This window comes from Lycium barbarum, chromosome 2, assembly GCF_019175385.1.
Source record: "Lycium barbarum isolate Lr01 chromosome 2, ASM1917538v2, whole genome shotgun sequence".
Taxonomy (NCBI): Eukaryota; Viridiplantae; Streptophyta; class Magnoliopsida; order Solanales; family Solanaceae; genus Lycium; species Lycium barbarum.
The window spans coordinates 111,807,184-111,879,272 of NC_083338.1; the positions used below are offsets into that span (position 1 = coordinate 111,807,184).

General features: G+C 38.9%; 2 protein-coding genes and 1 long non-coding RNA gene across 3 annotated transcripts; 1 reads left to right on the plus strand and 2 right to left on the minus strand.

Annotated features, from left to right (window-relative positions):
• Positions 1-15,841: 15,841 nt before the first annotated feature.
• On the plus strand, positions 15,842-17,209 carry LOC132621289 (F-box protein CPR1-like). Its single transcript, XM_060335505.1, has one exon. It carries the CDS (start codon positions 15,930-15,932, stop codon positions 17,109-17,111), a length of 1,182 nt encoding a protein of 393 aa, XP_060191488.1. The 5' UTR covers positions 15,842-15,929; the 3' UTR covers positions 17,112-17,209.
• A 15,899-nt stretch (positions 17,210-33,108) lies between these two features.
• On the minus strand, positions 33,109-35,750 carry LOC132626764 (uncharacterized). The gene is made up of 2 exons (XR_009577613.1): positions 35,554-35,750; positions 33,109-35,177 (listed from the first exon to the last, which is right to left on the minus strand). It is a non-coding gene; the product is annotated as an uncharacterized LOC132626764 (long non-coding RNA).
• A 4,980-nt stretch (positions 35,751-40,730) lies between these two features.
• On the minus strand, positions 40,731-41,947 carry LOC132621295 (GDSL esterase/lipase At5g03980-like). Its single transcript, XM_060335516.1, has one exon. It carries the CDS (start codon positions 41,608-41,610, stop codon positions 40,834-40,836), a length of 777 nt encoding a protein of 258 aa, XP_060191499.1. The 5' UTR covers positions 41,611-41,947; the 3' UTR covers positions 40,731-40,833.
• Between the last annotated feature and the right edge of the window lie 30,142 nt (positions 41,948-72,089).

The window sequence follows — 72,089 nt, forward strand, 5'->3', positions numbered from 1 at the left end:
TACGAACATATCCACAGCACATCGTTTAGACACAGCTGAACAAAACTTATACATAACCCACACATATGTCTACAGATCTCTAAGAGTATCAACAGTGAAATATGACGGGACAGGGCCCCGTCGTACCCCTGGACAAACATATACATATATATACATCAGAAGGGCTGTACCTAAAGTCTAGGCTCCGGAACAACGGAGCTCTCCAAGACAGCTGAAAGGGAATCCTAAGCTGGAGGATCACCAAAGCGAGTATCTGTACCTGCGGGCATGAAACGCAGCCCCCCGAAGAAAGGGGGGTCAGTACGGAATATGTACTGAGTATATAAAGCATGAAATACAGTAAAGAGGATCATAACTGAAATAGAGATTACCAAAAACAAGTATGACTTTTAAAACATCAATACACTTGCCTTATCAAATGAAAATCATGCATATCAAAATCATATATCATATATATAACGTGTCCCGGCCCTCTAGTGAGGGATTCGGTGAATAAGGTCGCCACATACCATCCTTGGTGCCATAATCACATCATCACACCATCACATCATCACACCATCTTATCATCACATCATCACATCATCATCATCATATATATATATATATATATATATATATATAACGTGTCCCGGCCCTCTAGTGAGGGACTCGGTGAACAATGCAGTGAAACTGTGCACGATAACGTGTCCTGGCCCGGGACTCAGTGAAAGACATATTGAGGCACGCACGAGCAGAGTAGCGAGCAACTATATGCAATTTAAATCATATCTGAGACTCAATGGAAAAATCAAAACGAACCATCATTTGCAAATCAAGACAATAGTCATATCAAATACCTTTCGAATGTCACTGTGAATTATATCAAAATAGAACTCTAGAACCATATGTACGTATCAAAACATAATAAAGTAAGTTCTCGGAATCAAGAAAATTAGCCATCCTAGTGGCTCTAAGAATAGGAATTTCTTTGTAACCATATACACATCGTCTGTTCGTTTCATAAAGATCATGCCAAAAAGAAAGAAGGGTTAACTTTACATACCTGTTAACGATTAATCGTAATCTCGTTCGCTTTGTTTCTCCTTTAGCCTATTTAATATAAAAGTAACGCTATCGTTAGTAACTATACTTTCTAGTTCATAAACCCGTAGCCCATCGCTTATAGAACTTATTCTTTAACTCATACTTTCTCGTGTAGGGTTTTTCATTAGTTAAGGACTTAACGAAAATCGAGCAGCATTTCCCCTGTATATTCGCCTAACCCGAATTTCCAATTATCCTCTTGTTAACACATAAATACCAACAATAGAGATATACGTACATAATTCGCACAATTCAGCCCATAACAATTCTAACAACCCAACAACCTTTATGAATCCATTTCAACCCACAATTTTATATAACAACAATTTCATGCATTTTCCTAATTCCAATTTTGTCCAATCCAATTTTAATAATTCCATTACAATACTACTAATACAATTACACCACAAATAAGAAAATCTTACCTAAATTTTCTGGGAGGAATTTCTACACTTAATTGCTCCAATTTCACAATTTCTTCTTCTTCAACTCAATATCCAACGTTGCTATCACCTCCTTGAACTTGCAATTTACTTGGAACTTGATCAAAACAAGTAAAATCAATTTTTTTTCCATCAACCATGGCTGGCCGAGAGCCAACAGCCATGGTTCCTCATGCTTTCTTTTCTTTTTGTTTCAATTAGTTATCTTTGTGAAGAAGACATAAGCATAGCCATTAGTCATCACCTTGCTATTTATGGGCAGCCCACTAATAGGGCACGTGTCCCACTAACATGCCCATATTTTGTATTTTTTTAATTAGGGTGGGGCCCACTTTAGTAATTACGCTTAATTAATTTAATTAATCATTAGTTCTTACTTAATTATCTAATCACCATTAATTAATCCCTAATCTCCAACAATATTTCTACACTAAATAAAATTTATAAACAATTTATGTTATAATTAATAATTGAAAATTAAATGTTCCTATTTCGTATCCGAAAATGATCCCGTCTTTAACTTGAGTCGATTCTCTTTGCGAATAATTCGACGTATAAAAATACGGGGTATAACAATGGCATACATTCGCGATACCAGTGCTGATATTCTATCACTTGAGTCGGTCCTCGTGGTATGTGAATTCACAGAGGTGTTTTTGACGGACTTGCCGGGTATGCCACCCGACCATGATATTGATTTCTGTATTGACTTAGACCCGGGGACTCGCCTAATTTCTATTCCGCCATATCTGATGGAGCCAGCAGAGTTGAGAGAGTTGAAAGAGCAGCTTCAGGATCTTCTTAGCAAGGGATTCATTAGACTGAGAATCTCCCCTTGGGCTCTCCTATGCTTTTTGTGAAGAAGAAGGATGGGACTATGCGAGTGTGATTTTCTTAAAACATTAGGAAGAACCCTTAGGTGCTCTCCTACCATGCAAACCCTAACCTAACCTAACGTAGTCACCCATGGCTGCCAAGGCCGATGGTCAGTCGTCAACGGCGGCTGGCCAGCCTTTGACACTCTTATCACAAACACATTTCCCTTCCCTTCCCAACACGGTTACACACGCTTCTTCTTCTATAGCCCCGTCTCCACTTGCTACACATGCAAACCCTAGTCATATGACCAACTATGCACAAACAGTGATGAACATGGAAGACTCTTTGTCCAAGGTTCAATGTGATCCTATTCCTCTAAAAAAGATCACGTATGTTGAAGGTATTCCTTATATGAAATGGACATCGAGTGAAGTTTCCCGTATGGAAGTTCTTGAAGATTTACAATATGCTATTGTGGGTAAGTTTTCTTATGGATGTCCTGAACTAGAAGATCAACAGACAAGGAAGAGGCTCATGATACTAATATTCTAAGTGACATCAAGGGTATAGCAGAGGCTCAGCCTGGTGGTATTTCTTCTGCAGAGTTGGTGTTACCAAAAGTTAACACAGATAGTGTTGGTGCTGAGGATATAATGATTAATGACAATGTTGTGGTGTCTCATTCTGTCGAGGTAGCCGATAATTCTAAGGCTGACAATCTAACAAGTGAAGGGGTGAACAACAATTGCACTAAGGTATCAATGAAGGGACACAATTGGCAATAGTGACGGAAGTGCAAGTGAATATCTTATCCATTACTAAGGAGCTTTCTCCCAACAAAGTGCTTCATGATCTTGTTTCTCATAATATATAGAATATTGAGAAGAATAAGGAGAATCTTGGTATGGAAGATAACAAAGAAGAACAGGTTAATTTAGTGAATGAGAAGGTACATAAGCAGGCTGAGGTATCTCCTAAAGTATCTAAAGCAATTTCCAGTTCCACAGGGAAAAAGAAGGGGAAGAAAAAAGATGAATAAGAATGGTCCAGCAGTAGAACAACCCCCACTTAGGGTGTTACCAAAGAGAGTTGTCACGACCCGACTAGAGGGGCCGCGACGAGCACCCGGTGCTAGCCCACCCGGGCACCCCTTGGCTTACACTTACACTTACATCTAGGTGAGCCACATAATTAAACACATAATTCTATTCATTCATCAAGCTAGTCCCATAGGACAACAACATCTTTATACCATCATAGGCATCCACGTCGTACCAATGTACATAAGCCGACAAGGCTAAACAAAATATAGGCCGACAAGGCCAGACACATCTAACCATATACACATGTCTACGAGCCTCTAAGGAGAGTATAACATATCATATAGGCGGGACAAGACCCTGCTATGCCCATAATTATGTACACAAAAGAATAAGTACCCAAAAGCTATGGCTCCGAATGAAATGGAGCTCTACTATGTAGTCTCTGAGAATGTAGCTATGGATAGAGCCTGTCTCCCTGTGCACTTGCGGGCATGACGCAGCGTCCACAAACAAAAGGACGTCAGTACGAAGAATGTACTGAGTATGTAAAGCATAATCAATATCAATATAGAAGCATAATGAACAACATGAGAAATAGCACAAGATAGGAGATTGTAATATCATCGTCATAGGCACTTACTTGCCTTTCATAGGAACTTTCCATTTCTAATGCGTATTTGTGTACATACATCCATATCCGTATCCATAATCGTATCCGTTCCATATTTGTACTCGTATTCATATACATACCCTTATTCACATTCATATCGTATCATATTCGTATTCATACTCGTATCCATATCATATACATAGCATTTACATAGCATACCCGACCATGCAGGATCGGTGTTTCATACATACTTGGCCAACCAAGGCTCAAGGTTACACATACCTGGCCCTACCAAGGCTTTAGGGTAACATCTATCTGGCCCTACCAAGGCGTCAGGGTTATCCGTACCATCTGCAGAGGTGTGCGCGCGTTAAGGTAAACCATAACCTATCTAGAAAGCCGAACAGCAAAGTCTCCAACAATCAAACCTTAGTCTTTCCCTTCCTTTGAGCCTCGAGATAATGAAAGTTTAAACATAATTGAATCAAGAAATTAGAATCAAGAAGAACATCATTCAAACCCTATCTATTCAAGACCCAAATTCTCAACCTATAGAATAGGGTTTATGAACTAGAAAGGTGAAATTAGGAATTTAAAGGTATCAACATGAAATTAAAGCTCTAGGTGATCAATTCCTATCAATATCAAGCTAGAAGAACCAACAATCTACTCAAATTCGGATTCAAGGAAAAACCCCCAAATTTGGGTATAAACCCCAACTCCAAATCTATAATTTAGCCACTAATTAGGAAGGAATCATGCAATAATAGGTTCTAATCATTAAGTCTATGCTTAATGAAGTTAACCCACTCTATAAATCAAGATTTAGAAGCCTGGAAAGAAGAACTCATTGAACCCTCTTTTAATTCATCAAACTCTTAAAGAATTATCAAGATAAAGGAATCCTAAGGTGATTATGGAAAATGAAATGGCAAAGAGAATAGAAGAACTAACCATCAAGAGTTTCCCCCACGAATCACCTTGAAAAGCTCTCAAAAACTCTAAAGCCAAAATAATAAGAAATGAGGGACTTAGGGCTTTTAATACTCAGTTAATGAAATAATTAGCCCGATACCGCTTCTGCGGCAACAGGATCGCTGCGGCGGTCCTTCCTTGATGACCACTCAGACTGTCACGACGGTCAGCACACATTACACTAGGCCGCTGTGGCGACAAGCCCACCGCTGATGCAGTAGTGGTGCTGCTATAGCGAGCACCAGAACCAGAATTACCCAAATAATCACAATCTCAATCCCGAAATCCTGACTATCACCTGAAGCCATCTGCTCACATACCACATAAATAGACACACATAAAAACCCGCTACGAACACACTCGTGGCCTCGGAATTCTCAACGGCTGTCTCGTTGACCTAGTCAACCCTCGATAACTCAACATCAACTTCCCAACCCAAGACCCAAAGTGCACCCGAGTGCATTGGGAACCAAACCAAATATATGCACAAGTTCTAAAAGACCATCCGGACCTCTCGGAATCGACAAATTTTTAAAAAAGGTCCGTATACCCAAAAGTCAACTTTGTGTCAATCCTTTTTCGCTTAAAGCCCAAATTTCTCAAAAGTATCCCAAATCATATCCAAATACCTCGGGAAGCATGTTAACGGTTTTCTTAGGTCAAATGTGAGCTAAAAAGGCTCGTGAAAGGGTTAAAAGTACCGAAAAGACTATAATAACCAAACAGGTCATTATACGCAGCAACAGTCACGAGTCCGCTTTAGTGGGCTCGCGCTACCTTGACTACACTCGCTGCAGCGCATCCGCTACAGCAAATATTCATCCGCTGTAGCGCCCAATCCCAAACATCGATCACCCGTTATAGCAACCAAGACCCCACTATGGCGGTCCCACTATGGCGGGCCTGGTGCCGCTAAAGCTGACACCCGACACCAGAAAATATGGTTTTTCACAAGTCCAACCGTGAAATTCGACAATCACACGAGATCTCACATATACAAACCAAACATGCATACAAACAGAAAAACCCGCTACGGACTCACTCGCGGTCTCGGAATTCCCAACAGAGGTCTATTTGACCGGGTGAACACCAATAGCCAAAGATGAAGTTTCTACCAAAGTACCCAAAATGCAAACAAACGCCTCAGGAACTGAACCATCCACCCAACCAATTCATAATCAACCCTCCGGACCTCACGGAATCGATAGAAATTCGAAAAAGGTCCGTTTTCCCAAAAGTTAACTATTGGTGAAATACTTTCACTTAAGGATTCTAAATCCTTTTGTTTTCACTAGAAATGCTTAATAGTCTGAAAAATTGGTAAACGGGGGTAAAATAGTCAAAAGACACATAAATGTGCCTAGTACACTCCTTTCTTCAAAATAAAGGAAAAGTTCCCTAGTTGCTTATTCAAGTCCCTACAAAAGATGGGAAATGTTTAGTATCATTACATGAAAAAACAGAAAGTATGCAAAAACATAGAAAGTCAAAAGCAGAAAGTATGTAAAAAAATCATAAAATATGATAAGTACATGCCTTTTGCATGTCTGAAATTATAGTGTATCCTGTGCCACCTCCTAATCCTAAGTCCTCCTTCAGCAAAGTTGTTACACCTTGGAAAAATTTCCCGTTAACGTACAACAAATAGACTAACGAAGAATACGAGTGTGCGATATTTTAATAAGAAAGGAATGACGTATGACGACCCTAATTAAGATTTCAAAGACATTTAAGGTAAGGGAAGAAAGTTGCTAAGGAAAGCAGGTTATATGTTGTGTGTCGGGCAATAGTTTCGAGTATCGAATTAATGAGAGTTTAAAGTCGTTTTTGGAAAAGAGTTATAACGACCCTTAGATTGTTAATGAAGTGCTAAATAAGTGTTAAGAAGGTTCCATAAGGATCGGAGATCAAACGAAGTGACAAGAAAAGAATCAGTCAGAAGATGAGTTATACGGTCGATTATATGGACCGTATAGTGTTATACGGCCCGTATAATGGACCGTAGGATTGTCACAGTGAAGTTCCCCAGGGGTGAGATTATACGGTCACTTATACGGACCGTATAAAATTATACGGCCCGTATAATGTGCCGTGAAATCGACACAGAAAAGGATGGCCACTGGAACAGTTTTATGGTCACTTATACGAACCGTATAAATTTATACGGACCGTATAAGTGTCCATATAATAATCTCGGGACAGCTTTTGCATTTATAAAATAATATCCCAAGTTCATTTAATTCATTTTCTTTTCTCTCTCCACGACCCAATAGCTCTCTAGAACTTTCCAAACTCCTCATATACAAGAATCCAAGTGAAATTGATGATCAACTTCATCAAATCAACAAAACTAAGTGTGGGAAACACATTAAAGTTCATCTAAGCCAAGAAATTTCAAGAGAAGTGAACTAGGGTTTTGGTGCAAGAAGAGTAATACCACTCAAGGCTTGTTCCTACAATATCTAAGGTAAGTTTTATGATATTTTCATGATGTTTAAGATATTGAGGAGTTGAAACACTTGGATTGTAAAAGAATATAGAGAATGGGTCATAAATGTGGGAATAGTGTTATTGTTGAGTAGTAATTTGCTGTGAATCATGAATATTGGTATGTTGTGATGGTAAGTATGTTATGAATGAAATTTATAACATGGAATAAGTATTATATGCGAGAAAATGCAATAATAAATTATGACCATGATTATGTAGAAATGGGAGTGAAATTACGAAATGTGGATAATATGGGTAAATGATGATTGTTATTTAAGATATTATGAATGATGTTATGGATGTTTGGGAGTTGATATAGAATAGGGGAAAAGTGGTATAAACAAATGAAACGCTGCCCAAAATTTCCTAGAAATAGTAAGCACGTTTAAGTAATCGATTGGCTAACGTTCGTACGACTTCTCTTGAAGGTAGAAACGCGAATATTGAAGAGGAACGTTTGAACGATAGAGTAACTAGACGAAAAGGTATGTAAGGCTAATCCTTTCCTTCTAAGGCATGAATCTTCCTAATTTTCCATGCTCATTCTATACGACGGAGATTATGAGTCCATGAATATACAAAGCTACATACGCATATGATTAAGAAAGGAAATACGATATGAGCATGATAATGATGATGATGAATATAAGTATGAGGAATCCTAGAGTATTATAAGATGTCCATGAAGCAAATAATTCTAAGTATGTTTTCATCGATGCTTCTCTTTGCGTACACTTACCTTAAATTGTTAGTTCCTTCAAGGTGAGATATAATGTTGATGGTTACTCCATAACATAATCGGGGGCTCACGACCTTATGTCACCCCGACATAGCCATAGTTGCCTTCAAAGTCTAATGTATGCTTTTAATGATAAATGTATAATGATGCCAAGTCATGATATGTCTATGAGATAATCAATAATGTAAGATTATGTTATGCCTATGAGATGTGTAAAAATGATGAATTTATGATTGATTATATGATGATATGATTCCACCGCGCCTAAATGGCCGGGCATGTCACCGCTAAGGCGGGCTGCATATGATTCAACCGTGCCTCAATGGCCGGGCATGTCACCGCTAAGGCGGGCTGCTATGTTTACACCGAGCCTAGAGGGCCGGACACCATCAGCACTAGTGGGCGGCATATGATGGTTACCCGGACGCGGGTTAACGATGAGGATTATGATGTGATGATATATGTGATGCGATGACATATGTACCATGATTATATAGATATACGATATATGTACGAGATGTTTTCACCTATGAAACTCATGCAGGTTATACCTTTCTCTTATGGCTCATAATCCTTCTATTATGTTTATTTCATTCTTGTTTTACATACTCAGTACAATGCTCGTACTGACGTCCGTTTTATTTGGACGCTGTGTTCATGCCCACAGGTAGACAGGGAGGTGAGCTTGACCCGGACTCGTAGGAGCTGTTAGCTGATTGAGAGCACTCCATTGTTCTGGAGGTGCTTGATTTTTCTTTTGTGTATATTTGTATATTGTGGGCACGACGGGGTCCAGTTCTGTCCATATGTCTAGTACTCTAGTAGAGGCTCTTAGATACGCAGTGTGGGTTTTATGGTCTCACTAGATTGCTACTATGTATATATATATATATATATATATATATATATATATATATATTTTGATGGCCGAAAGGATTATGTATATAAAAGTATTCATGTTTTCAAATGAAAGATGATTTTCTTATAATTTGAGTATGAATTTGATAAAATGGTGTTAAATTAGTATGATGAGTAGTAGGACGAGTGGTGCTCGGTGGTTAGCCCCGGGTACCCGTCACGGCCCCTAGTTGGGTCGTGACAAAAGTCAAAAACCAGATCCTAGTATTTTTGTTCTCATATTCCACCACAACCCAAGCAAGTGGAAGCGTTAGGTAATTCCAATCCTTAGCCACAACACATAGTAATTTCCCCCTACATATTCCTTTCAAGAAACAACCATCTAATCTTATGCATTTCCTAAGAGCCATGAATGCCTTATTGAGTGCATCAAAACAAATGTAAAAAGCTTCAAAAACTAGCCTACCAAGTTCATTAGCTTCACCAAGCTTCACAACACATGTACTCCCAGGGTTTATCCTTAACTACTCATCCCTATCTTAAAAAATTCTCCCAAACTCAAGAATATGATCATCCATAATCTCCTTAAGCACTCTATCTCTTGCTCTCATAGCTGTGGTCTTACCAAAATGGACCTTAAACTTATTCCTAGTTATCTCTTGCAACTTAAACAGTCATATGTTTTGTTGTTGAATTATTCTTTTTCTTAAGGCAGTAGCCAAAAACTTAGAATTGCACAAGTAATTTTTGGATGACTTCTCACACTTATGAACAGGAATGTAAGTCCTAATAACAAAGTTATTAGTTACACTGTCAAGGCTTCAAAACAAAAGGCAATTGCAATTTTTCTTGCAGCACCTCACCCTCACTCTATTATGCTCATTCACGTACTTCTCAATCTGAATTCTTCTCTGCAGTGCATACTTAGTAACTGCATCTCTAGACTCATTCAAACTCCCAAAAATCATACCTAACTGCCATACTATAGTTTTACAAGCTGAATCAAATTTCACACCCTCTGTAGTAGAACTTTTCCTTCTTGGTTTTGATAGTTTTACCCTCCTCTGTTCCCTTTCTTCAAACCAACATTCATCATCATCAGTTTCAAAGCTACAAGCATCAGAACTTGGGTGATATGGTTCATCACCCCAAGTCTTCTTTCTAAACTTTTTTTTGCTTCCTTCTCCATTATTTTCCTCCTCAATGCTTCCCTTCTCTCTATCCTAAGCTCAATGTACTCCTCATGCACATCACTGAAACAATCATCATCTCCAATACCATTTTCAAAATCTAGACTATCATCAGTTGATTCATCAAATCCCTTTACTGAAAAATCACTATTTTCCAAATTTGATTGAGCTGCTGCTGGATCTAATGGATCTTGAATATTTGGAGGTACTGCTTCTAATGGAGGAGTAGTATTTGGGACAGTATTTGGAGTTCAATCTGCATCAATTAAAGCAGGCTCACCAACTTCATCAACTCCAATATTTTGACTAGCGCTTATTTCAATGGTCCCTACCCCTTTATTAAAAGTTGAAATAGATTCACCCTCTGGCATGTGCACATATGCTGCTAAAATCTACCTACTTTGGAAAAACTAGCAATTCTTAAAAGAACCCCATCATTGTCGATATCTCCTGGGTGGTCGGATACTAAATTTTCAACTTGAGATATACCCTAGTTCTTTAATGTAGGCCTTCAGCTCAAAATATGGAAGTGTATCAACATCAACATTAACATATTCACTCATTACCCAACCCACATATCTTGGTTCATTATCATCTCAAAAAACTAAGTCGCCACCATGATATAATCTTACAGTGATGAATGTAAACCACTCTTACCTAAATGGAAACAAACACATATAGCAACAAATTAAGCATAATCCAAACTAAGTATTCGACAAAATTGAGAAAAAGTCACTACATTGCTTTAAAAAGAGAAAAATGCAGTGTACACATGCAAAATCAATTGGGAGACATTTTAACACCAATTCACGAAACCGTCTGTTTTTGTCACGGCCTAACTCGTGAATCGTGCGGGCACCCACACTATCCCCCTGGTGGATGAACCCTTCCCTTAAGACTAAAATCATTTCATTTATAATTTGAAGCATGCGGAAGTAAACAAAGATAAATAACAGTTTGAACTCATAAATATATAAATAGTGGGGAAGTACTAATACAAAATAACCCCAAACTCCGGTCTGAAACTAGTACAAGAGCCATTACTAATAAATAAATAGTTTGAAAGTAAACATGAATCCCAAAAGCTAATAATACTGGCTTGAAATAAGAAAGGACAGGTATATACATAAGAGTCTCCGGGTTACGGATCTAAAAAGTGGCTCAACCTGGAATCTCTATCAGAAGCCTCGAGGTCACTCAGGAGGACGGGAACTGGAGCCAACAACAAACTCTACACTCAAGGAAAAGTGCAACAAGTGTAGTATGAGTATAAACACACGTACTCGTAGGTATCATAGGCTGACAACTATTAGTTCACATATATAAATAGAAAGAAATAGAAAATTAGAGCAGACAAGCAGCCAAGAATAGGTCATAAACACATCACGTATAAGATCAGATGAAGGGTATAAATTGCCAAGTCAATAGTCAAGAGCATATGAATGTATGTGAATGTAATGCAATGTAATACAATGCAACTACAGTGAGCTGCCACACAGGCCCTTCTCTATGCAAGGAGCTGCCATACAGCCTCTTCTCCACCATACATACATGCTAAGGGCTATGCCTCAATAGCCATGACCCATGGGGGACCCGTAAAGGCCATGTGCACACTCTTCCTCGCTCTGGTATATGACCTCGGATCACGACACACATCCCGCTCCGATAAAGACATCAGATCACGACTCTCATCTCTCTTTTACGCTCTTCGGCAAAGACCTCGGAGGCTAGACTCTCTCACTTATCATCGTTTCATAACAACAATCATATCAAATCAGTGATGAAATTAAATGCAATGGCATGCATGAAATCAACCTCAATAACATCACATATCAGTAAATCAACAGTTACTCGCCATGCAATACAATCACAATTCATCTCATTTTCATTACCCATTCCTTTCCAGATGATAAGTGAGATATAAAGAGACAGAGATGAGGACAAACAAATCACAAGTACATCAAACATGGTGAAGAGCACACATAATAGCTGACGATACCAACCTAATTGAATCACCTCCACACCATGCACGAAGGCCTATCATGCTTTCCCCGTCAATAACAAACATCTACATATGATTCCTAATCGGAGTCTAACCAAAGGTAAGTCGTAACCTATCTCGAAGGCTGAACAAATGCCACAAACTAGTTCACTAAAGCCTTTCCGCTCTGACGAGCTTCGGAATGATCAAAGTCTAACACTTAATGAATCTACATTAGATTATGAGGCTAATGATACCCATAATGCCATAATACCACAAAATCAAAAACTACCTTTAAAAGGGGACCCCGAGCCCACAAGGGTAATAGATGGAATTTGTACAAAAATTATATCACCCAAAGTCTAGGGAGTCCAACTACCCTTGTTCATCACACACTACTCTCAATTTAGCATCAATTTCCTTATTTCATCAAAACCCCAAATTTGTAAGAAAAACTCTTATTTTCCATAATAAAAATCTTAAGTAAGAGAGCAATCCAAGCTTAGGAACTAGTTACCCAATGATTAAATGATTAGAATCTAGTAAATTTCCCAAAAAAAAAAAGTTTGATTTAGATAAAAGATGGTTTAAAATTCTATTTAGGGTTCATCACCCAAAATTCCAACGCAAAACATGGTTCTCTAACATGATTATCCTCCATTATATGGTAACATAAACAAAATAAGAAGGTAGAGAACATACCCAATGGAAGATTCCTCAAAACTTCATCAAAAATTGCCCTTTAAAACCTCTATGTATCCAATTTAGTGAATGAAAAGAAATGGTTTCAAATTTGGGGATTTAAGGTTTTAGATTCCAGCAATTTTGCATCTACAAACCCCTTTCCCGCAGATGTCGTCTCGTATCTACGGAGGAATGTCCGTAGATTCGGCCACATATGGCAACTCATAGTCTCGCATCTGGGGACCAAGTCCACTATAGGCGGGCCCCCAGATATGACCCCAAGTCTATATATGCCGCACAACAAAAACCCAAAAATTCTGGGTTTTCATCGAGTTCAACCCAAAACCTGACACTCATCTGAGACCTCTTGGATACAAACCAAACATGCAACCCACTATAAAAACACGCCACGAACGTATATGTGCCCTCGAAATTCCCAAACAAGGTCATCTTGACCCGATCAACCCCCAAAACAAAGTTTCCACCCCAAAGACAAAAATGCCCCGAGTGCCTCGGGAATTGAACCAAACACTCTGCCAAGTTATAATCGATCTTCCTAACCTAATGGAACGGACAAAAGTTCCAAAAACACTGGTTTACCCAAAAGTCAACTATTGGTCAACACTTTTTCACTTATTTAACTTAAAAGCTTCTAAATTCCTCAAATTCCATCAAGACTCTCCTGACTACCTTAGGGACCGTGCCACCCATCTCTCTGGGTGAAAATCACTCTAACAGAGCTAAGGGAAGGGTCAATGGGGTAAAAGGGGTCAAAATATCCTAAATGACCAAACATATCGTTACAATTTTATTCGATTCAGCAAAATGGAAAAATTAAAAAAACCCTCAACAAAAACAAAGACAATGAAATATATTAAACAACTAACCTTTGGATGAGTAAACCAAGCTTTGCCTTCCAACGGACTTTGAATCGACATGTTGTAACACCCAAGAAATTGAAAAAAACCATAAACTATACTTGTTTTCCAGCTAGGGTGAAATTGAGACTTTCAAATTAAGTACTTAAGAAGTTTAACTCTATTAATGCTGAATTGCAAGAGAGATTTTAACGAATTAAGGTTTTTCGTAAAGGATCGAAGAGGGTTAAGTGCAATAGAGGGTTAAGCTTTTTTCCTCATTTAGTAAGCGCTCGGTTATTTTGCTCCGAATATTAACAAGGTTAACAATTACAGGGAAAAGGGAATTGGCAAGGGTCCCACAGCGCGTGTATACACAACTTGTATTATAATTGTGATAGTTGTCCACGTCAGCAGTAAATGTGCAAAGAAATACGAAAAAAATAGTTTAGGGGGGTAATAGGACCCTGGAAAAGAGAAGGTGTGGCTTAGCACCTTCGGCCAAAGTTTGGGGGTAATAGTGTCTTGTCCTTTTAACTAGACAAATGTTGGGTTTAAGCTCCATATCTGAAATGGTACAGAAAACAATTAATGAAAATCTGGTGGCCAATGAATAAATTAATTAAAATTGTTTACAAACCAAAAAAATCAAACATAAGTCTAATAATATAGCTAAAGGTGGTAAATTTATTGGCACAATATATACGTGAGAATATCAAATGAATAATATAAATCCACCAGCAACGCTTAAAAGCAAAGGCTGAGAAAAAATGAAAAGAAAGCAAAAGGAAAGAGAAACAAATTTGAAGTTCATAATTAATATCAACTTTTTAAAAAGGAGAATTATTCTTTCGGAAGTTAGGTCTTTCATGATTTATGCAAAACATAAATGATACTCCCCCACTCAGCCTTTTTTCTTGGGTCGTAAAGAGTGTCCATTTATCAAATCAAGAAAGAATTAATCTTGTTTTTTCAGGTTTGCCCCTATTAAGTGTCATGTAATCAAATCTCACCTATTTGATTAGGGATAGTCTAGTCAAATTACTTATTTTTGTCTAGGAGTTAGTACTTTCTTAAGGAGTGTGCAAATGGCTATCTGGACACTTTTTTTTTATCCGGAGGCAGTAATGTGGACACTTTTTTTTTATCCGGAGGCAGTATAATAAAAGTCTCCAGATCCACAGCATAACCATGAGAGAAGGTTAGCATACATGAATGTGTAATAAACGTTCAAAATTGAAAGAAACATTCCAAAGGTTGAGATAAATTGTAGTTTGTACAGTTTCAATAGAAAGTGGAAGATGAAAGGGATTCAAATCAATGGAAAATATTAGTAAATGGCTGCACAGAAGTCCAAAGAGTTGTCTTTCTACTATGAACGTGTAAGGCAGTAACTGTTTTTTTTTTTTTTTGGATGAAGGTCAAAAAAGTCAATTACTTTTTAAAGGACATTTTGATAAATCAAGAAATGTGTGTTGTTCGTTTGGAACAAATTTTCAAATTCGGTGTTTGAAAATTGTTATTCTTTTCCTTACGATCTGATATTTCATCCAATGCTAATTTGTGTTGTACTAATCTAAAATGCTACTTTGATTACCCAATAACATAATTGATAATATTTCAACTTTTTACTAATTACAATTACAACAAATGTATTAATTGAAGAATATAATATCTAATTCCAACACAATATATTTTTGGGTGAGATACACTTCATTACATGGTTGTACTTCATACAATCAAATAAGTAAAAAATATGTTATAACAAAACTTTCATTATTCAAGTTCATACAATATTTAATTATCTTGATTTCGACAAACAATTCATCATATGACGATCCATATTAACTTGGCTTTATTCTTTCATGTCTAGTTATTTATTCAAATTTTATATTAATATCAATATTATTTTACAAAATTTGTACTGAATGCGAACATAAACGTGCGACTTATGTGTCGAGAAACTAATTACTTTAAATATATAACAAACCTAAAAAGATTGCTATAAAATAGGATCGTTGCTTGCAAGAGTTTTTCTACGTGTAGATCTTGGTAATACCTTTAAACATCATGATCTCTCTGGAAATCATCTTAACTTATCCACCTCGTAGTTGTACTGATACAATTATAGAAGATACCGAAGCTTATTTCTAGAGGATGGAGGAGCAAAGGATCAAACTTCTCGATGATGTGATGATAGATATATTGAAGCGATTGCCAGCAAAATCACTAATAAGATTTAAGTGTGTATCTAAAATTTGGTACTCATTGATAAATACCCCTGATTTCATCTATATCCATTACAATTATGATTCTCCCTCACATCAATTCATATTTCTTAAGCGCTATCTCAAAATTGAGGAAAGTACCGAGTCCATTTATTATAATGGTAAACATATGTTATCCTTCCATTCAAATGATGAATCATTCAAATCTATAGCACCAAGTATAGAATACTTGGATAATTATATAGGTGTCAACATTGCAGGTCCCTGTAATGGCATAGTCTGCATTGCTAGTTACAGGGGCATTGTTTTATTTAACCCAACGTTAAGAGAATTTTGGGAACTCCCTCCTAGCATTCTTCCTACCCACACAAACTCATCTCCTAGTAAAGATCTTATCTACTGGATGGACATGACCATGGGAATCGGGTTTGACACTGACACTAACGATTATAAGGTCGTTAGAATCCTATATCCCGCTGATGAATATGAATTTGAGGATTATGATAATCATGATGAGTATGTTAGTAAGGTAGAAGTCTACAGTCTAAGCACAAATTGTTGGAGAAAACTTGAGGATCTAGAATGCATAATAGAATCCTTACGTTGTTGTCACGTATTATTTAATAGAGCCTATCATTGGAATGCATATCTAAAGTCAGCTGGTAGTTGCATCATCTCTTTCAATTTTAGTACTGAGTCATTTCAAAAACATCCATATCCTGAGGGCGCAGCAAATACAAGAAGAGCGAGCCTCTTCGTCTTGAATCAAACTCTAGCTATGATTTGTTTTTCCGAAGACTATCCTCCAGATGTGTTAGTTCTCCAATCTATTGACATATGGGTAATGAAGAAATATTGCGTGAGAGAGTCCTGGATAAAGGAATTTACTATTGGACCACTACTCATAAAGGCACCTTTGTCAGTTTGGAAGAATGACACGGAACTAATGATAGAATGCGAGGAAGGAAAACTTGTGTCTTGTAACCTCCTTTCCCAAGAAATGAAGGACCTTCATATGTCTAGTGTTCCCGACACATTGGAAGGGTTTGTTTGCAAACAGAGTTTGATTTCCATCAAGAAAAGAGAGACAAGCGATCCTTACCTATTCTGAAACCATTGTCATCCATGTCATATTTATTATTTTTGCTAATGAGTCATAGTCTTGAAGGGATTCAATCTGTTAATGTCTTATAAGAATTATATAATTAATTAATACTACAACAATTTATTCACTTTTTCTTTTGGTTCTACATCTTTCATGGAATATTTCCTGCACTAATTATTATTGAATGCTATATTTTAATGACTTGAGAATCATGCATTCCTTTGAGTTTGTGGATAGTTTTCACGTCAACAGACCCTAGCCAGGGGTTAATTTAGTGAGTGCTCTCTAATAAATAGTGGGATTTGGCCATTCAGATATCCAAATGTAGGTATGTTTCTTGCATTCTATCAAACTAAGATGACTCAACTGGGTCAATGGTGCCGCTTCCCAAAACTTGCACCATCATTAATAAATTGTCGCTGCTATTTAAGATGATCCAGCTGTTCACTACTCTTACATATTTGTCGGAGAAAAATAATGCCAATGTTTTTGCTGTCTCTTATCATGTGATAGCATAATAAAGTTTCTAATTATGTCTATTGTGGATTTTCTCTTCCTATATTATATATGATACAATTCATATCTTTCTTATATTTATTTTAAATATTTTTTCTTTTGATAAATTCGAGGGTCAAAGGATGGTTGTGACGGAAATTTACTCTCACAATGTTTCTCAGTGTTGCTTGGCATATCTCCAAAGTGGACGTTTTAACACTAATGTGGGGATGGTTATCTGATTCTGATTATTAAAAAGGCAAAAAAGTGTAAGTGATTTAAGTTTGGATAGTACAAAGAAAGCAGTATGACCTATTTTTCACTTTTTTCCAGAAATTTTTTCAGTTTATTTAAAAATCAATGTTTGCCTATGAAAATTCCAAATACAACTTAATTTGGACAACACCTAAAACCATGTTTCGTTTTTATCACTTTCATTACATTCAAACAACTATAAATTCTTTGCAAAAACTATAGCCAAACACAACTCGATCTTCAATTCCAACTTAAAAATTTCAAATAAATTGAAAAATATTTTATTTTCATGGACAAATGCCTACTTAAGTTCCTCTCTCTTTGTCATAAAGTTTCTTCCTTAGTTTATGCTCATTTAATCATATTTTGAAGAGTCCGGTGGTGCAAGGATTTTTACTACAACAAATGTATGTGCCATGATTGTGTCATTGTTGCTGGTGGATATCTAGGTTTCAAAATTAGATGGCCAGGCAATGAGCTACCTGTTGGGTAATTGACCGTCCTATACAAACAATATTCCATACTTTCTTCACTAGATCTGCCTTCTTTATATTTTCTTCAAAAAAAGATCTTTCTTGATCAATCCCTTTGCCCCTCATTCTTCATTTGATGGTAGTTCCCCTACGGGGTTGATGGTATGCTTGCTGGGGCTTCAACCGTCTTCTTTGCCTTCGTTGGGTTTGATTGAGTTGCAAGTATGGCAGAGGAGGTACCATTAAATCCTTTACAATGTTAAGTGTCCATTAAGAGCTATTATTAATGTAGAAGATTCTTGATGAACTTAATCTTATAAGTTGTTTTATTTCTTAAAATTCACTTGTAACATTTGATGAATCCTCAACGTGACCTGCTAATTGGGATTGGTTTTGCATTATCGATATGTTTTTCTCTCTCCATGTTACTCTCTGTAGTGATTGTTGGTGTCACGAATTTACTAGCGTAAAGGCACCTACCCCAACCCCGTAGGCGAACCATCGACAACTGATTAAGCCAAGTTTTGACAAGTATATTATGCGGAAAGAGTAAAGTAAGGTCATTTCAAGTCATGAACTAAGTCTCATAATCATAAATATGCGGAATAAGTACAACCACTCAAAACTTGGTGTGACAAGTGCAAGACTACTAAAATAAGAAGTAAAAGTTTGGGTAACCATCCTAAATACACTGTCTAAACATGAAAAAGACATAAATAAAGTAATGGAAAGGAAATCTGGTGTCGCGGTTCATCCTGCAGCTCACCCCGAATCCTCTAAAAAGTGGCCTCAACGGTCGGGGAATCCTCGTGCTCCGCTGGAACTAGGGACAATTGCACACAAAAGGCGCAGCAAGTGTAGAGTTAGTAAGAGAAACTAACATGTACTCAGCAGCTTTATTAATCAACCCTAAACTAAGACAGTGAAAAGGGTTGGTCTTCCGAACGCTTACTTTCACACTTAATCACTATTAGTTCAGAAAGGCATAATTATAAACCAAAATATACATATAAGGAAATCACCCAAATCAATTTGTACTTCACGTAAGTCAACTAATAAAGAATCAATGAAATGATATGATATACAAAGGTCTTCCATCACCGGTATACACATGCTCCATAATATGGAATACGTGACTCATGGGGGATTCGCGAGGTCCATACACCACCCAGAACCATATCTCATTGGATTTTCAGCCATTTAGGCTTTAATCTCGACACTTGACCAATTCGGCTCATTTTATCATACGCATCACTCCGGCCAGAATCATTTTCCATCGGACATCACATATGTATTCTCAAGTGTAATATGCAAGAGATACCATATAAAAACATGAATATGACATGCACATAATAAACAACAAGGCTATAATGGCTAGGCAACTGTAAAAATCTCATGAACATCTCACCTGATTTGACACATGTCAATGCAATATAATAATATCATATATCTCACAGACCAAGTGGCCAGTCAACTGTAAATCTCACTGACCAAGTGGCCAGGCAACTGTAAAATCTTTCTAACCATAAGGCCAGGCAATAATGTCTCGCCGACCCGTCGGCCAGGCAGTAATGTCCCACTGACCCGTAGGCCAGGAAATAATGCCTCACTGTCCCGAAGGCCAGGCAATATTGTCTCACTGACCAAATGGCCAGGCTAAAGCTGTATATCAAGTATAAACTAAAATATATGAAGAAGACAACATGTCTATTTCTATCACTCTCTAAGATCATGAACACAAGAAGCTAATAGGAGTCTCTCTTAAGTACAACACAATACTAGGGAGGCTATACGCCGCTAAGACAAGCTCTAGTCGATAATCTCGCTTTATGATGTTTGTTAAGCTCTTACTTTACAAGGGATCATGCCAAGAAAGAAGGGATAGCCATTACATGCCTCAAGTCATCAATACAATCCAACAACGAACTCGTCGTAACACTTACACCAATCCTATAACAAAGGAACATATATATATATATATATATATATATATATATATATATATATATATATATATATATATATAAACTTAGATGACGCTAGTATATCGCGTATATCAAATGATAAATAGATTCAAAAATGACATGGGCAGTATTTCCCCTATTTCCTAATCACCACAACACATCCAGCAACTAACAACAACAAAAACAATCTCATATAAGCTTATATAAATAAAACTTAGACGATGCTAGTATATCGTGTATATCAAATGATAAATAGATTCTAAAATGACATGGGCAGCATTTCCCCTATTTCCTAATCACCACAACACGTCTAGCAACCAACGACAACAACAACAACAATCTCATATAAGCTTTTCTACCTCACATCAATCAACATTTAAAGATATACAATAAAACAACCCGATATACGCTTCGTATACGATACTTATACCGCTCTTTTTTCCAAATACATCAATTATAACAACCTTAACATAACCTCAGCATCAACTACTATCCATACAAGAAAAATTTACTCAATAGCACATTAATAATGCCACGACCCGACTAGGGTCCGCGATGGATACCCGGGGCTAACCACCGAGCACCGTTCGTTCTACTACTTACTATGCTCATTAAACGTTCTTTTATCAAATTCATACTCAAATTATAAGAAAATCATCTTTCATTTGAAATCATAAATACCTTTATATACATAAGCCTTTCGGCCATCAAAATAATATATATACATAGTAGCAACCTCGCGAGACCATACAACTCACACTACGTATCTACGAGCCTCTACTAGAGTACTAGATATATGGACGGGACAGGATCCCGTCATGCCCCAAAACATACATATGTACTCAAAAGAATGATCATAAGCACCTCCGGAACAATGGAGTGCTCTCAAATCAGCTGACAGCTACTACGAGTCTGGATCAAGCTCACCTCCCTGTCTACCTGTGGGCATGAACACAGCGTCCAAAAAAAACGGATGTCAGTATGAACATTGTACTGAGTATGAGAGGCATAAACAATAATGATACAACAATGAAATAGGGGAAACATCAATACGGAACATCTGTATCTGACTGTCAAATATAAAGGAAATAAATCATGATGTCTTACTCATACTCATCATCATATCATATATGCATAAATGTATAAGTTGTCCGTCCATATAGGTACGGTGTGATAATGTATAAGCTGCCCGTCCATATCGGATCGGTGTGATAATCAATAACATTAGACTACGTCCAGGCCTCCCGCGTCCGGGGTACCATCTCATGTCGCCTACTAATGGTGTCTACCCATGCCATCTGGCCATGGTGTATATGCTGCCCGCCTTAGCGGTGACTGCCCAGCTATATAGGCGCGGTGTTATATCATCATCATAATATGCTCATAATAACATGCTCATCATAGTATGCTCATCATAGTATGCTTATCATAGTACATGCATAAAGACTCAAGGACAACTATACTTTATCGGGGTGACGTAAGGTCGTGATCCCCCGATTTCATTATAGAGCATTCATTGACATTCTGCCTCACCTTGAAGGAAATAATACATAAGGTGAGTGTAAACAATAAATGACATCATTAGCGATATAGGATCATCATATCATGGACTCTAGAATCTCTATACTTTAACTTATCATCATCATTATTGGGCTCATAACATGTCTTTTATCTCATATGGCTATTTATGAACATAGGCTCATAGTTTTTTCCGAAATGTAAGAAATCCATGAAGAGAAAGGAAATCCATACTATAGGATTCATGCCATAGAAAGAAAGGACTAGCCTCACATACCTTTTATGTTTAACTAATATATCGTTCGCTTGTTCTCCTTCAATGCCACGTTTCTAATTTCAAGAGCATTCGCATTAACGTTAGTCAATCGGCTATAAGAACGTGTTACTATTTCTAGAAAAAATTGGGCAGGATTTCCTTTGTTTCTACTACTTTTCCCATATTCTATATCAACTCCCAAACGTTCATAACATCATTCACAATATCGCAAAAAAACAATCATCATTTATCTACATTTACCACAATTCACCATTTCCCTTTCATTTCTCCACAATTATGGTTATAGCTCATTATCGCGTTTTCTCATATATAATACTCATTCGATTTTCTATATGTCATTTATAACATATTCACAATCACAACATACCAACATTCATGATTCACCCCAACCACTATTCAACAATGACACTATTCACTCATTTATGACCCATTTTCTATGTCTTTCTACAATCCAAGTGCTTCAACTTATCAATGCTTCAAACATCATGAAAATACATTGAAACTTACCTTAGATAGTGTAGAAATAAGCCTTGAATGGAAATACTCTTCTAGCACCAAAACCCTATTTCACTTCTCTTGGGATTTCTTGGCTTGGATGACTTTAATGGGTTTCACACTTTTGATTCTTGTTGGTTGATGAAGTTGACCACCAATTTCCTTGGGATTCTTGTGGATGAAGAGTGGAGAGAATATTCTAGAGGTTTCTTGACTTGTGGAATGAAAATGAAATGAGAGAGAGGTCCCTTATATTTATTCAAAATCTGTCTCGACCAGAACATACGGACCAACATACGGTTTGTATATTTTTCACTGACTGTATGTCTGGACCGTATGTTTGGTCCATTGAAGTGTGCCATTCTGGGCTGAACCTACGGCTGGACATACGGTCCGTGCATTTTATACGGCCAGTATGTCTGGCCGTATAATGTCCAGCAATCTGGGACTTGTTCTCGTCGACTCGTTTGATCTCCGGTCCTTATGGAACCTTCTTGAAACTTGTGTAACACCTCAATACCAATATAAGGGACGTCATTACTCGTCTCCAAGACATCATTATGCCATCATTAACTCATCGTCTATAATTCCTACCCGACACATAACATATCCTTTACTTTCTTTGCCAAAGTTCTTTCTTTTAGTCAAATGTCTTTGAATCTCGATTAAGATCATCAAATGTTATTTCTTACTTATCCAAATCACAGTATACCTCATTTTCCTCGCTAACCTATTCACTGTACATTAATGGAGAATTTTTCAAGGTGTAACATTCTTCCACCCCCCTCTTGGAACATTCGTCCTCGAATGTTAAACACTCGGAATTCTACGAAAATTTCACCAGAGTTTCCCCTGTAATATGGCACTACAATCCTGTCACAACAACCCATAATAATATTGCCTCACAGGGCTACAACACAATATCAACATATCTATGGCCACACACGACCAAAAACATGAAAAGTAAGCGTACAAACCTCATAGTGTTAGTGTTTCATCTCGAATCTCTTCTGAGGATTGAAATAAGTGTGGATATGTGTATTTCATATTATTTTCCACTTCCAAAGTCATTTCTTCCCGATTGTTATTTCGCCACAAGACTTTAACTGAAGCTACTTCCTTATTTCGAAGTCTTCGCACCTGCCTGTTTAAGATGGAAATGAGCACTTCTTCATATGCTAGCTTTTCTGTCACTTGCACATCATCAATTTTCGTGGGATCTCCAACACACTTGTGGAGCATTGAGACATCGAAAACTGGATGAACCGATTCAAGCTCTTAAGGCAAGTCCAATTCATAGGCTACATGACCCACCTTATGGGTAATTTTATAGGGTCCAATGTATCGAGGACTTAGTTTCCCTTTCTTGCCAAATCTCATCACCCTTTTCATTGGCGATACTTTCAAAAATACCCAATCATCAACCTGAAATTCCAAGTCTTGCCGGCGATTGTCTACATAAGACTTTTGGCGACTTTGGGCTGTCAACAATCGATCTCGGATCACCTTGACTTTTTCTACCGCTTGTTGAATTAATTCAGGGCCTAGTAGTTGTACTTCCCCTATTTCAAACCATCCAATTGGGGACCTACACTTCCTTCCATATAAAGCTTCATACGGAGCCATTTGAATACCGGAATGATAACTATTGTTGTATGAAAATTCGATTAGAGGCAAATGATCATCCCAACTACCTCCGAAATCTAGAACACATGCCCTTAGCATATCCTCCAGGGTCTGAATAGTACGTTCGGCTTGTCCATCAGTCTGCGGATGAAATGTCGTGCTAAGCCTCACTTGGGTACCTAGACCTTCTTGGAAGGACTTCCAGAACTTGGTTGTAAACTGTGCTCCTCTATCTGTGATAATGGATATTGGAATACCATGGATTCGTACAATCTCCTTAAGGTACAACCTGGCATAGTCCTCTGCTAAGTATGTGGTCCTGACCGGAAGAAAATGAGCTGCTTTCGTGAGTCTGTCCACGATCACCCATATAAAATCATATTTTCCTCGAGAACAAGGTAACCCCACAATGAAATCCATGTTGATAACTTCCCATTTCCAAGTAGGGATTTCCATTGCTTGCAATAATCCTCCTGGCCTTTGATGTTCGATCTTTACTTGTTGGCAATTTGGACACTGTGTTACAAATTCTGCTATGTCTCCCTTCATGCCATCCCACCAATATATTAATTTAAGATCGTGATACATCTTGGTTGCACCTGGGTGAATAGAATACCGAGAATAATGGGCTTCCTCTAGAATTTGTCGGTGCAATTCTGCGACATTCGGCACACATAGCCTGCGTCGGTATCTAAGAATTCCTTCCGAGGAAACATCAAATAGGGACTTCTCTTTTCCCTGAGATATGTCTCTGTAACGGCACAATTGAGGATCTTCATACTGACGCTCTTTCACTTCTATATTCAGAGATGAAACTGTGGGATCATTAATACCAATCCCTGCACTACCCGAATCAATTACACGTACTCCCAGATTAGCTAATTGACGGAACTCATGAACCATCTCTTTCTTTTCCGGAGGAACTTCACATAAACTGCCCATTGATCGGCGGCTAAACGCATCGGCTACTACATTCGCTTTTCTGGGGTGGTACAAAATATTCACATGGTAATCTTTCAACAATCCTAACCATTGCCTCTGCCTCAGATTTAACTCCTTCTGCTTGAAAATGTATTGAAGTCTCTTGTGATCTGTATAAATATCGACATGCACTCCATACAGGTAATGTCTCCACATTTTCAATGCATGAATAACCGTAGCCAATTCGAGATCATGAGTTGGATAGTTCTTTTCATGTTTTCGCAGCTGTCTCGAAGCATATGCAATAACTCTACCGTGCTTCATTAACACGCATCCTAACCCAACGCCGGAAGCATCACAATACACAACATAACCATCTGGCCCTTCTGGAAGTGTTAAGACTTGAGCTGAGGTCAATCTATCCTTCAACTCTTGGAAGCTGCGTTCACAAGCATCATTCCATTGAAACTTAGCTGACTTTTGGGTTAACTTCGTTAATGCAGCTGAAATAGAGGAAAATCCCTCTACGAATCTTCTATAATAACCTGCCAATCCCAGAAAACTATGAACTTCTGTGGGTGTCGTAGGCCTTGGCCAAGTCTTCACAACTTCAATTTTCTGAGTGTCGACTCGAATATCATCATCTAAAATAACATGACCCAAAAACGTTACAGAATTCAGCCAAAACTCGCACTTTGAAAATTTTGCATATAATTCTCGGGCTCGAAGAATTCCAAGAAAAATACGTAAATGATCTGCATGTTCTGATTCTGTGCGAGAATATACCAGAATATCATCAATGAATACTATCACAAATAAATCCAAGAGCGGCCTGAATACATTATTCATCAAATCCATGAACACTGCTGGAGCATTAGTTAACCCAAACGACATCACCCGGAATTCATAATGACCATATCTTGTTCTGAAGGCTATCTTAGGAATATCTGCTACTCTAACTCTTACCTGATGATAACCCGACCTCAAGTCTATTTTAGAAAACCATTTGGCACCCTGTAGTTGATCAAATAAATCATCAATCCTGGGAAGAGTATATCTGTTCTTTATTGTCACCTTATTCAACTGCCTATAATCGATGCACATTCTTAGGGAACCATCTTTCTTTCTCACGAACAAGACTGGTGCTCCCCACGACGATGAACTGGGTCTAATAAACCCCTTCTCGAGCAAGTCTTTCAACTGTGCCTCTAGCTCTTTCAATTCTGTCGGAGACATTTGATATGGAGGAATAGAAATAGGTTTGGTGTCCGGCAACACATCAATAGTGAAGTCAATTTCTCTTTCTGGAGGAAGGCCTAGAAGTTCATCTGGGAATACATCCGGAAATTCATTCACTACCGGAACTGATTGGAAAGTTGGCGACTTTGCTTCGGTGTCATGAACTCGAACTAAGTGATAAATATAGCCCTTGGCTATCATCTTTCTTGCCTTAAGCTAGGAAATAAACCTACCTTTCGGAGATGCTGCATTACCCTTCGATTCAAACACGGGCTCTCCCGAAAATTCGAATCGAATCACCTTCATTCGACAATCAACACTAGCATACCACGATGCCAACCAATCCATACCCATAATCACATCGAAATCTAACATTTCCAGCTCAATCAAATCAGCTTTGGTTTGGCGATCACATATCACAATTACATAATTTTTATACACTTGTCTAGCTATCACGGGATCACCAACCAGAGTAGATACCTCAAAAGGTTTAATTGGCTCAGGTTTTACCCTAGTACGACCAGCAACATATGGAGTAATATAAGAGAAAGTAGAGCCCGGATCTATCAATGCATATACATCATGGGAGAATATGGGCAATATACCTGTAACCACATCCGGAGAGGACTCGAGATCTTGTCGTCCCGCTAAAGCATACACACGGGGCTGAGTGACACCAGAAGTAGATGCTACCCCTCTGCCTCACCTCGACCTAGTGACATCTGGGGATTCTGCCCTGCCGGGCGCACTGAAGATGAACAAGCCACTGATCCTCTGGGCTGAACCCCAACTCTACCACTCATCGACGAGCAATATCTCATCATGTGCTCAACCTGGCCACAGGCATAGCAAGCATCCGAACCTTGGCGACACTGTTCAGAATGTAATCTACCGCACTGGCTGCACCGCAGCACTGGGGGTCTCCTCTGACTATAATCTTCCGCGAACTGAGAATCTGAGGCCCTGGAACTCTGACCCTGTCCTGAACGAAAGGAGCGATCAAATCTCCTACCCGTAAATCGAGGAGGTGCACTAGTCACCGACTGGCCTGAAGGTCTGGAATAAATCTACCTCGATCCTCCTCTATAATCACTGCCTGCCCCCATAGATTTGGCCCTCTTGCTTTGCCTCCTATCAATATCACGATCACTTCTTTGGAGTTGCTATCGCCCCTCTAAATTTTGGGCATGGGCTTGTATTCGGGAAATATCCTTCCCATCTTGCAATGAAGTTGTCAAGCAATCCTTGAATAAATGTGGCCCTAAGCCACTCACAAATCTATGTACCCGATCTCCCATGTCGGTCACCATTGTTGGAGCATACCTAGTCAAAGCATTAAATTGCAGGATATACTCCCGGACACTCATATTTCCTTACTTCAAATTTAGAAATCTATCCGCTCTAGCTCGGCGGACCTCGGGTGGAAAATAATGGCGAATGAAAGCATCTACGAATTCTAGCCACATGGGAGGAGGCGCATTTTCTTTTCTCGATGCTATCTAGTTATTATACCACAATACCGCCATATCTCAGAGTCTATAAGATGCCACCTCCACCGATTCAGTTTCGGAGGCATGAAAAATCCTCAATGTTCTTAGCATCTCATCAATAAAACCTTGCGGGTCTTCATCCGGCTTTGACCCGAAAAACTCCGGAGGATTCAAACTCATAAAGTCACGGGCTCGGGTACTAGCTGACCGGTCACTTGGTCCCGCATTCTGCCGCTGTGCCTGGGCGGCAACCAACTGTGTCAATAAATGAATGGCCTCGGTCACTTGTTGACCCGAAGCAATCGGTGGAGGGACTGGAGCTGAAGCGCCTTCTTGTTCTTTTACATTGGGTGGGGTGGAGGAAGTATTAAATAGGGCCTCATTATGTGACTCGCCCTCTTCTACATTCATCGGAGGCTCTCTTTCTACCCGCCTCTTTGTCGTAGTCTTTCCCTTCTGGGCAGTTGTAGGTTTTCCCTTTGGCGGAATTTTTGAAATCACAACACACTATTAGGGAGGATAAAATCTTATTCACGGCTCTATCGCAGGATCTCATAAGAAGAAAGATGGTCATTTTTCCTAAATGCCCTGTAGCCACTTGTTTATTAGTGTGGCGTCAAACACACCATAAACAAGACTCTACTAGACACGGCTCGTAGACACTTCCTAGGACTGAACTGTCTCTGATACCACTTTTTATCACGACCCGACTAGGAAATAAATCATGTTGTCTTACTCATACTCATCATCATATCATATATTCATAAATATATAAGCTGCCCGTCCATATAGGTACGGTGTGATAATGTATAAGCTACCCGTCCATATCGGATCGGTGTGATAATCAATAACATTAGCCTACGTCCAAGCCTCCCGCGTCCGGGGTACCATCTCATGTCGCCCACTAGTGGTGTCTGCCCATGCCATCTGGCCATGGTGTATACGCTGCCCGCCTTAGCGGTGACTGCCCGGCCATATAGGCGCGGTGTTATATCATCATCATATTATACTCATAATAACATGCTCATCATAGTATGCTCATCATAGTATGCTTATCATAGTACATGCATAAAGACTCAAGGACAACTGTACTTTATCGGGGTGACGTAAGGTCGTGATCCCCCGATTTCATTATGGAGCATTCATTTACATTCTGCCTCACCTTGAAGGAAATAATACATTGCTCTCCCAACATTTAAGGCATAGTAGTGAAGATTTGACAAGACCCGGACCCTATAAACCCAAGCTTGTGAAGAAGAAGGTTGTTTCTAGGGTTTTTCCAAGTATGGCAAGCTTAGGGAGTTGAAGTTAAAGTGATTCTTGGGATTCTTGACCCCTCAAGGTATGTAAATGATTCCTACCCTTGTATTTGAGTTTGCTATCAAGAGCTATAGTGATTTTAGGTAAAGAAAGGGTACTTGTAGAAGTGATAGATTGATGAAGAGCAAGGTAGTGACATGAGACTTTTTCAAAGAAATGATTAGGGATGGATTTACGTGTATTTGGATATATATAGGCGTTATCATTGTAAGCTTATAAAGGAGATGGTCATCTATGATTCGTTAAGCTTTATACGTGCTTGAGGATTATTAGTAAGCAAGGCAAGTAGCCTAATTAAGGCTTATGTTATCTTAATTGTAGATTTACAAGTTCAAGAAGTAGAAGTTGGGCGATTTGATATACGTTAATGTATGTTGAGATTATTCCTTCTTTTTTTCGCATGATCCTATAATATGAACCAATAAACGAGTAAGAGAGTTTCCATGTTATTCTATTCTTATAAGTTCTAAGAGAAATACAGTTTTGATGTTCCCATACCCCGGCTATGGTATTTTCCCCATATATAGATTTTATGATTTCCTGTCCTAGTGGTATGAGTTCAGTAAGGCCCATGAGAGGCAAACAATCATTTTATTGTTTGAGAATCCTGTCGTTCAGTTTTACTTGTATTACGCATTCACTTCTAGTTCTCAAAGGTATGAGTGAGAGGCGCACTTGACAGGGGGTGGAGGTGTGACCTATGATATTACGTTGTATATGTGAAAGGCACGCTTGACAGGGGGTGAAGGTGTGGCCTATGAGTGGTCCAGGAGTGACCTATGATGTTGGAGTATATACATGAGAAAGGAACACTTGACAGGGGGTGAAAGTGTTGCCGGTGATGTGACAATGAGGTGTGTACCTCCTATATATATATATATATATATATATGCATGTCCATGTTTTCCGACATACAGATTTAGTCAGAGGCAGACAGATACTAGTCCATACAAATTCGTGCAGATAGTCATTCCCGCTTATGAGTTCAGCTTTTATTCATGATTTCTATACATATATACATGTTGGATTTATGCATTACATATTCAGTACATTATCCGTACTGGCTCCCCGTTGCTCGGGGGGCTACGTTCATGCCCGCAGGTACAGGTAGAAAGGGAGGTGGTTCGGCTTAGTAGGACCCTTATCCAATAGCGATCAGTGCGCTCCATTCGATCCAGAGTTGTAGTCTATTTTGGTAGGCCATTCTTCTGAGATGTATATAGATGGGTACGACGGGGCCCTGTCCCGTCCTTTCTACAGCTTTATTCCAGTAGAGGTCTGTAGACAGTTGTATGCAGTAGTCAAACGATGTAGCCTTGTCGGCTTATATTATTTTGTGTACAGTATATATGGCAGCCTAGCTGGCTTGCACTGTTCTTCCGCATTTTATGTTTATATGTATAAGCAGATTGTACAGAGTTCAGATGTTTCCTCTTTATGAGATTAGTTTCTGTCATTTATGGGCTATTGATGCTCAGTATGTTTCAGATAAGTGTTTAGGGGTGTTTGGTCGCTAGAGGTCAGACTCCCATCACGGCTTATAGGTTTGGGTCGTGACATTTTTAATACATACTTAATGAAAATAACAAGCCCAATACCGCCACGACGCCACTGCCCCTGCGTCCTCTCAGGCCGCCGGGACGGTTTGGGCAAAACAAGCTTGGCCGCCACAGCGGCCATCCCACCGCTATAGTGGTGCCGCTGGGACGGCACTGGTGCCACTTTGGCGGACACCAGGTACCACAATCCCAAATATTTTTCCAAGTCTCAACCGAAATCCCCACCAACTTCTGAGGCCATCTGCAAACCAACCACATACACAGACCCACATAAAAACACGCTACGAACGCACATGTGACCTTGAATTTCCAACGGAGGTCTCGTTGACCGAGTCAACCCTTGATACCTCATTTCCAATCTTCCCCACCCAAGTTCCAAAATGCATCCAAGTGCATTGGGAACTGAACCAGACATACATGCAAGTTCTAAACGACTATCTGGAGCTCTCGGAATCAATGGATTTCCGAAAAAAGTCCTTTTACCCAAAAGTCAACTTTGAGTCAACTAGTTTTCGCTTAAAGACAAATTTTTACAAAAGGTCGAATCAAGTATAGACATCTCGGGAAGCATGTCAACAGTCCCCTCGGGTCAAAAGTGAGCTAACCAAGATAGGTAAGGGCGAAAGTGCCGGAAAGACTATAACAACCAAACGGGTCATTACATTGGACGACCGCGTTCAATGTGTTTCAAAGAAAGTTTATTTGGGTTTTTAGTGAAGGCTAGACGGCGAGCCCGCGTGTCCCCTTTGAAACCATTCAATTGTTTGCCAGTGGTGACGAAGTTTATGATATGCATGCAATGACAGTTATATATACAAGAAAATAAACAATTAAACAAAATAAATCACATTATACTAAAACCCTTATGGTTAAAACCTATTCAAATTCACAGTAGAGTCGCCATCGGTTACGGTTCACTTTTACGGGGGTGTATAAAAGCTACTAAGAGGTTGGGGACTCTATCAGATTTTTGTATTTTTAGAGTCACCACCTAATTTAAGGAAAATTAGAAAAACTGAGTTAAAAGGGTTTATTCAAAAAAGAGAAAAATCCTTTAACACCATAGTTCGAGATAAGGGTTCTGGTGATCCCCTAGAGAAAGTTTAAAGCACCCTAGTATTAAGGATCCGTAGAATACGGTTGACCTTCGAACTTCAATGTGTGATTATTGTAATTATTTGCTTAAAATGGTTAATTTCTTGTATATCTTGTCATGGCATATAAAAAAATATTTTTGGCAAAATCCCTTTATTTTAAGAAGTTAAATACTTTTTGGAAAACGCATATGAGGTTTAAATGGTCAATTAACTTTTCGGACCAAAAACACACTCAAGGTTTCCCTTGAGCAGAGTCCAACTTAATTCAGTCCCAAATGTTATGTCCAATTTAATTCTTATAAGTTTTGCAATGTTCAAGTTTATGTCCTTTGCAAATGTGCCGTGCAATTTATACAATGTTCATAAAAATGTCCCCTTTTCACTAAGTCATAAGATTTATCCATTTTTTACTTTCATTGAAAGTCAACAATATCTCATTAAATCCTTTCCTCAAACTCGTATTTAAACTGAAGCTACTTTGTTTAATTAGCTTAATGTGGGGTCAGGCCCAAACACTGTTTCTGAAAACAACTTGAGTCATTTTTTCTTATACAAGGTTTCAACTAGGTTCTGACCAAAAGATTTTCAGTAATATAAGCATTTACAAGTATAAACATGTATACAATTTGCAAAACATAAATAAATAGAGGGAGAGAGGGGAGGGAGGGGGGGGGGGGGGGGTGGGGGGAAGGTTGAGAAAGTTTAGTAAGCTAATCTTATCTCGTCACCTTCTTAGACCCTTAATGTATTTACACTCCTTTCTAACTCCTCGTCCAAAGCTACAAGTATCCAAGTTCTTGCCTCATCTTTGCAACATTCGACGAACTCGCTTCATTTATACCTCCCGAGATGACAAGAAAATAATTAGGCAAACGATACGCCACCTTATGGTGTGTCGTTTATAATGTAACAATAATGTTATTCAGACTCATATCAAACTTTGAGAGTTTGATTAAGGGGGCTAAGATTTATGTTTCCGAATTTAAGCTAGAAATCGAATCGAGTCAAGTCATGGTTACGAATTCTAGTTGCTTGCTAGCCATACTAGTTCATGATCACGAATACCAGTTTGCTTGTTAGCCATACTAGTTCATAATCACGAATGCTAGTTTGCTTGTTAGCCATACGCTCGTCAATCTCTACCTTGTGATTTTATTATAAATATCATCATCGTCTTTTAGAAAATGCCTAAATTGAAGGACAACCTTTCCGAAAGGACGTGGCCTCAAATTAAATGTTCTCATTGGCCCAAGTGTAGTATCCGTTCAAATCAGTAAGTATCAAATGGGGAAGTATTTGCTCATATCAAAGTGAAGATCACAGTGCAACATTTGCTCATTCCGAAAATGGTACAACAGCTCTTATCAACCAACATCAGCTTCTAAACATTGTGGCTATTCTCCTAACAGCCATTACCTTATTCATCAAAACAACTCAAGCACAAAGTAACCATATTCAACAACTTTTGGCCACAAGTTTGCAGCAGCAAAGGGCAAGAACAAAACAACAACATGCCTTTGGGGAGTGACAACATCTGACTTCAAGGCTGCCTAAAAATACAGTTCAAAATGCCATAGCAAACAACTGAACATAGCAGCCAAAAGTACATCATTTTGAGCCTCATAACACCAGCAGTTGTGTTGAGAAAATCAACTCATACTAAATGTATAAACTCAGCTGTAGGCAACAGGAAAGTAGTTGCAAGGTAGCAGCTGCTTCATTAAGCTTAGCGTTATACTCTCATCAAGTATAGCATCTGTTTCTTTTAAAACTCAGCAGTTCCCTAAGTGTAGTATCATGTTCAAATCAATAAAACATCAGGAGCACAACAACTGTCCCAAAACAACCTTAAAGCAGCAGGTATTTAGCCCAAGAAACCAGCAACAGTTAGGCTAAAGACAGCAGTAATGAAAACCAAATCTGATCAAAGTGCAGCAACTTCAACCTCAATATCAGTCCATAAAATGCGACAACCACTCCCTTAAACATATCATTTGTAGGCCTCAAATACAACAGTCAAGTGCAACTACATTTCGTCTCGAAATAGGCATCGAATGGCAGCCAAAAAATGCAGCAATACTGCCCTTAGTTCGGATGCAGTATCCACTCTTTTAAAGGAAGCAGCTCATCCATGAAATACTTCAAGACATATGGGATTTGAAACTCCCCAGGTCATGCAAAGAAAAGAGGGGTGAAGGATGAGTATCCAAAAGTAAAGACATTGGCAGGATACTATCAAGAGAATATGAAATGTTTCAACTATTGAAATATTACGATAACTTAGTCGTGTTTAACATATTAAATAAAAACTAAAGTTCAGATTTCAAAAGTAGATGAGCACATACTTATTCTTTTAGCCTAAAGAACAGAAGCTTAAGTATCTGGTTCAGTTATTTTTAAAGAGAATTTAGGACAGAATCAGTGACCATTTCATAACAGAACAAGCATTAACAGCAGCTGCCTAAAGGGGAAAGAAATCACAGCACAACCTTCATGAAATCCCTTAACAGGTCTTGCACTACACTCAACCAACATTCAACATATTTATAGTCACATAAAGGACGGCAAGCTAATATTCATTACTTCATTCACAAAAAATAAGCACATAAGACTTGAATAGGGGAACGAAGGCATATGCCCTTCCTAAAAGGAAGCTTCAACTTACAAAAAAACTCAAACAAAATTATGGATAAAACTAACTAGCACTAAAAATTTTAGCTTATGAAGAAATAATAACTAAGCTATGCACAACAGATATGTTTTAGCTATGTTACATTTGAACATAAACCTTGAGTCTAATAAATATTTAGTGAGATAGTTGAAGTGGATACATGAGACACAAACAACCTGTCCTCAACCATACTAGAAACAGTTACAACAATGTACAAAAAATTTAAACATGATTAAAGACATAAAAGGTTATGTTTGTCACAACCTTAACAGTAGATGAAAACAGGTTTTACAGAATATTAAACTTGAACAATACACACAATCTCAGCACAAGAATAATCTACTTGATCCATAATCACAATGAACAGATAGAGTGCCTCAGAAAACTGTAAACAACTCATGCTTTACACTCGTACAATAGCAAAACTAGAACATCCATGAAATTTATTAACTAAACCATACTGAATCTAAATGAGATGAAGAAAGGACTAATATAAACACATCAAAGATAGAACTAGAATAACATCAAAACCCAAACAGAAATTACAAACAGTAACAAAATGAAAGAAAAACAGAACTGCGAAATAGAAGGAGAAGATTACCTTTTTGCCGAGGAGCAACGAGGGCGACGAGAGTGGAGTTGATCACTTTCCACCAACGACGACGAACCAACCTGAACTTGAAATTTTTAATTTGTTTCGATACTTTGAGAACTCGGCTTAGATGAGGGAAAACTCTTGTTTTAAGCCAAGCAATCAAAGTTTCAGAACTTGGAGGGGTCAAAACCTATTGTGGTTATGAAAAACCAACCTCCAGAAATGAAGGAAGAGGGTTCTATTTGTAGAACCTCACCTAGGGTTTTGTGTAGTTCAAATTCGATGTGGGACACCTTGAGAATTCAAAATTTGTTTTACAATACTTTGGAATCCGAATCTTTCAGAGAAAGAAAAGCGAAAATTGAAAGAAAAAAAAAAGTAAAGGGAAACACAGATTACCATTTGAATGAGCTGGAAAGAGAGAATTAGACGAACTCCCATTAAAGAGGTTACCTTAAACGGCCGAGCAAGAACTGGAGATGATAAAACTAGCTTGAATTTTGTCCAAAAAATGCTTCAGCCAGCTAGGTTCGCGTTAGGGTTCATTTGTTTCATTGCTATGAGCCTGTTTGGATGGGCTTAAAAAAAGTAGCTTATAAGCTGTTTTTAGCCAAAAAAAATAAGTTGGGTTGTTTTCAGCTTATAAGTTGTTTTACATAAGCTAAGCCAAACGGGCCCAATTATTTTTTTGAGCTTATTTTAAGCTTTAAGCTGACTAGTCAAACACTTGAAATTAGCAACTTATAAGCCAATCCAAACGGGCTCTAACTAAGAGAAATGAAATGTTTAGGGGTTTGGGGCTTAAGAGCAGATGTGGGCTGGGTCGGCTTAAATTTTGGGGTCAATTGGCAGGATTTCCCTTTGCTAGGGGTGGTCTTTAATTTTGGCCCCTCAGAATAGTGGTGTTTAACTTTTGCCCTTCAGGCAGAATTTCGCGATAGAAAGGCAGAATTTGGGCCTTAAAGGTAGAATTTGCACATGGAAATTCTGTCTTGCGAATTTTTTTTTTTTTTTTTAACTAAGCTGGGGTTCGAACCTACAAACTCAGAGTATTAGACGAAGGGAAAAGCTTAAAGACCACCAATTTGAAGGGCAAAAAATGCATACCACCTAAATGAAGGGCAATTTGCGCAAAAAAAAGAATTTTGGGCTGGTCGTTTGGTTTATTATTTGGGCCAAGAATAAAATATGGGAGGGGCTGGTCTTTGAAGCTAGTAATAATAGTAAAAAAAAAATGGATTTAAAACATAGCACTTTTGTTAATAAAGTAACCAATTTAAACCGGCTTGAAATGAAATTAACACAAGCCATTTAATCAATTAATTAACCAAGCTTGTTAACCCTAACAAAGTAAAATAATTATCTACAATAATGGATCAATTATAGTAATTAAGTTGTAAATGACTTCATTTGACAATTTAAAAATACATACTTAATTAAAACACTTTTTTTGACATAATTCGATTTTCAAATAAATAAATATACTTAAAATAGTACACAATTACTTAAAATATACATAACATATATATTTTGGCAAACTATCACCAAAAGCTGGTTTGAAAAGTATTTTTGGATTTTGCTGAATAATTATTTCACTTTGTTTGCTATTCAAGAAGCTTGACTAGTTAATTTGAAATTTTGGAGGACAAAAATTGGGTGTCAACACAAGTCAAGGAGGAGAAGATCAAGGCAATAGAGAAGAACAACACTTGGGAATTAACAACTCTTCCCAAGGTTAATCAAGCAATTGGTGTCAAATGGGTATGCAGGGCAAAGAAAAATGCTCATGGCGAAATGGAGAGATACAAGGCAAGAATTGTGGCTAAAGGCTACAAGAATAGGCATGACATTGACTATGAGGAACTCTATGCACATGTTGCCCGTGTGGAGACAATCTATTTGCTGATCTCTTTGGCAACACAAGTGAAGTGAAAAATCCATCAACTAGATGTCAAGTCGGCATTCTTCAATGGATATCTTGAAAAAGAAGTCAATGTTCGGCGACCATTGGGCTTTGCAGTAAAAATCACGAAGATAAAGTGTTGAAGCTAAAGAAAGCTTTATATGGATTAAAGCAAGCTCCACGAGCATGAAATAGTTTCATTAACAAGTATTTTCAAGACAATGGGTTTATTTGTTGTCTCCATGAATATGCTCTTTACATTAAAGTTCATACTAATGGAAATAGTTTGCTTGTTTGTCATTAGTGATCTTATTCTGATGGGTAATAACCCTTTGTTTGAAGCTTTAATTTCAAGAAAGTTATGTCCCTTGAGTTCGAGATGATGGACATAGGGCTCATGTCATATTACTTGGGCCTAGAAGTGAAGAAAATGGAGGAAGGCATCTTCATATCTGAAGAAATCTATACAAAGGAGATTTTGAAAAAGTTCAACATGATCATCTGCAACCCCGTGAACGAGTGGAACAAAATTGTCAAAATTCGATGATGGAGAGAAAAGGTGGACTCTCCTCTTGTCAAATGTCTCATGGGAAGTCTGAGGTACTTGACTTGTACGAGGCCAGACATACTCTTTGCAGTTGGAGTAGTAAGTCGCTTTATGGAAGCTCCTACCTCTACTCTTGAAGGTCCCTAGAAGAATTTTCATTACCTAAAAGGTACGATGGACCTTGGGTTTTTTTATACTACTTCTAATGACTTTAATCTTGTGCTATTTTGTGATACTGATTATGCGGGAAATATTGATGATTAAAAAAACACTGTAGGTTTTGTGTTTTTCTTAGATGATTGTGTTATTTCTTGGAGCTCAAAGAAACAATACATTATTACTCTCTTGACTTGTGAAGCCGAATATGTAGCAGCAGCAGCAAGTATGTGTCATGCCTATTTGGCTGAGAAGATTGTTGAAGGAGCTCAATTTACCACAAACTGAAGCTACGACGATTTGTTTTCACAACAAATCTGCACAAGCACTTGCCAAGAATTCGGCGTATCAGGATCAAAGCAAGCATATAGACATTAGATATCACTTCATCAGAGAATGCACTGTCAAGAAGGAGGTAGAATTCAAGTATGTGAAATCTCACGATTAAGTTGCCGATATCTTTACGAAGCTTCTCAAGTTTGAAGATTTTCAGAGATTGAGATCAAATCTCGAAATGAAAAAGAAAAATCAAAATTAAGGGGAGATCTGTGGGACCCAATAAAATAAAAGGAAGTTGCAATAAGTTGCAAAAGCTGGACATAAGTTTTGTTTCGCAATTGCAATTGCTGAAATTGCAAGTTGTAGAAACCAAGCATTCTGATTGGTTCCAAAGTTTGGCAAGCTTTGCTATAAATAGATGACATCCGTTTCAGTTTCAAAAGCACACCAACAAAGACAGTAATGTAGAGAGAGTTTGAAAGCAGTTCACAGACAGTAATACAAAATAGTCTGTGAAGAAAAATAAAGTGTGTGAACGAGTGTTATAGTGAGGTGTCTAAAATAAAGAGAGTTATTTTCTTTGAGTGTGGTGTAGTTTTTTGATACTACCAAGTTGTAATATTTTCATTATAATGGTATTGTATTGCTCCTTTCGTGTATTGTATTTTCTCCACATTAAAAGATTTGGTGTCCTTACCATTCTCTTATTCTTTTTATTTAACGTGGATATTATTCCTCGGTGGGATTGTTATTTCCCAACATAAACACAAATAGAGTAGAGCAAAACGCAGCAGAAACGAAGATCGAACATACCCCCAGCCACTGTTCGGAATCGGGGTCAGCATCAATTTCTCATGTCAGTGAAGCACTCAAACCTCACTTTAGGTAGTATGGAGTTCAAGAAAAGATTTGTGCTTAAGGACCTTAACCAGATTGCTCTATTATAGTGTTCTTCCATCAAGAACACTTCTAGCAGGCAATTCAAAGCACCTTAATAATGGAAAAAGGAGTGTCAACTTGTCCAAATTAAACGGACCACCTTCTGAAACATTCCATACAGAACGTTACCCACACGAACAAGAAGGTGCAATGTCTTATGTGAATGAATTTCCGAATGATCGAACTCTTTTCAAAAAAAGGGATATATATGACAAGACATTTGAGATTAAAATAGATAAAAACCAACTTACTGATGGACTTAGTGGAGCAATAAAACCAATAGTTAAAGGGGTAGTTTCTCTTATAAAAATTCGACAAAGAATATGAACTTGGTGCATCAGAATATTCTCAAGAATTAGTTGTTATACTTCGCAATTCGACTAGGCACTGGGAAGTCGACATGTTGTCATTAGTCAAGAAAAAGGAGTTATGGAATATGTATATTCATGAGAAGATTGAAGCTGCTGGAAAGAAGAACTCAAGGTATATATAATATAAGAAAGGAAGGAGCCAAGGCTCTGACCGCGTGCCTATTGAAGAATGAGTTAGGGAACCCATCGGAGTCGTAGAGACAGGGATCATGGTCCGGGGAAAGAATAGAGAAGGTTATTTCACTATATTTTTGAAATTGTTAGCAGGTTTGTTCACACTAAATACAGAAGGGACCAAGCTTAGATAAAACTTGGTGATTTGGGTACTGCAGAATCTTATATCAAGGAGGCACTTAAAGTCGATCCAAAGAAAAGAACTCTTATAATGGGAGACTATTTTCTCTGGTACCATTCTTTTGCTGCATATTTTCAAAGTTCATTCAGCTTGATATTCAAATTGAATCAAATTGTTTTTCTTGTGCTGATCTAAGATCGACTCTTCTCACTTGCCTCACAATGCTTAAGGTGGAAAGATCCATTCATGGCCTTGGACTACAGGCTTGCATAAGAGGTAATGAAATTGTTGCGTATGTAAATGCTGATATCAGGAAAGTTTATGGCCTGTCAGCCTAATCTGAAACAAAGACTTCTATACTTGGTGACGCTTCACTATTCCCATTCGATCCTGGTGTGGGGCCGGATTACATCAGAACCAAAAATATTTCTTGCCTCTATGTAGCCAACAAATACTTATCAGGTAACATGAAATAGTTATGAGCAGTAAGCACTCGAATAGAATGACTGCACAAAATTCCTGAGATATCAAACTCTTGTGAGAACACTAAACAACCTCCTCTAATTGTTTCCAGTAGAAATATCGTCCACCATCTGTTTTGCTATAGTGGCACACAATATATGATTCATCAGCATTTGAAAGTAGATCAAATTCAACAAAAAGAATTAGACTACACCACTATCCATTTTGCTTTTCTCTATGCAGATATTTGGAAATAAACCATATTCAAAAGGAAAGTATTAGATAGCGCCGTATATATTAGACTGCTGAATTTTCTTTTCCGTTGAAAGCTTTTCTGATTAATACATAAAGTATTAGACCATATCCATTTTTCTGTAGTTTATTTACTTTTTTGCCTTTTGATTATTGGTTAGTAGACTCACAGGTCCAAGTTACCGATAACAAATTAAAGCGAGAGGCGGAGCCAGGATTTAAAGATTATGGGTTCGAGATTCTAGAGCTTTAAAGTTACTGAGTTCTGAACTAATATTTTGCACATGTTTAATAAGTTTTTCAAAACAAATACAGAGTCTGAATCAAAGTTACAGGGTTCGGCTAAACTCGTAAGTTGTATACTGCCTCCGCCCCTGCTTAAAACCAAAGGACTTGTATAACTTATAGAAGAGTGACAGGCGAAATTAGTACTTCTGATAAAATGGATGAAATAGAACAGGCAAGAGTTCTGTCTCCATATCGAAGACATGTATTTGGGATCTGGAAATTTATGACTAATAATTTTCATTCACCATATACAATCAATGTTCGATAAGATATCAGCGATGAGAACCTCCAAAATATGACAATATGCACTTTGGGTTAGATGTACACCGTCCCAATTCATGAAACATGAAGGGTCAGAGCAAACTGAACTCTCCGGCGATCCACATGTTTTCTTCCCATCAAAGTTGTATTTTCCTCCAATTCCACAACACGCTTTAAGTAATGATTCACGATCTATTCCAAGATAATATGCACTTCGAAAAACAGACAGAAAAGCTCCGTAATAGTCCGCATAGAGGATGACAACATTTGAGAACTGACGACTGACCAACGATAGTGTATCTCGAAGATAGTCATTGTGAAATGATGCAAACTTATTATACTCTCTCAAACATCCAAAGTCGTTGTAAGCCTTGGGATTGAAGCTCGGGTATGAAGTCAGTAGTGATGGCAAGCAGCCAAATGGGGAGACTCCTGAGACAACTATCCGCTTCACCCCTAACTTAACAATTTCTTTGATCCCTTCAACGATGGCATTGACAGTAAATGGGACAAATGTTTTAGCCTCTTCAATGGATTTTCCACGAGAGAAGGCAGTGAAATAATTATTCCCACCAAAAGCACCAACACTAACGAGTGCATTTCGAAGCTTCTTAGCACACCTTGATGGATTTCTACATGTAGAATAAAGGTGATTTCTGAACCACTCGATTTGAAAACTTAGGATAGGGTTAAATGATTGGATACTAATGTTTATTTGATCGAAGAATGACTTGTCAAGGGTCGTACTTCCTGCCATAGCAAAGTTGACACCATGTACGAAAGAAGAGTTTGTTGATAAGTAAGGATTAAGGAGAGGAAGCTTAAGAGACAATAAGGAGAGGAAGCTTAAGAGCCATTGCAATGTAGTCAATCATTATAAGGCCATTTGAAAAGCTGCCAGTAGGCTTGCCAAAGTGTGTTTCACCATAAGGAAGACGATCAGCATGGAATGTTGGAGGAGCCCCAGGGATACAAATTCGGTTTCCGGTGTCAGCAAGGGAGTCACCAAACTGATAAATGGAATTAAATGGGCAAATTGAAGTTTCTTTGGCATTAGAAATGAAAGAAAGATAGAATACTGCTGAGAGGAAGCAGCCGCTATGGAACCCATAGGAGATGATTGATTAGCAGAGGGCCAGAGGCACACGAATATATACTCCTCCGTCTCAATTGACGTGGCACGGTTAGAATTTCAAGGTTCATTCCAGTTTTTGTTTAACCAGAATTTCTTTATTTGTTTTTTTAAGTATTTTAAGTTGTTAATTATTATGATTTAGAATACTTTTGATGTAGTTTCCAAATATATAAATTTTATTTCTAAAAACTTAAAGTTTCTATGTCCATATTAACGGTCAAAATTTAGAAGTTTGAATTTCGAAATTCCAACTATGTCACATAAATTAGGACAATGAAAATAATAAGCACCAACATGTAGGTTGGAATAGTAATTATTACTTCATAACGGTCTAATTTGATTAATTTCTTTAAGTAGTACCTTGTTTTGTTTTATTCTTTTAAAAAGGTTAACGTTTAGATAATTCAAAATCTCACGAAAAACATTCTACTCCATTCGTCTCAATTTATGTGATATAGTTTTGTTAGGCACAACGTTTAAGAAAGAAATAAAGATTTTTTAAACTAGTGGTCTAAGATAAATCATAGATATTTATGTAGCTATAAATTATTTCATTAAAGATAAAACAGAAAGTTTTAAGTTAAATTATTTCTAAATATATAATGTATCATTCTTTTACCGAGGGAGTAACTTGCAATTTCTTTCATAAAAAAATAGAGAAAAGCAATAATTTCAGCAATGCCAACTATGCGGAGAAAAGGATGAGACTGGTGAGCCTTAAAATGCGGCAAGTTGCACAAGACGGTCCAAAAGTTGCAAATGTATAATAAGCACGAACATGTATGTTGGCCGAAGGATGTACCTACTTCACATGTTCAATTCACTAAATTAGTTTTATTTTAATCTCAAAGATATCCATGAGGTAATAAAAAAAATGTGCTTGCTCCGTTGTATTCTCACTAAAATCAGAGATTTGAAGCTCTCTCTTTCTGGTTCTCTTCTCCATTCAATTTCGTTTGCCTTCACATCCAAAAAGTGAGGCTCTAGAAATTAAGAATAGAAACCAAAAAACCAATGAAAATTTTGTTTTTAATACAGAATCAACTTACGAGAACTAAATACACAAATCTTTTTTCAGATGTATGTTTAAAATCATTATTTTAATCAAACCAAACCCAGGAGTCCAATGTCTCTATAGGGAACTATGTATGTAGTACAGTTTATGCTCAAATTAAAATAGATTATTCAAGTAACCTACATTTTTTTAAGAAATGTGTAATTAACTTTAAAATTTGTAATGTTTTGATTTCCACCACCCTCTTTCACTCTATTATCTGGATTCTAGAGACACTTAAGTCACTCTTTTTTTTAGTATGTTATAGTTTGAAACGAAAAATAATTGGCACGGCTTTGAAAAGCTTTATCCCATTAATATATTAAACCATCTTACAACAAAGACAATGCAATGGCAACTATGATCAGTTTGTCTAGTGTTATTTTAATGTAGACCCATTTTCTTATAGGGTTGGTTAAATGAGTATGACTGACATGAGTTAAATAAGTTTTATTATTAAATAATATATTTTTAAAAATGATGGCATGCCAAATGAGTGTTTTTTATTTTCTGCGTCAAAAGATAATAGTTAGTTGACTTTGTTATCCCAAACCAAACAAAAGTGACTTGGAGACAGTTTACACAGAAAATCGGCACAATTGAATTTGTACGTGAGGTCAAGAACACGTGGATCAATGTAACAAAAAATATGTAATAGCAAGTAATAATTAACAAGACAAATGAAAGTAAAGCATAGTTAGTTGTGTGGCTTGGGCCTTAGAGAGGCTTTGAGCTAGAGTCTCCAAGCGGTGAATCACTATAAACACCACGAATTAAGCAAGAAAGAGCAAATGCTAAGAATAATATGAATACTATGTATTGTTGTAAAATGTTTCAGATGATTCTTACAATGAGATGAAAACATCTATCTATACTAGAGCTATGGGGTGCATGATCCACAAATCATGCCCTCTTCATTATCAATATTAATGGCAAAGGTAATAAAATGTAATAAAGAGATTTAATGTTATGACAATGAAGGGCAATAATGCACATTTAATACTGCAGGAAGACTTGGGGTTTCTTGTAACGGTTGCACATTAAATGACATTTGACCGGTGAGTTGGCATGCTTCTCCGGACCCTTTGTAGTTTCTGTCTCCGGTAGCAGCTGCTAAGTTACTCCTTCGGAGCGTCGTTATACTTTCCCGAAGCCCCTCGCTTGCTGACTCAAATCTAACATGTCACCATTTCCACGTGTCATCCTTTGATACATCCACCTGGTTTAGAAGGATTTTACCCTATAGTCCCCCCACTTTCCAGTTATTCGCTCAGATATGGCCGAGAAGCGGAAGATTTTTCCCATCTTGCCGAAAAGTCATGTAATCACCCTCCCGCCTGCCTCATTAAAAACCTTGCCGGAAAAACCCAATTGGGAAAAAAATTGAGCAAAGGGAAAAATAGTGCAAGACTTAGGGATTAAAATGACAACTCTGCCACTTGTTTTTTCTGTCAACGGCCGGTTGGTATTGAAAAAGTACCAGCACTATAGAAAGCTTGATCTCAGATTTTTAGTGTTTATCCGAAACTTTTAATCATTGAGTTTCGACTCTTCGGGTTCTTAGTTTTCCCTAAAACTTTTAAACTTTTGAATCTTTCTTTTGAATCTTAACTCTTGGGTTTTTAGTTTTTTCCCAGAACTTTTAATTTTAGAGTGTTGATTCTAGGGTTTTAGTTATACCCGAAACTTTTATAACCTCGTAGCCTTGGAAGCCGGGAATGTTAATGACCAGGGACTTAAATCTTCTGGTTCTGTTAAAGTCCGGAATAACATGTCCGGTTAACTTTATGAACGGGAATCAAAGCATCCAGCTTTTCCATTTGCCTGGATGGCTTTATAAGAGAGGGCCCCTTTTCTTTGGTGCTTATGAAAAGGACGTCTCCTTTTCATTTGGGCATAATTATTCGGATTCATAATCCTTATTTGCTTTTAAGCGGGAGCAAATTTAAGAATGATTTCGTTTCATTCAAACGTAAACGAGAATGTTTACAAGGTGCAAGTTTTGCTTCATTCCATTCCTTAAACGTACACAAGTGTTTACAACTTTGCGTATACGACAATTTACAAGAAATGAACATAAATACATTGCAAGAGAATTATGGTTGTGCAGGCATCTTTTGGGTCTGGCCTGTTCTTGATTCTGGTTAATTGTTTTTAATTCCGGAGCCAGTTCGGGCTATCTCCGGTATCTTATTCAGACATGATGCAGATGGGCACAGTTGCCTCTTTTTTTTTTTTTTTTTTTTAAGTCACTACTCCTGAGCCATTTTAGAATACTTCTAGTATTTATTTTTACCATTTTCACTGTTTTGATGCAACAGTCCCCAGTGTCCATAGACATTACAGTTCTTCATATGAGTTTCTTTCGGGTGACTCACTCTGAAAACACTCTTGCCTCCTGTCAGTCCGTGATCCCGATGGGTATGGTTAAAACCGGTATCTTGAATGCCTGCGATCAAAGTTTAGTTAACCTTGATTCCGGGCTGTAGAAGATGTCGGTATATTTACCTGTTCATCTTCTATGCGAATTTTCAACGTATACCGATTGTGAACATCTTCCCATGTCGTTGCCTCGAACTCAAGCAAATTTTCTTTGAGTTTTTGTGAAGCATCCGAACTCAGAAGGTTGAGACCTATAGTGAAAGCCTCAGCTGCCCATTCATCCGAAACCATGGGCAACAACAACCGTTCCTTCTAGAACGGGGTGACGAAGTCCCAGAGCAACTCGGTCTCCGCTTGCATTATGCAGAAGTTGTCTGCCTTTTGCATTCGCACCTTCCGAGCTCTAGCATGTGCTTTGATAAACATATCTATGAGCATATCAAATGAATTAATAGAGTGTTCATGCAAAAGAGAATACCAAGTTAAAGCCCCGTTAACTAATGTCTCGTCGAATTTCTTGATCAAGACCGATTCGATCTCATTCGATTTTAGGTCATTTCCCTGGACAGCCATAGTGTAGGCTGTTATGTGCTCCAGCGGATCTGTCATCCCTTCATACTTAGGGATGCTCAGCATCTTGAAACTCTTTAACATCAACTCCGGTGCGGTTCGGGCTTATATGCCCACTGGCTGTATCTCTTTACGTATGGCCCTCCAAGACTTGCGGAGCCCTCGGGATTTGAAACATACGGGCTTACAACTGCTTCGCATTATTTTCCACTTCCTTAGCTCTTTTGTTCATCTTATTAGTTATGTCTTTCATAAATTGCAAGACTTGTGTCCGGAAAGGATTATCTCGGACAGATTCGCTCCTGGATGTGACTTCATTGCCAACGATCCTTCCCTCCGTTCAGTCTCCACAGGGTGTATTGTTTCCGACAGCTTGTGCCAGAACAGTCCCCCCGAGCCATTTGACTCTAGAGTTTGGATTGCTAGAAAGTGCTGAGATAGTTTGTCGCATGAATTTCATCTCCTCCATCAGTGACCACTGTCTCTTCCTCACGATCTGTATTACTTCTTGGGGGGTTTCGCCAGCAGGCGTTATTTCCTCCGTAACCCTCTCATTTAGACTATCTCTGAGGGCAGTTTCTCCATCGTTGTTTCTGGGAGTGAGATGAGTTTGGTCATCGGTAGTGTTTGTCATATCTGAAATATATGTTCTAACCAAAAAAAAACTTAAGAGAGTTAGTATAAGATAATGGGTCGCAATGATACCACAATTTGTCCTGTCCCCACAGTTGGTGCCAAGCTGTTTAAACGAAAAATCGGTATAGTTGAATTTGTATGCGAGGTCAAGAACATGTGGATCAATGTAACCAAAATTATGTAATAGCAAGTAATAATTAACAAGACAAATGAAAGTAAAGCATAGTTAGTTGTGTAGCTTGGGCCTTAGAGAGGCTTTGAGCTAGAGTCTCCGGGCGGTGAATCACTATAAACACCATAAATTAAGTAAGAAATAGCAAATGCTAGGAATAATATTAATACTATGTATTGTTGTATAATGTTTCAGATGATTCTTACAATGAGACGAACACATCTATTTATAGTAGAGTTATAGGATGCATGATCCACAAATCATGCCCTGTTCATTACCAATATTAATGAAAAAGGTAATAAAGAGATTTAATGCTATGATAATGAATGGCAATAATGCACATTTAAGACCGGAGGAAGACTTGGGATTTCTTGTAATGGCTGCACATTGAATAACGTTTGACCGGTGAGTTGGCATGCTTCTCCGGACCTTTTGTAGTTTCTGTTTCTAGTAGCGGCTACCAAGCTACTCCTCTAGAGCATCGTTATGCTTTCCCGGAGAGCCCCTCACTTGCTGACTCAAATCTGACATGTCACCATCGCCACGTGTCATCCTTTGATAAGTTCACTTGGTGTCGACAGATTTTACCCTAGACAGAGACCCAACTCAAATTAAAGTACTGTGAGGCAAGATGTAGAGCTCCATAGATTTTAAACTAAACTCGACTGAAATTGTTTAGAATTAAAGAGAGCCCGGCCTCTCAGGAACTGAAATGTAAGTCTCTGCTTCGCAAATCGCAAATCCTTTTAGCATTCAACTTATTGGGAACTGAGATGGAAAAATATCTTAGGAAGTTCAAATGTAAACTAATTTAATCAAATAGAAATTTAGCTTTTCTTATTCATTAAACTAATTCATTTCTAGCCCATTTTTTAATTAGTTGTATTTTCTTTCTCATTCTTTCTTCTTTTTAGTAAAAATAAAATTTGATTCAAAAGAGCAAAAACTGAACTTCGCCAAATTTACTTCGGTTTATTGATTAGTTCGTCTATTTATGCATCAAAATCTTAAAAATAAGGTTGAGATGTTACTGAATATTTAATAATGAAACTAAACCAAAAACAACTTTAAGCCCAAAGCTGAAATCGATAAATTACTGTTTTTTTCTTCTTTTAATGCTCGGTATGATTTTTTTATTAATAGAAATCTCGCTCATTTGATCGTTCAGCCAATAATGTAGCTACAGGGCTTTTAATCTTTTGGTTTGTGGGCCAGCAACTCCTTCGGGTAGAAGGTCGGATATACCGTAAAGCCTAAGATGCTATTCTCTATCCTAGATTAAGCAATATGAAATCATGTTGTATACGGCAAAAACCGATACAACTTGTATCCGGTGAAAATCGGGGTAAAGTTTAGAGCCGTCTGATATGAGATCGAGAAAGAGTACAGTCGTCACAACTGATATGAACGAAAATCGAGGGGTCGTGAGCACATTTAACTCTGTGTTAAAACTGAGAGTATCCTAATGAGCCCGATAAACCTTAGCCTAAAAACAACACACTCAATATAGGTTTGGAGAATCCGTTATGGGGTAGGCCATGCGTCAGATTACCGTTCCTCCATTTGCGCTAACAACAGTACGGGTGTCAAACCGTACCGACGCAGCATTATCCATTTTAGGGTTTTTTTTACATAGTACTAGTGCCCATTTGTTGTTAGCTATAAATAGAAGACCACCCCTTCTTTTTTAGGTTAGCTTTTCACCATTCTATACATTTTGTAATCAGAAACTTGACAGTGAAATCTTCTCAAGTATTTTGGCTCGGTTAAAGGGAGCATCTTCCAGACCGGACCAATTTGCAAAACTTGCTAACTTGACTTTCTTAGTTTTCTTTGCTATTATTCATTAATATATTGCTACTTACTTGCTACTATCTTATACTATAAATTAATCTAACCACATATCCTACCAACCCCTTATAAATATAATTGTTATCCATTTTTTAGGGTAAAAAGTTTGGCGCCCACCGTGGGGCCTAGGATAATAGTGGTGGTTTAATTTACTACTTCTTCTTTCACCTGTTTTTTGAAAGTTTGTGTTTAAGATTCGTTTGAGGTGGCAAGCAGTGGTCATTCCGGGCACGTGAACAACAACGAAATAGTTGCTGAAAACGAAAAAACCAGCGGGTTACGGAACCCAAACGTACCACCTGGTGACCCAGCCGACTCAAATGTTGTTAACTCGAGAGAAGGCCTTAACCACCAGAATACCGCCAACCAGGAGAATGACGCCCTTCCGGCCACAGACCCTTTGAATAGCCATAAATCAAATACTTTACCTCAGGCACAAGCCCAGAAAACACCGGATATACGGGATGAGATTAACTTATGTTTGATATTTGAAATGTTTCAGGAACAAGCGATTACTATAGCTCAGCTCTTGAGTAAAGACAACAAAGAAGCACCAGCAAAGCCAAACCGACCTACCGAACCGAGGCGAGAGGAGGCCCGTATAATCGAAAGCGACGGGTCCGGGCTGGCTCATGTATCGAGGTTCTGAAAATGCTCAAAACCTTGGCAAAGCGGGTCGATTCCATGAAAAAGAGGGTGGAAGCATACAACTCTTGGGTGGATCAGATCCCGGGAGCACCTCCTATCTTGAAGGGACGGGATTCAAAGAGATACATCCAAAGGCCTTTCCCACCGAGTGCAGCCCCGAAATTGATCCTGAAGAGGTTTAAGATGCTGGATATTCCAAAGTATAATGGGACGACAGACTCGCAGGAGCATGTGACCTCATACACTTAGGCCATAAAGGGCAACGATGTCAAGAAGGAAGAAATAGAGTCGGTATTGCTGAAAAGGTTTGGTGAAACATTATCCAAAGGGGAATTGACTTGGTACGACCATCGTACGACCATCTGCCCGAGCATTTCATCACTTCTTTTAAGATGCTCGCAGATGTTTTTATCGAAGCCCATGCTGGGGCTAAGAAGGTACAGGCACGAAAGGCATACATTTTCAGAATCACCCAGAGAGATAATGAGTTGCTACGAGAGTTTGTGAATAGGTTCCAAAGAGAACGGATGGAACTTCCTCCGGTCCCAGAAGAATGGGCAGCTCAAGCTTTCACTAAGGGACTCAATCCCTGAAGCTCAACTGCCTCGTTTAAATTCAAGGAGAGCTTATTGGAATACAAAACGGTAACCTTGGCCGATGTCCATAATAGGTACAAGTCCCAGCTTCGGGTGGAGGATGATCAACTTGAACTTTCCCCCGGTCCGATAAATGAAAGTAAGAACTCAAAAAGGCCAAGGAGGAATTTTGGAGACAAGGCTATCGAGGGATAGGTATCGACCGTATTCTCAATCGGAGAAATCTAGCTTTAGGTCAGACAAGGGAAGAAGTGGCCCAGTCATCTCTCTAACAGAAGGGATAAGCGAGATGATCGTGGTTCAAACAGCAAAGGGTTGCTATTTAGAGGTGATGCCAGTAGTTCAGCCAACAATAGAGACATTCTGAGGTTATTAGAGTATAACTTCAACATCAACACCTCAGATCTTGTCTCGGCTATTGGTCGTATCGCAGATGCTAGGTGGCTGAGACCGTTGAGATCCGATCCGGCTCAAAGGGATCCAAGCGTAATGTGTGAGTATCATGGGACTCATGATCATAGGATCGAAGACTGCTAATTGAGGGAAGAAGTGGCTCGAATATTCAAAAACGGCCACCTTCGTGAATTATTGAGTGAGCGAGCCAAAGGCCACTATAAAGGTAGGGAAAATCACAAATAAGCCAAGCCCGTAGAGCCACGACATGTGATCACTATGATAATCGGAGGAACGGATTCACCTCGAGGTCCGATGATGAAAAGAACAAAGGTTTCAATTGTACGAGAGAAGCAAACCAGAGATTATGTGTCAGAGGGATCTATTTCCTTCAACGATGAGGATGCAAAAGGCATCATTCAACTACACAAAGATGTGCTGGTAATTTCTATCCTTATTTTTAAATCTCAAGTTAAACGCATTTTGATTGACCCAGGTAGTTCGGCCAACATTATCCGATGGAGAGTAGTTGAACAACTAAAGTTGCTGGACCAAATTGTTCTGGTAGCTCGAGTGCTCAACGGATTCAATATGGCAAGCAAAACTACTAAGAGAGAAATCTCTTTACCGATCAATATCGATGGAACTATTAAGCAAACGATATTCTATGTCATCGAGGGAGAAATGAAATATAATATATTGCTCGGAAGATCGTGGATTCACAACATGAGGGAAGTACCGTTGACATTACATTAGATGTTAAATTTCTCAACCCCGTATGGGATACAGACGGTCCATGGTGAATAGCCCGCAACAAGAGAAACATTAGCAGTCGAAGATGCAGCCCTCGTCCCAAAGGAACAGGTCTGGAAGGCTGTTGAGCCGACCAAAGGCAAAGACGCCAAATAGAAATTAAAAAATGTAGGCTTGGGTGTCGAAATGGGAGAGACGAGCCGAATCTTCGAACAAGATGATTTCGGTGTGCCCAGATCGTTTGTGTTACAGGATGATTCAGATGCGATGAAGTCCACCGTAGAGGAGTTGAAGCAGATTGTCTTTGTCACGACCCAACCGGAGGGCCATGACAGGTACCCGGAGCTAACCCATCGAGCACCACTTAACCTGCTTCATATAACCATATCTCAGTGGACCACTTAGCTAACTCATAGATATCATAATCCGTTCGGGTAGGAATTCTCGAAAATAACTCATCAATAAGATCATCAACAATTTGGCCCATTTATATATATATATATATATATATATATATATATATATATATATATACACAAGCCGGCAAGGCTACAAAAATATCATACAGGATGTACACTAGTGAGGTTATGAAACTTCTAACTATCCACACATGTCTACGAGCCTCTATGTAGAGTACGGGAAATCAAAAGGACGGTATAGGACCCCGCCATGCCCAAATATATGCACAAAAGTAGAATATCAGACTGAAGCTCCGAAAAAAGTGGAGCACTCCTGAGACTCCGCTGATAAAGTGCCTAGGGATCAGATCTGTCTCCCTGTCTACCTGCGGGCATAAACGTAGCGTCCACAAGAAAGGATATCAGTACAAATAATGTACCGAGTATGTAAGGCATGAACAACAACATAATCAAGAAATAAAAAAAAACATGAGATAAAGAGATAACCAGTATATTTGATTGCCTCTTAAGGCGGATACTATGCATGCTAAATTTTATTTTCAAAACATCCATAAAATGTGTGTGTGTGTGTGTGTGTGTGTGTCTATATATATATATAATTTAACTGCCCAACCATATAGGTACGGTGTTATGCTGCCCGGCCATATAGGCACGGTGTTATCATCATTATCCCGCATCCAGGATGATATTATAAGCAGCCCACTACAGTGGTGTGTCTGCCCAGCCACCTATAGGGCTGCGCGGTGTGAAGAAATACATATATAAATATATTTAGCATGCATGAGAGCCCAATGAAACATTTCTACTCTATCTGAGTGACGTAAGGTCAGTAACCTCCGATGTGTCACTATAGAATCATCACCATCGCTATATCAAACCTTGAAGGAACAACTATCATAAGGTGAGATCAACAATAATAAATAAAATCAGTAATCATGTGGCAAGCTCAATAGTATCATGAGAAGATTAAGAACTTTAAGCTCTGGCCTTTCAAGAATTGAAACCATCATCACTAACATGTCTAACTTTGAATGAACTATAACATAAGATGAGGCCAATTATAATGAATGTAATCAAGAATTATATAATAAGCTCAATCATATCATCAGAACATCTAGAACTTTAGGACTTGGTATCACTAAACATGGAGTCATCTTAAGAATCTTGAGAATGATGGACTTCTAGCATTTTTAGGAGTAAGGGTAATATGGATAGCATGTATGGAATCATGCCTTTTGAAAGAACGGGTTAGCCTTACATACCTTCACGTCTTCTTAACTACTAAAGTTTTCCTCCTAAGCCTGCAAAAATCTACATTCAATAGGATTCATAACAAGATTAAGTCTTGAAAACATGCTTAAGTTCAAACTAGAACAACTAAAAGGCTAATGGAATTTTGGCAGCACTTCCCCTATTTCATCAACTTCCATCCTATTATAAAACAGCTCCCAACCAATAATAACAACCTTCATAATATCATAATCAAGAAATTATATTCAATTTAATCTAAAATTTAACCAATATCCCCTTTTTGAATTCACCTCATAGTCATCTTCTTCATTACAACACTCATAGCTTCTCCACTTTAATTCTTTTCCTTTCTAAGGGTTACTAACCTTTACGTCAACTCGACCGTAAGAATAGGATGAATAACAAACCTTGTAGTAGTATAATTTCACATTACTCGACTCTCAAGACCAATTTCACCACAACATTGAAAGGAAGTAAGAACCATCACTCTCCATGGATTTACTTTGAGGTCTTGATGTTGATTCTCTATTTGGATGATATGGAAAGGTGTGGAGTGTTAGGGAACCTTCAAGAGCTCTCAATAAGTCTCTATAAATGTAGGTAAATAAGTGTGGAAAGTTGGAAATGAAATTAGGGTCGTTTGGGATTTAAAAAGGTGGCAAAATCACCACCCCCCCCCCCCCGGTCAAACTTTTGCGATGAGTATGCAGCCGTATACTCCCTCCTCAACTTAGGGATGATGTTGGGCATTGAGATCTCCCAAAATGGAGAGTTTCTGGCCACTATGCAGTGCAGCATTCTCCGATTTCGCGAAATTGCGTTCTTTTCGATTCGTTTGACCTCCAATGCTTATGGAATCTTCTTGGAACTTGTCTAGAATTCATTAGACATATCCTTAAGGGGATCTATATCTCTCCCTCAAAGTAATGCTGAGCAATGTGTAACTCAAATTATATGAACTCTCTCCAAACATGATTCACCCTCAACTTTCTCCGACGAACTTGCTTCCATTGCCCCATATATCTATGGAACCTTAAGGTATACACTTAAAACTATCAAATACCTTGCTTAACCTTAAAAGGTCTTCATGCACACTTTAGGCTTACGTTTGTCTATCCATAATGCGAATAACACGAAATTTCCAAGGTGTAACATTCCTCCCCCCTTAAGAACATTCGTCCTCGAATGTTAAACTCTTAAGGATTTTGCAGAGATTTCGCCAGAGTTCCCCTGTAACTATACCATCACCATCCTGTCACAACAGCCCATAATATACATTACCCATACACGACCAAGAAATCATCAAAAGAAGCATTACATACCTGAGGATAATGATGTCTCTGCCTGAACCTCCTCTGGGAGTGGAAACAAATGTGGATACCTAGACTTCATATCCTCCTCAGCTTCCCAAGTCATTTCTTCCTTGTTATTATTTTCCTATAGAACTTTAACCAAAGCTACATCTTTAGTTCTGGGCCTTCGAACTTGCCTATCTAGAATAGCAATGGGTACTTCTTCATAGGACAGCTTCTCAGTAACTTGGACATCATCTACAGGCATAATTCTAGAAGGATCTCTAATGCACTTGCGTAGCATTGACATATGAAAAACTGAGTGGACTGACTCCAAGTCTGAAGGCAGATCTTACTTATAAGCCACTTGGCCTACCTTGCGCACAAACTTGTAAGGTCCAATGTACCGAGGACTAAGCTTTCCCTTCTTACTAAATCTCATCACACCCTTCATAGGCGACACCTTCAAGAATACCCAATCATTAACTTGGAATTCCAAGTCTCGTCGGCGATTGTCCACATAGGATATCTGACGACTCTGAGCTGTTAATAATCGATCTTGGATAAGCTTGATCTTCTCTACCTCTTGCCAGATCAAATTTGGGCCCACTAACTTTGTCTCTCCTACTTCAAACCATCTGATTGGTGACTACACTTACGCCCATATAGAGCCTCATACGGGGCCATTTGGATGCTGGAATGATAACTGTTTTGGTATGCAAACTCAATGAGTGGAAAATGATCATCCCAACTACCTTCCAAGTCTAATACACATGCCTGTAGCATATCTTCGAGGGTCTGAATGGTGCTCTCAGCTTGTCCATCAATCTGTGGATGAAACGCTGTGTTACGTCTCACCTGCGTCCCCAAACCTTCTTGGAAACACTTCCAGAAATTAGCTGTAAATTGTGCTCCTCTATCGAAAATAATGGATACTGGGACACCATGGAGTTGCACTATCTTTTTGACATACAACTTTGCAACATCCTCAGCCGAGTACGTAGTTCTGACCGGTAGAAAATGAGCTGACTTCATAAGCCTGTCCATAATTACCCATATAGAATCATACTTACACTGAGAACAAGGAAAGCTAGCAATAAAATCCATATTAATCATTTCCCATTTCCAAGTTAGAATTTCCATAGCTTGCACTAATCCACTAGGCTTTTGATGCTCAATTTTTACCTGTTGACAATTAGGACATTAAACTACAAACTCTGCTATATCTTTATTCATTCCATCCCACCAATATACAGATTTGAGATCATGACACATCTTTGTCGCTCCTAGATGAACAGAATAACGGGAATGAAGGGCTTCCTCCAGAATCTGTCGACGTAACCTTTAAACATCAGGAACACATAATCTGCCTTGATACATGAGAACTCCATCTGCAGAAATCTCAAATAGTGGTTTTCTCTTCTGTGGAAGTGTATCTCTGTAATGAATTAACACAGGGTCCTCATGTTGGCGTTTCCTCACTTCTACTACTAGAGATGAGACAGCTGGGTTATGGACAATAACTTCCGCATTGCCCGAGTTCATTAAGAGAACTCCTAGACTGGCTAGTTGTTGAAGCTCATGAGCTAAGTCCCTCTTCTCTGGCTGAACATCACATAGACTGCCCATGGACTTGCGGCTAAGAGCATCAGTCACTACATTCGCCTTTCCATGATGGTATAAGATAGTCACATCATAATCTTTTAGCAACTCCAACCTCTGACTCTATCGTAGATTCAACGTCACACCCCAATCCTGATAAGGCATGACAGGCACCCGACTCTCATCAGAGTCGATCGAACCCTCAGACATTCACTCTATCAAAACCTGTCATTTCAAAAACTTTTAAGAACATAAAAATTTTCCAAATAGAAATCATTATCTTTATAACGATTATGAAAAATTTTCAATCAAATAAGTACTTTTAAACCAATTGAAATAATCTAAAATACATACTCTTTTAAAAATCCACAAATGACTCAACTGACATCACTTTGTCGACATCTCGATAAACATACCACAGGACACTGTCTGCAGAAGTCTCTAAGAAGTAAACCGAACATTATGAGTCAAGACAGGGCCCTGACATATCCATAGTCATACATATCTATACATGACTCAGCATACCTCCAGAAGGAGGTGAAACTTGCCAATCCCAGCTGACGTCCAAGCATCCTAGCTATACATTTAACCTGCCAAAACAATCTGGGGCTGCGAGCATGAACGCAGCGTCCCCAGGCAAAAGGACGTCAGTGCGGACAATGTACTGAGTATGTAATATTGTAACAAATCATAATCATAATTTGACTTAGGAGAGAAGAAATCACAATCTCACTCAATACCTACAGCCTTCGCTGGAAGAAATATAAATGCTCACACCAAGTCTCAAAATAATCTTTAAGTAAATAATACAATCCAACACACATACCGCTTCCGACATGTTAACAGAATGGTCCCTTCGGACAGCCGCTTCTGGCTAGTATCACAATAGTCCCTTTGGACGGCCGCTTCTGGCATAATAATGATGGCCCCTTCGGGCAGCCGCTTCCGGCATAATAATGATGGCCCCTTCGGGCAGCCGCTTCCGGCTTAATATCACCATCATATCAACACAAACTCAACCCACAAATATCAATTGCAATTCATATCATAAGTCACTAATCAATTCATCACAATCCAGTTATTAGCCTTACTCTTTCATAAGAAGTTATCAATTTGTATCTCACTAGACTTAGGAGGACATACTTCCAGGTTTGAGGGTAGAATTGTTATGAAATTCTTACTACTTATATTCTACTCAATTTCATCTTATTGCCCTACCCAAAGAATAAATGATCATATCAATACAAAGGGATGATACTATGGAATGTAAACAGAAATCGTAAATGAAATGAAATAGTAAAATCTTGCACCTCCTTCGGAGTAGTTTTTAAAATCAAACTTTATGTTTCCTTTAGTATAAAACTTGTTTCCTCGAAATCATTAGTAAAACCATATACACAACTCAACTTGGCACCTTATGGGTGTTCTCTTCAGAACAGAATAGGAGTACAATATCAATAAGCCATCACAAGAAACATTTAGACCTTACTCGTCTAAGAATGGAATCATATGGAGTACATATAGAATGAATAACAACAAGAATCATGCCAAATGAAGAAAGGTTTTCCTTACATACCTTGTCCGCTTCTTAAGCTAATCCAAACTTAGGTCTCGGGCTTCCCAAGATCTACAACAACATCAGTAGATACCAAACGTTAGCTATAGGTACTTAGGAATCCAACCCTAAGCAAGCACGTCATTTATAGAAATTCGGACAACATTTCCTTTATATTATCCACTTCCATCCAACTCCAAAGCAGTTCCAAAATGACAAGAACAAAGACAACATCTCCAAGGCACCACACCAAAATCAGATCAAAACCCCATCGATTTTCCCTTCCAAAAACGGTCCATACACACACACAACTCCAATACAACTTCCATGACATCTCAATCATGTTTCACTTCAACTTTAAAGCTTTTTATACCTCAAAAACAATTCAACACAAGTAGGAGTGTGAAGAACATATCTTATTCACCATGAAGTAATCTCTACTTGATAGATTCGGAAGAACCGATCTTAGAATTCCCAACTCAACAGAAGAATCATGATAATTGAACTTGGATTAAGCTTAAATAGGAAAACGTTGCAATGCTTTTAGAGTGAAAATGGTTGCTGCTATCCTTTTTAGAAAGAAAAACGTTACAGCCATGTTAAAAGGGTAGAACATTGCTGCCATTAAAAGAGTGCAGCATATGTACATATACCTCCTGAGAATCTAATGCCAATAAATTGAAATAAGAGACGTTAATGGATCCTTTGTCCTATGCACGTGGATTTATTGGGCCTTATAATAGTATTTATCTCTAAATGTGCCACCACCATCTTATGTAAATGAATACATATCCATTATGATGCCACCTGTCCGTGACTCACTTGGTTTTGTCCACTAATTGTTACCCAACAATCTCAAGTAATTCCTTTAATGAATTTAATTATCTCTCATTAATATCCGACCTTTAACCCCTTACTCATATAATTAATTTCTTGATCTTAATTTATTTAATATGAACCACTTTTAACACACTTCATATACTCATTATCATAATCGTGTGGTAGAACTCTAGTCCGTAGCCTCTTTATACCTATACAAATATTATTCCCAATCATCGTCTTAACATTTTTCCATCTTAAATCATTTCGGGACTTCATTCCTCGTATACACCGAGTTCTTGATTTTCACGCTTGAATATGACCAAATCCTACAAACTCGGTAAAATCGCACATATTGGACGGTTCAATTTCCTGGTCCAAAAATACGGGATGCAACATTCAACTCCTTCTATTTGAAGATATACTGGAGGCTCTTATGATCTGTATAAATATCAACATGAACACCATATACATAGTGTCTCCACATCTTATATGCATGGATAACTGCAGCTAACTCTAGATGATGGGCCGGGTAGTTTTTCTCATGTTTCCGCAACTGCCTTGAAGTATAGGAAATAACCTTACCGTGCCGCATCAATACGTTACCCAACCTAACACCAGAAGCACCACAATAAAAAACATAGCCTTCTGATATTTTTGGAAGTGTGAGGACCGGAGCCGAGGTCAATCTATCTTTTAGCTCTTGAAAACTGCGCTCGCAAGTGTTGATCTATTGGAATTTTTTCAATTTCTGAGTTAGCTTCGTCAATGGTGTAGAAATGGAGGAGAAACCTTCTACAAATCTTCTGTAATAACCAGCTAGACCCTGAAAACTACGAACTTCTATATGTGTTGTAGGCCTTGGCCAGGTCTTTACAGCTTCAATCTTTAGGGTATCCACTCGAATACCATCGGCTGAAATAATATGCCCCAGAAAAGTTACAGAATTCAACCAGAACTCATAATTTAAAAACTTTGCATATAACTCCCGAGTTCGAAGAACTTTCAGAACAGTACACAAATGGCCTGCATACTCTACCTCAGATCGAGAATATACCAGGATATCATCGATAAACACAATCACAAATAGATCTAGGAAGGGCCTAAATACATTATTTATCAAGTTCATAAATACCGCGGGGTATTAGTCAATCCAAACGACATTACCCGAAACTCAAAATGACCATATCTAGTTCTGAAGGTTGTTTTCGGAATGTCTTCTTCCCTGACTCTCACTTCGTGGTACCCCGATCTTAGATCTATCCTTGAGAACCATTTGGGACCTGCAATTGCTCGAATAAATCATCAATCCTTGGAAGTAGGTATTTATTCTTTATATTTACCTTATTCAACTGTCTGTAGTCAATACACATCCGCAAGGAACCATCTTTCGTTCTTACAAACAGCACAGGTGCTCCCCACGATGATGAACTAGGCTTAATAAAACCCTTCTCGAGCAGATCCTCCAGTTGTGCCTTTAGCTATTTCAATTCTGCGGAAGCCATCCTCTAATAGGAAATAGATATTGGCTCATTGTCTGGTAGCACATCAATAGCAAAATCGATCTCCTTTCTATTGGGAGGCCTGGAAGCTCGTTTGAAACACATCTGGAAATTCATTCACTACTGGCACAGATTGAATAGTCGACGGCTTTGCTTCTGTATCCTGAACTCGAACTAAACGATATATACAGCCTTTAGCAATCATCTTCCTTGCCTTGAGATAGAAAATAAACCTACCTCTCGGAGACGCTGTATTACCTTTCCATTCTAAAATCAGCTCTCCTGGAAATTGGAAATGAACTATTTTTTGTTCTACAATCGACATTAGATAACAGGAAGCCAACCAATCCATACTCATAATGACATCAAAATCTACCATCTTCAGTTCAATCAGATCAGCCATAGTATGATGATCACAAACTACTACCATATAGTTTCTATATACTTGTCTAGCTATTACTGGGTCACCAGTAGGAGTAGACACCTCAAAAGGTTTGATTGGCTCAGGTTTCACCCCAATACGATCGGCAATATAAGGAGTAATATACGACAAGGTAGAAGCCCGATCAATCAATGCATATACATCATGAGAGGATACTGATAATATACCTGTGAAAACATTGGAGAAAGACTCAAAATCCTGCCGCCCGACTAATAAATAGATACGGTTCTGAGGACCACTCGAACTAGATGCTCCTCCTTAGCCTCTATCACGCCCTTCTGGTGTCTGGGAGCTCTACCCCACAGGGAGTACGGACGATGAAAAACTAACTGCTGATCTTGTGGGTTGGACCCAACCTCTGCCAGGCATCAATGGACAATCACGCATCATATGCCCAGTCTAACCGCAGGAATAGCAAGCAGAACCTAAGCGGCACTGTCCAGAATATGGCCTACCATACTGATTACATCAAGGTAATGGTGGTCTCATCAATCTTGAATCAACCCTATACTGGAATCCCGAGGCAATGGAACCCTGACCTGGTCCGGAATAAATAGGATGATCAAATCTCTTTCCTGCAAACCGAGGAGGTGCACTAGCCGCTGACTGGCCCGAGTGCCTAGAATACTGCTATCTCTGACCCGCTCTGAACTCACTAACAACACCCGAGGTTCTGGCACTCTTATTATAGCTCCTATCATAGTCACGCTCACTTTTTTGCTGCTGCCGTTCTAGATTCTGGGCATGGGCTTGAATACATAAAATGTCCATTCCTTCCTGAAGTGAGGCCGTCAAGTACTCCTTAATCAAATGTGGCCCTAAACCACTCACAAATTGATGAATGCGGTCCCACATATCGGCTACCATGGCTGGGGCATACCTAACGAAAGAATTAAAACGGAGGCTATATTCTTAAGCACTCATATTCCCTTGTTTAATATTCAAAAACCTATCCGCTCTGGCCCGTCGAACCTCTGGTGGCAAATAATGTCGGAGGAAGGCATCTACGAACTCTTACCACACCAGGGGAGGTACATTTGCCCTTCCAAAAAATATCCAGCTGTTATACCAATAGACAGCCACATCTCGCAATCTATAAGAAGCCAGCTCTACTGACTTAACATCAGAAGCATGTATTACTCTCAGCATCTCATCTATAAAGCTCTGCGGATCCTCATCCGATTTTGACTCAAAGAATTCTAGAGGGTTCAAACTAATAAATTCACGGGCTCTACCACTGACAGCTCTATCACCATTACCCGCACCCTACCGTTAAGCCTGAGCTGCAACTAACTGAGTCAGCAAATTGATGGCCTTTCTCATCTCCTGGCCTGAGGCATCTGGTGGAGGAACCAGGGGTATTGAAGCTAGAGTTGAGGCCCCTTCATGTTCCTCTGAAATGGGTGGAGTATGAGCGGTTCGAGATGGAACCTTATTATGGGACTCACCCTCCTCTTTCTCTGCCAGCGGCTCTCGCTTAGTCCTTCTGCCCGCCACTACCTTGCCCTTCTGGGCCGCTATTGCTTTTCTTTTCACATGCATTACTAAAAACATATCACACAGTTAAGAAAAAAGGAATTCTTATATCATGGTTATATTGCACGATCTATGATGAGAAAGAGAAGTCATTCATTCCTAAATGTTCCACAGCCTGCTGTTTATAAGTGTGGCACGCTTCACACCAATAAACAAGACTCTACTGGACACGGTTCGTAGACACTCCCTAGGACGAACTGCTCTGATATCACTTTTGTCACGACCTAACCAGAGGGCCATGACAGGTACCCGGAGCTAACCTATCGAGCACCACTTAACCTGCTTCATATAACTATATCTCGGTGGACCACTTAGCTAACTCATAGATATCATAATCTGTGCTGGTAGGAATTCTCAAAAACAACTCATCAATGTACACTAGTGAGGTTATGAAACTTCTAACTATCCACACAAGTCTACGAGCCTCTATATAGAGTACGGGACATCATAAGGACGGGATAGGATCTCGCCATGCCTAAATATATTCACAAAAGGAGAATACCAATAGACTGCAGCTTCGAAATAAGTGGAGCGCTCCTGAGACTCCGCTAATAAAGTACCTAGGCATCAGATCCGTCTCCCTGTCTACCTGCGATCATGAACGCAGCGTCCACAAGAAAAGATGTCAGTACGAATAATGTACCGAGTATGTAAGGTGTCAATAACAACATAATCAAGAAATAAAGAAACATGAGATAAAGAGATAACATGTATATCTAATTGCCTCTTAAGGAGGATACCATGCATGCTAACTTTTATTTTCAAAACAACATCCATAAGATGTATGTGTGTGTGTATATAAGTAAACTGCCCGACTATATATAGGCAAAGTGTTATGCTGCCCGACCATATAGGCAAGGTGTTATCATCATTATCCCACATCCAGAATGATATTATATGCTTCCCACTACAGTGGTGTGTCTGCCCGGCCGCCTATAGGGAGGCGCGGTATGAAGAAATACATATATAAATACATTTAGCATGCATGAGATCCCGATGAAACATTTCTACTCTATCAGAGTGACGTAAGGTCGGTAACCTTTGATGTGTCATTATGGAATCATCACCATCGCTATGTCTCACCTTGAAGGAACAACTATCATAAGGTGAGATCAACAATAATGAATAAAATCGGTAATCACATGGCAAGCTCAATAGTATCATGAGAACATTAAGAAATTTAAGGTTTGGCCTTTCTAGAATTTAAACCATCATCATAATAATCATCACTATCATGTCTCACTTTGAATGAACTATAACATAAGATAAGCCAATTATAATGAATGTAATCAAGAATTATATAATAAGCTCAATCATATCATGAAAACATCTAGAACTTTAGGCTTTGGTATCACTAAACATGGAGTCATCATACGAATCTTGAGAATAATGGACTTCTAGCATTTTTAGGAGTAAGGGTAATATGGATAGCATGTATGGAATCATAACATAGGAATCATTCCTTTAGAAAGAAAGGGTTAGCCTTACATACCTTCACGCTTCTTAACTACTAAAGTTTTCCTCCAAATCCTGCAAAAATCTACATTCAGGAGGATTCATAACAAAATTAAGTCTTGAAAACATGCTTAACTTCAAACTAGAACAACTAAAAGGCTAACAAAATTTGGCCAGCACTTCCCCTATTTCATCAACTTCCATCCTATTGTAAAACAGCTCCCAACCAACAATAACAACCTCCATAATATCATAATGAAGAAATAATATTCAATTTAATCTTAAATTCAACCAAAATTCCCTTTTCGAATTCACCTCATAGTCCTCTTCTTCATTACAACACTCATAGCTTCTCCACTTTAATTCTTTTCCTTTCTAAGGGGTGATAACCTTTGCATCAACTCGACCATAAGAATAGGATGAATGACATACCTTGTATTAGTATAATTTCACCTTACTCAACTCTCTCTCTAAGACCAAATTCACCACAACTTTGAAAGGAAGCAAGAACCATCACTTTCCATGGATTTACCTTGAGGTCTTGATATTGATTCTCTCTTTGGATGATATGGAAAGGTGTGGAGTGTTAGGGAACCTTCAATAGCTCTCAAGAAGTCTCTATAAATGTAGGTAAATACGTATGGAAAGTTGGAAATGAAATTGGGGTTGTTTGGGATTTAAAAAGGTGGCAAAATCACCCCCCCCCCCCCCCCCCCGTCCCACTTTTGCGATGTGTATGCGGCCTAGCATACTCCCTCCTCATCTTGGGTATGATGTTGGGCTGTGAGATCCCCCAAAAATTAGAGTTTTCAGCCAGTATGCGGCCTAGCATACTCAGTATACGACTGCATACTGCCCCAGCATTCTCCGGTTTCGCGAAATTGCATTTTTTTCGATTCGTTTGACCTCCAATCATTATGGAACCTTCTTGGCACTTGTCTAGAACTTTATTAACCATATAAGGGGATCTATATATCTCCCTTGAAGTAATACTAAGAAATGTGTAAATCAAATGATATAAACTCTCTCCGAACATGACTCACCCTCAACTTTCTCCGACGAACTTGCTTCCATTTCCTCATATATCTCTGGAACCTTAAGGTATACACTTAAAATTATCAAATAGCTTGCTTAACCTTAAAAGGGCTTCATGTACACTTTAGTCTTACGTCAGTCTATTCATAATGCGAATAACACAAAATTTCCATAGTGTAAAAGTCTTGTTCGTGCACTTGCCGGATAGAAAGGTATACCTGGGCACGAGGTTAAACTCGGAGCTCAGGAGCAAGTTAATTAAATTTCTTCAAGATAATTTCAATTGTTTTTCATGGTCTCATTTAGATATGACAGGTGTACCACCGAAAGTGACGACGCATAAGCTTAGCCTGGATAAAAAATTCACCCCGGTCGAACAGAAAAGAAGACCGATTGCCGAATTAAAGCATGCCTTCATCAAAGATGAGGTAATAAAGCTTTTATAGATAGGTTCTATCCGGGAGGTTAAATACCCGGACTGGTTAGCTAACGTCGTCGTTGTGCCGAAGAAATGTAACAAATTTAGAATGTGTGTTGTTTATAAAGATCTAAACAAAGCATCCCCGAAGGATTCCTTCCCTATGCCTCACATCGATCAAATGATCGATGCGACGACCGGGCATGAGATGTTAAGTTTTCTCGATGCCTACTCCGGTTATAACCAGATTCGGGTGGACCCAAAGAATCAAGAGAAAACTTCTTTTATAGCCCGATATGGGACTTATTGTTATAATGTAATGCCGTTCAGATTAAAAAATGCTAGAGCAACTTATCAACGCCTAGTTAACCGAATGTTCAAAAAACAAATAGGTAAAATAATGGAAGTTTATATTGATGACATGTTAGTTAAGTTCCTGGAAACAGAGGACCATTTAAAGCACTTGTAGGATACCTTCGATATACTTCGGAAGTATAACATGAAGCTAAACCCGGAGAAGTGTACCTTCGGAGTTAGATCTGGCAAGTTTTTGGGATTCATGGTGTCGAACCGAGGGATAGAAATCAACCTGGACAAAATCAAAGCCATTGAAGACATCGAAGTAGTGAACAACGTGAAAGCAGTACAAAGGTTGACTGGAAGGATAGCAACTCTGAGCCTGTTCATTTCGAGGTCCTCGGATAAAGTCACCGTTTCTTTGCTTTGCTAAGAAAGAAGAATGACATCGTATGGACACCAGAATGTCAAAAGTCCTTGGAATATTTGAAACGGTACTTGTCAAGCCCGCCCTTGTTGCACGCGTCGGAGGCAGACGAACAACTATTCCTATATCTAGCAGTATCCGAGGTTGCGGTAAGCGGTGTTTTGGTCAGAGAAGAAGGAGGTACGTAATTCCCTATCTATTATGTAAGTAGGACATTAAGAGATGCGGAGACTCATTATATGCACCTCGAAAAGTTAGCATTGGCCTTAGTAAGTGCTTCAAGAAAGTTGGAACCTTATTTCCAATGCCACCCCATATGTGTAGTAACTACTTACCCATTAAAAAATGTCATGCATAAACTGGAACTGTCGGGTAGGTTGACTAAATGGGCCGTGAAAATTAGCAGTTATGATATCGAGTATAGGCCCAAAACGGCTATTAAATCTCAAATTTATCCGACTTCGTAGAGGAGTTTACACCCGCAATGGTTCCCGAGGTGGAAAAAGAGCTCTTGTTAACCTCGAAAAAGGTCTCGGAGATCTAGTCCCTGTATACGGATAGGGCATCCAACCTAAAGGGTCCGGATTAGGTATTATTCCTAAGGCCCCCGCAGGTGACGTTATTAGACAATCGATAGGAACTTTAAAATTGACTAGCAATGAAGCCAAGTATGAGGCTATGATTGTTGATTTGGAATTAGCTCTGATTTTAGGGGTTGAAGTCATCGAGGCAAAATGCGACTCTCTTCTGGTTGTAAATCAAGTCAATGGCATTTTCGAGATCAAAGATTAATGAATGCAAAAATATCTGAAAAAAACTCAAGTGATATTGCACTGGTTTAAAGAATGGACTATGCAACACGTGCCGAGGGAGCAGAACAACAAAGCTAACGCGTTGGCTAACTTAGGTTCATCAGTTGAAGTGGAAGAATTCAGTTCGGGCACAGTCGTCCAATTGATGAACTCAGCAGTAGAAAACGATCATGCCGAGATAAATGCAATGTGTCTAAATTGGGATTGGCACAACAAATACATAGATTACTTGCGAGAAGGGAAGCTCCCAATAGGCCCAAAGGAATCGAGGTCGCTTCGGACCAAGGCTGCAACATTCTGCTTGGTCGATGATCAATTGTATCGTCGATCTTTCTAAGGACTTTTGGCTAAGTGCTTAGCAGCCGGAGAAATATATTATATGATGAGGGAAGTCAATGAAGGAACCTGTGGTAACCATTCGGGTGTCGAAGCCTTGGTCCGGAGGATAATCAGAGTGGGGTATTACTGGAACCGGATGGAAAAGGAGGCAAAAAGCTTTATCCGTAAATGTGATGGGTGCCAAAAGCACACGCCGATGACACACCAGCCGAGGGAGTTGATACACCCGGTCCTGTCCCCTTGGCCGTTTATGAAATGGGGAATGGATATCATTGGTCCTTTACCATGGGCCCCAAATAAGGCTCAATTTATTTTATTTATGACTGATTACATTTCAAAATGGTTTGAAGCACAGGCCTTCGAGAAAGTTAGAGAGAAGGAAGTTATTAACTTCATCTGGGACCATATCGTTTGTTGGTTCGGCATCCCAGCCGAGATAACTTGCGATAACGGTCGTCAGTTCATTGGCAATAAAGTTAATAATTTCCTCGAAGGATTGAAGATCAAAGGGATTATATCAACTCTGTATCACCCAAGTGCAAACAAACAAGTGTAATCAACGAATAAAACTATAATCTAAAATCTGAGGAAGAGATTAAAGTCGTCAAAGCACAAATGGAAGGAAGTTTTACCGGAGGTGTTATGGGCCTACAGAACAACATCAAAGTCAAGTACGGGAGAAACACCATTTTCCCTGGTCTATAGGGCCGAGGCTTTAATTCCTACAGAAGTTGGTGAACCGAGCCTGAGGTTCCGATATGCAACAAACTAGTCAAATAAAGAGGCTATGGCCGTAAAGCTTGATTTAACGGACAAACTACGCGAGCATATGCTGGTACGTTTAGCAGCTCAAAAACAGCAGATAGGAAGATACTACAATCGAAGGACAAACCTTCGACATTTCTAAGATAGGGACTTAGTGCTTCGGAAGATTACCCTACACACCAAGAATCCCAATGATGGAAAGTTGGGGCCGAACTGTGAAAAATTGTATAAGGTAACCGGAATAACTGGCAAAGGATCATATCAATTAGAAACCGGAGACGGCTAACACCTGCACAATAACTAGAATGTAGCATACTTGAAAAAATAATATTGCTGAGGTATGTTCCGTTAACCCTTTGTGAATTCTAAAAGTTCTCACCTATCTTCTTTACAGGGCTAAATCGGAGTAAATTCGAAGGTCTTAGAATTAGATCTGAAAACACGTGTTGCACTCTTTTTCCTAGCTCGATTTTGTCCCGAAGTGAGTTTTCCGGTACGATTTTTAATGAGGCAACAAGTACAATGTGTTACCTTAGAAGATGACGCTAAGTGTCGTAAACTCAAAGACTAGCTAAGTACTGGGGATTGGATGTTCAACAGCATCGTTTCCATGTAGTATTTCCTCCTCCATGCTTCACGAACAAACACTAGGGGACTATGATACCCTAACCGCAGAAAAGCTCAAAGAAGCGAAGTAAGAAACAAAGTCAACGTTGAAACAATTTTTGTTTTCTTTAGGATCTACCCGAGTCTTCTGTATTAAGTTTCGATGTAAGGGCCAAACAATTAAATGAATCATGCCCAGACAGCATTCCAATGGCAAAAACAGAAGGGGTGAGATGAAACCCTTAGTTTGTTTATGAAACAAATATTTGAAATATGAAGAGAAATACTTTTGAAAAGCACGTTTCAAATACCCTTTCTCATGAATGGTACCCTCGACTGGGGACTGCCGTGAAAAAATCAATGAAGGCACAAAGGTTATAATTAACTGAGCCCAAAATTCAGGCAGTCGGAAGAGGATCAAATAATTAAGGACCTCGACTTAAATGCCAGAGTGATTCGGAGACATCTGAATTCACAAAGCATAAAAAGACTCCCGCGGGCAAGCCATCAATAAGTCTTCAATCAAGAAGGAACCAAATAAAGTAAAGCCCGTAACTCATAAGTTAAGGTTGGCAAGATTTTCTAATAGAAAAATTGTTAAAAGGCTTAAGGTCCAACCTCGCCATTATTTACGAAGCAAACATCAATACAAAGCAATATCATAAAGTGTGCCGGACTTAAAGATCGAAGAAAATGCTGGCAAAAGGAAATGAGAATTTCATATATAGCATAGCAGGATAAAGCTTTACACTTGTGATTTTCAAATATCAAAGACAAAAAAGCTCCTACAAGCCCTATTTTACTCCGTCTGAGAAGAACCCGAGTCGTCAGAATCGATCTCTTCAGGGTCTTCTTCTGAGCTATCCTCAAGAGCTTTCTTAGCCCTATCCTCAATCATCTTTGCATCAAGTATACGAGCTAGAATATATTCCATACCCCGTTAAACCTGCTCGAGTGTAATCCTCCGAGATTTCCACCTCTTGTGTCCAGCTAAAAGGGTAGAACGAGCCTCGGTAGCCTCAATTTCTTTGCAAGCTTCCTCCAGGTCGGCCTGAGCTTTCTGTAATTTCTACTCTAATTTGGACTTCATGTCACTCAGAGTGACCCGAACCTCGTTGATAGATGCCATCTCGGCCTGAAGTACATCATTGGCCTGGACAGCGGCCTCAAGCTCTTTCTTGAGTTAATCATTGATCCGCGCTCAAGACTCGGCCTTTTGTTCCATAACCTTCAACTTGTCCTTTTCCGTGGCCCTTTCAGCTTCAAGCTGCTTGAATTTTCCTCCATTTTTGTAGCCTCCCCGTTAACAGAATCCAACCCTTCCCTCAATCGGGCAATGGTAGCTTCAAACACACCAAGTTTGGTGGAAATTTTGGCATTCTCTCGATTGATATGTTTGTTGTACCCTTCTAGGACTGTGCTTTTTTTGACTACGTCAGTGAGCTCAGTTTTCAATCAGAGATTATCCATTTTAGCCTCTTCGAGCTCGAATTGGAGAGTTGGAGGAGCAATGACCCGACTCAGTTGATCCTATTTTATTGTAAGAGAAGTTTGAACTACTCTGTCTCTCGGCCTTAAGCATCTAACTGGGCCTGAAGTTTGTCTATCTCATATTGGGCTCGGAGGAAACCTTGATTCACAAGCACAACACTCTGCAAAAAAAATAGAATAAACAAGGGTAAGAAATCGCCGAACGGTGGAAGTTACAAAGGACAAGTTTAAACATGTTAGAAGGGTTAGGTAAAAATGCTTACCCGATTGTTGGCATGCATACCGTCATTTAAAAGCCACTTCCACAATAGTCCCTCCATCTTCTCTTTGTCCAAATCTAAAATGAGAGGTCTTAGATAGCTGGCAACCCTCACGGGGTGAGATAAAAAGCTGCAGTCCTCAGGGACGGTGGCCATGGTCGATCTGGTCCTATTCAGTTCTACACTCGGAGCCGGAAAAATATCTACAAGTTTAAATCTCGAACCTGATTCAATAGACCGGCTGACAATCCTCGTTGCTCGTGGAATAGGGAGGTGGCCAAACCCCAAGGCTTCCGCTGCTGCTGGAGGAGTATTGGCAAACACATCATCTAGATTCTCCTGTTTCGAAGAAGGAGCAGGAGGAGAAGTTGTAGTTGTATCGGCCCTTAATGGTATCTCGGCCGTAGTAGCTGGTTCGCCACTTGGAGGCAGGTCGGTAGCTGTTGTTGTTTCGACCCTTTGAGTCGTCTCGGCCCTTGTAGGCCTTTTCACAAAGGGAACTACCTCGGGTGAAGTTTCAAATGTAATATCAATAAAATTAACGGACCTTAGTGGAATTGGAGCTTGGATATATTCGGCTATTGGGGGAAAAGGAAACTCAGCCTCCCTACCTGTGATAGGGGTCAGAAGATCAGCCGCAGTATTTTTCTTGGGGACCTCCATCGAAGCTATCACGGCCCCAGTAGCAGTAGCAACGAAAGCCCCCCCCTGTGATATTTGTGATCCAAGTGTCATCCTCAGCTTCATCCGTTAGGCCTCGAACATCAGATGAGCCTGCAGCATCCTTCAACCTTTTCTTCCTCTTCTGACCCTTAGACGTGGTATTTCTCCTTTTTTTTTCAGCCACGGCGATAAGCTGTGCTGATCCTGACATATCGAAATCCGAGCCCGGTGTTGCGGGCTCATCCACTAGTGCGGGCCGTGGGGTTGCAAAACCTTTGCCCAAACCTGGATGTCAAAGGGTTAAATCGGAGTAAAATGAAATGAAAAAGAATGAGAAAAATTAGGGAAAAGAAGAGGATACCGTGGTTCTGAGCTATCCATCAGTCACGAGATAAAACTCCCCATGTTCTCTCATCATGCAGATGCTAGCCGATGATTTTTTCAATCCACTCGGCGAATCCGGTAATTGCATTCGGAATCCATGCTTCCACTGTAACATTGAAAAAGGTTAGACAAAATGCTCGAAGATACGTAAAGGAGACAAGCAAACAAAACTTATGTTTGTCATTCCACCTTTCAGGGAAAGGCATATATTTGGCCGGTATAATGTCCTTGGTCCTAACTTGAACAAAACGCTCATGCCAAATTGAATCTTTGTTCTCATCGACACGGGAAAGAATAGGATTTTTATCTCATTTGGGGACTTTTATAATGCCTCTGTGAAAGATCCTCGGGCAATATAATCAGATAAAATGGACCAAAGTAAAATCGATTTTGGCATTATTAGCCAAAAGGCAAAGGCAGGCCACGATCCTTCAAATATTCGGGCTTAGTTGAGCAAGACGGACTTTATACGTCTGGCACATATCGAGAATAACTGGATCTATTGGAGGGGTGAGCCTGAGAGGGAAAGGATACGTATAAACGTATAAAAACCCTTCTTTGAAGTCGGTGACCGACTCATCATCACCGGGAGCAAAAATATCCATGGGGCGGTTATCCTAGCCGTATTCAGCCCAGACTGGGGGAAGGTGCTCCTCTTTGATCGATGAGGGGTAACGTCTCACATCGAAACCCCGGTTGGATGTCTATACGACTTTTTCAATGGTGAATTCGTGGTTAAAATTGTACTTCGAAGGTATTATGTCTTTGGTCGTCGGTTCAAAGGGAGTGGCTTGTGTTTTGTCCCCGGGATTAACAACAGGCCCGGTGGGCGGCAAAGAAACGGATGGAACATTCTAGGAAGTAGAGTTGGGGCCCGTTGCCATTTATTGGGTTTGGATGATGAAGATATGAAGATCTGGGATGAAGATATGAAGTTCTGGGTTGAAGATATGAAGATTTGAAGGTTAAAAATATGAATATGTGAAGATTTGGGGATGAACAGATGGAGTTAAGAGAGGTTCAAGAAGATTTTCGGAGCCCGATTGAAATTTCTTAAACAACTCTTCAAAGACACGGAATTTCGGAGCAAACAAAACCAAGAACAGGGAAAAGTGAGTAATATGATCAAGGAACGAAGGGTGAAAAAGGTGAAAAATAAATAAATGAGATCAGTGTAACTCCTTATATAAATAAAATTTCATGGTGGTTACCGGAGTCGTCCAATCAAGAGAGGACACGTGTTCAGAGTATGAAGAGACGCCACCCTAAAGCGGTTACAGAGCTGACCAACTGAAAGGCGACACATGCCCCAAGTCAGAGGGATGTGACATGAAAGGACGCTTTGTTTCCCGCTTGTTTTCAAAGTAAAAAGTAAAGGCTTACTGGAGAAGTCACCAAGCCAATTGTTCAACTTCTCGTCTCTTCAGTAAAACTTTGATCCGCAAAATGTGGGGACTATCTGTATACGGTAAAAACAGATACAACTTGTATCTAGTGAAAATCAGGGTGAAGTTTGTTGACACCCAATTTTGTCCCGTTTCTCCTCCGAAATACCCATTTACGCTTCTAATATTTTTAGAAAATTAAAATATATATATAATTATTTTTACTGAATTATTAGCCTCTTATCAACACCGCACTTTATTATTCTATTACAATTATTATTATTATTGCCA

Bases quoted from the DNA above. Each gene is read 5' to 3' on its own strand.
- LOC132621289 (XM_060335505.1), top strand. From the start codon at position 15,930: ATGGAGGAGCAAAGGATCAAACTTCTCGATGATGTGATGATAGATATA.
- LOC132621295 (XM_060335516.1), bottom strand. From the start codon at position 41,610: ATGGCAGGAAGTACGACCCTTGACAAGTCATTCTTCGATCAAATAAAC.